Here is a 72,089-nt window from a genome sequence, read left to right as displayed (position 1 = left end):
ATAGTCAAGCATGACTGTCAAATTATCTGCTTTTCTTAAGTAATTTATGAGTGAGTCTTCATTTCTCAGGGACCTTCAGGACCCTAGATTTAAAGCTCATATGGTCAATCTTCATTATTCATGCATGTTGTATTTGCCAATCAACTTACTTACTAAAATTTCTTTGTACCCCCAAATCAATACCCATCGTGGTTTCACGATCATTCATGGACATGCTCACTACTGCAAAAAATTTGAGTCACCCAACACACATTTCATCAGCTGAGGTCAAACAAAGGCAATGCTCTGCCTTCTTGTTTCAGATCTCACACTGTAAACAAGTGTGTCCTTTTCACAATCTCTTTAGTGCCACATTTTCCATGTGTGCTGTTTGTTGGTGATTTTGCTCTTTAAAATGGCCCCTGTGCATATTGCTGAAGGGCTCTCTAGCATTTCCAAGCACAAGAAGATTGTAATACGCCTTAAGGGGAAAACACGTGTTAGAAAAGTTTTGTTCAGACATGAGTTATAGTGCTGTGGGTCATGCATTCAATGTTAATGAATCAACAATGTATACTAAATTAGGTGTGTTTAAAGACACCTAAGGTTAGATGTTGGTCATTTGTTAATTTGTTCTGATGGAGACTCACAGAAACCTCACCATGCATTTCCCCTGGGAGTAATAATTCAATATTCACTAATTTAGTGCTCAAGGTAACTTTATAATATATAACTACCATAAATAATGAGAATTGACTGTATTTTGTTGTCAACTCTAAATCTTTGAAATCAGAATCTACCTGAATATTATTAGTTTAGCTAAAATGTCTGTCAATGTATTAACTTGGACGATTTAATGAATTTTTAAAAGCACAATTGAACAGTCTCACTAAATTGAGAATCAAGCTAGTTCTTTAATCTACGGTTGTTGTTTTATGTCAATATATGTCAAAATATCCAGTCAATTGTGCTAATTCTGTATTTGTAGAAAAGTTCCCAATGCTTCAAATGAGTGATTTGCCAACCAATACACTGAACTTAATAGCTTAATATTTTAATGAGTTTTCTTAATGTTATCCAGATATAGTCTTAAAAATAATATTAGGGAGATGGGTAATAAAGATAACAACAGAGAAGGAGGCTACTTTAGAGAGCCTGAATGACAAGAAATCTGAATGACAGGAAGGCATGTGAAAGTTTAGGGACCAAAGCAATCCAGACAGAGAGAATAAGTGCAAAAGCCCTAAGTCTTGGAAGACTGTGACACATGCCAGACGCAGATAGCTAGCTAGCTAGTGTGGCTGGAGCTAAGGTCTTAGTGAAGCAAGTATAAAAATGACATCTGCATCTATGACCTTCTCATGTGATAGAGAAGTCCTCTCTAGTTGTCTGTCCAGGTGTCCACTCTTCTTGTCTCCTCCCCTTCCCTGCTCCTTCAAATGGAACCACAAAAACATCTGAGGTCCTTTTATGTAACTTCTTGGGCTGCAGAAAATTCTGGGAGTGGTGCTTCAGCCTTTCCTCTTCTTCCCAAGAATCAATATCCCTGTGTCTCTACTTCTATCAGGCCTTCTGCCCCCAGAAATCTCCATGCAAGAAGCAAGAAGCATTCTCTATGTTCATTTATGTGGTTAAATCCAGAGACACAAGTCAACTTCTCTCAAGAATTTCATCAAGCAACCCTTAGCCCCAATGGCAGTGCTAGAGTTAATGCAATATGAACAGGAGATAAACTCTGACCTAAACCTTGTAAGAGTTGGTTAAAAAAAGAAGAAGAAGAAACCAATGGGCAGTGCAAGGAAAAATAAGATAGGCAGAAGCATGATGAAGTCACAGCTTCAGGACCAGAAAGAATTCAGCTCTGCCGAACAGAACTTTTTACCCATGCCTGCCTCTTCCACTCCTCGCTAGTCATTATGGAGACTGTGGGATGGAGCCCTGTCTACCATCCCCAGCCTGCAATTATGTGAGCAGAGACAACTCTTCCTCCTCTCTGGGTGCTGAGAAGCACGTAAGATGCAGCCTTGTTGTTGACCACACTCACCCTGTGGTACCGTGAGCCGAGGCTTTGCCCTTCCTTCTGCCGGCTTGGCTCTGTGGGCGCCGTCTACCATTCTGGCCTGCACCAAGTGGAAAAAGGCAAATAGGTGACACCTCAGTCCCTTAGAACTAGACAGTGAAGACAGAACTACCCAGAAGGAGGAGCCAGAGAAAGGGATTCTTTAAATTTATGTATATAGATCCTGGGATGATTCCAAGCGACCTTGCATGGAACTGCCTGGAATCCACATGACAAATTATCTGAGAACTGAAGTACGGTGTGTAAAATCACTAAGGTTTCAAATTAGCCTCTGGAAAGCACACAAACAGAGCAGTCCACCATAGCACAGAAAGTCTCTGAAAGTCAAGTTAACATTTGAACCACAGCCCACAAAGTCAGCCAGGGGGTGCATTCAGAACCTAACCTTATTGACTGCCAATCTCAAAAGGCTATATGCTGTGTGATTCCATATATACGACGGTCTTGAAATGATGAAATTACAGTGTTGGAAGACAGATCAGTGGTTACCAGGGTTAAGACCTTACCTACAGATAATCCTAAAAAAATCTAACATTGCAAAAATCCCAAGAATCCACAAAAAAACTATTATATGTAATAAACAAATTCATGCAACTTGTATGGTGTAAGATCAACATGCAAACATCGGCTGTGTTTCTTTACTCCAGCACTGAATAATCTCAAAAGGAAATTAGGACTTCATCAAAATTAAGAAATTTTGTACAATTACAGGATACTATCAAGAAAGCAAAAAGACAACTTATTCGATGAAGGAAAATATTTGCAGATCACATATCTGGTAAGGATTAAAATTCAGAGTCTATAAAGAACTCCTACAACTCAACAAGAACAAAAAGTCAAACAAGCCAATTGATAGGGGCAATGGGCTTGAAAAGACATTTCTTCAAAGATGTACAAATGGTGAGGCCCTGGGTGGCTCAGTCAGTTAGGTGTCTGCCTTTGGCTCAGGTCATGATCCCAGGGTCCTGGGATCAAGCCCCACATTGGGCTTCCTGCTCAGGAGAAGCCTGCTTCTCCCTCTCCTTCTGCCCCTCCCCCCCCCATTCATTTTCTCTCTCTCTCTCTCTCAAATAAATAAATAAAATCTTAGAAAAAATGTACGAATGGCCAAAAGTACATGCATAGATGCTCAACATCAGTAGAAATGAGGTAAATTCAAATCAAACCACAGTGAGATATCACTTCATACCTACTAGGATGGCTATCATTTTAGAAATAGAAAAGAGAAATGTTGATGAGGATATGGAGAAATTGGGACCGTTGGGCATTGCTGATGGGAACGTAACATGGTGTGACCACTGTGAACAATAGTGTGGTGGTTCTTCGGAAAAGAGGGGAAAAAGTCAACAATGCCATTTCTAGAATACTTAGACCTGTCAAATTCATACGGACAGAAAATAAAATAGAGGTCTCATGGACTGGTGGGGAGGAGAGGGAGATTGCCTGATGGGTAGAGGTTTTGGTGGAGAGATGAAAAGGCTTTTGGTTTAGATGGTGGTGATCGTTTTACAATGTTGTGAACACATTCAATGTCATGAATAGTACACTTATGAATGGTAAAAAAGATAAATATTATGTAATGTATGTTTGACAACAAAAAATACTATTAAAAAAACTCCTTACACAGCGAATTTGAAATTTGCTTTTCAAACTCATCTTTCTCCCCTATATTCACAGTACATAGAAAAGGTATACATATAGGCTGATGCTACTAAATTCCCTTTGATAAACTACTTCTAATTCAGGTTTACTGCTTTGTAGATTTTTTGAAGTGAGGTTAATTTTAAAGGCTTAAAGGATAAAATTGAAAAACGTGGCTGTTTTGAATGTCTAAATTTTTAAAATATATACTTGCTAATAGTCATCTGCTATTATCCCACAGTCACTTTAGTTATGTTAACAATGTTGTCTGCGTGTCGTTTCTCTTAATTTCTACATACATTTTGCAAGCAGTGTTGGCAAAGATAATTACTTTAAAGAATGGAAGCTTCATTTTGCCAAAGGGAGTGGGATAAAATAGCAGAAAATTTGCATTTTCTTCAAAATGCCAAACTTAATGAATTCTGGGTGGACTCTGATTTTTGTTGCTAAAGCTTGCCAGTCCTTTCTGGATGAGATGTATGAATTGGAATTTTTTTGAGTCCTTTTTTAAATTGAAGATGTGGAGACCAAAAATTTTCCAATTTAAAATTCCAAGTTTTTTTCCTTTGAAAATAGTAACTATTATTAATTTTGTAGCATCAGTGGTCCTGACTTGTGCTAACAAAATTCTAGTAAGGCCTGGCTTCACAGCAAATGTGACATATCACAAGTACAAACAGTTTAGTGGGCCAAATACCTTTGAAATCATACACTATCACCGAACCTTAATTTCTTCTCAAACCTCAGTATCTCCCAGTGTTTAAGTGCATGGATCCCAGAACCTCTTTGCATGGGTTCAACTCTTAGCTCTACCATATATTAGCTATGGAAGCCTGAGCCAGATATGTACCTGTTTGTGCATCAGTTTCCCTGTCTGTAAAGTGGGATAATAATATTATCTACCTCATAGAATTGTGATGAGTATTAAATATAAAGCACTTAAAACAGTACTTGCACAGGGTAAATATATATAATGGATAGTTAACTTTTTCACAAGACACACATCTGTCCACTCAGCATTAATGTTTTAAATTAACACCTCAATTATTTAATAAAGCTTGTCCTCTTTACCACAAGATTACTTGTCTTTTAAAGCATTCTTTTGTTTTCTTGCCCAATTTGTTTATTTGGGGGGAAAATATTTTTTCACAGTGACCCTGCTTTCCACGGGTGACTATGCTGTCATTCTAATCATATCACGGCCTCCTATGTCTTGTGCCCAACAACCATCTTTGTTTATAATGGTGTTATTAACAGATGGTGGTGCCAGGGAAAATTTTTACCAGAAATGATAGGAATATTTTCTTTGGTTCTAGTTTATCTAAAAAGTTAAGTTTTTAAAAGTTTAGTAATTATCATCATATCCAGTCTTACATGTCTTTTGTTAACCTTAATATGCCAAAAATCATAGTTCCTGACGTCTACTAGCCAGCATTAATTTTAAAAAACCTCAAGGAAGGGCGCCTGGGTGGCTCAGTTGGTTAAGCGACTGCCTTTGGCTCAGGTCATGATCCTGGAGTCCTGGGATCGAGTCCCGCATCGGGCTCCCTGCTCGGCGGGGAGTCTGCTTCTCCCTCTGACCCTCCTCCCTCTCATGCTCTCTGTCTCTCATTCTCTCTGTCTCAAATAAATAAATAAAATCTTTAAAAAAAAAAAAAAAAACAAACCTCAAGGAAAACCTCGCAGGGAATGATTATTTTTACTTATTTTTCTTCCTGCATTATGTAACTTCTGAAAGTAAAATAATGGCTGGCCCTTTGATTCTTATTTACTAACAACAGAAGAAAAATGTACAGCACAGATTAAAATCATCAGCAATCAATATGTTCATTTAATTTCAACAAAATAATAACAGCATTACTTACATATTTTTCAATATCAAATAATTCTTTGAAATATTATTAACCACAACTTGGTTATTCTTTCTGAGGAAATCTCTTGAAAATATCCATCATCAAAATATAATTTTAATTCATGACTATATTAATAATGAAAATATTTCCAATTCTGAGCACAAGTCATCTTCAGTGTTTCCTATTTGAAATGATTATTTCTATGCAAAATCAGATATATATGATATATACATATGTATCACATTTTCTTTATCCACTCATCTATTGACTGACATTTAGGTTATTTCCATATCTTGACTGTTGTGAATAATGCTACAATAAACTTGGGAGTGCAGATATCTCTTTGAGATCCTGTTTTTATTTCCTTCGGATATATATCCAGGAGTGAGATTGCTGGATTGTATAGTAGTTTCATTTTTAATTTTTTGAAGAATTCCATACTATTTCCCATAGTGGCTTCACCAATTTACATTCCCACAAACAGTTCACAGGGTGGTTTTTTTTTTTTTTTTCATATTTATGCCAACACTTAACTACTGTTTTCTTGATCATAGTCATTCTAACAAGTGTGAGGTGATAGCTCATTGTGATTTTGATTTGCGTTTCCCTGATGATTAGTGATAATCGAGTATATTTTCATGTACCTTTTGGCCATTTGTATGTCCTCTGCGGACAACTGTATATTCAGTTTCCCTGCCCATTTTGTAATAGGAGTTTTTTGTTATTGAGTTGATGAGTTCTTTATATATTTTGAATATTAACCCCTTCTCTAATATACGGTTTGTAAATATGTTCTCCCATTCTGTAGATTGCCTTTTCATTTTTTTAATTGGTTCTTTTGCTGTGCAGGGGCTTATTTATGGATTCTCTATTCTGTCCCATTGGTCTATGAATCTATTATTATGGCAGTACCTTACTCTTTTGTCTATGACAGCTTTGTAGTATGTTTGAAATTAGGAAGTGTGATGCTTCTAGCTTTGTTTTTCTTGCTCAGAATTGCTTTGGCTATTCAGTGTCTTTGGCTTCCATACAAATTTTAGGATTGTTTGTCCTAGTTCTGAGAAAAAGGCCAAGTTTTAGGATTGTTTGTTCTATTTCTGAGAAAAAGATAGGGATTTAATTGCATCTATAGAGGGCTTCGAGTAGTATGGACATTTTAACAGTACTAAATCTTCCAGTTCATGAATACAGGATAGTTTTCCATTTGTTTGTGCCTTCTCCAATTTCCTTCATCAAAGTCTTGCAATTTTTACTATTTTGAGCTTTTACTTTTTTCGCTAAGTTTATTCCTAGTATCATTGTTTTTGATGCTTTTGTGAGTGAGGTTGTTTTCTTTATTTCTTTTTAGATATTTTGTTGTTGGTGTATAAAAATACAACGGATTTCTATATGTTGACTTTATACCCTGAAGCTTTGCTCAATTCATTGATTAGTTTCAACTGCTTTTTGGTTGAGTTTTCAGGATTTTCCATATATAAGGTCATATCATCTGTAAATAAAGACAATTTTACTTCTTTCTTTATGACTTGAATGTCTTTTATTTCTTTATCTTGTCTGATTGTTCTAGCCAGGACTTACATACTGAATAAGAGAGATGAGAGTGGACACTCTTACCTTCTTCCTGATCTTAGAAGAAAAGTTTTCAACATTTCACCATTGAGTATGATGTTAGCTGTGGGTTTGTCATATAGGACCTTTATTATGTTGAGGTATATTCCTTCTATACCTAATTTTTCAAGGGTTTTTATCATGAAAGGATGTCGTATTTTGTCAAATGCTTTCTCCCTGTGATTAAATGTAAAGTTAACAACTCCATTCCCAGGAATATTAGAAGTTCGAATTATTAGAAGATACAGATTTTTCCAGCTTGATGAAAGAAGCTTACTTAATAATATATATTGTTAATAGTTTTAAATTAAAACCAGTTTTTCCCTCAGTTTTTTTTTCCTAAACCAATGAATAGGTTGTTTAATCCAAGTGTTTCTGAATTCTTATAATGTTTAATAATGGGACATTTTCAGAAAATTTCCCATATTTCATTAGCTCAATTATCTGTGAATGTCTTGCCCTGCTTTCATTCAGGGAAACAATTTAAAGCAATTTGTTAAACTTTAAGAAAGAGTTTTAGTAATACAAATGTCAGTGCTTTTGGCTTGTCTAAGGAGACTAAACAAAACAAAGAGCACATTATTAAATAGTCATAAGACTTTCAAACTTTGAGAATGTTTACTTAAATCATTTTGAAAGATTAAAACATGGCAAACAAGTTCTTAGCTGAGTCATATTTCTTTTATTCTTTCTAAATCAAGTCAGAGTTAATAGTACCAAAGAAGTCATATAGTCATCCTCATCTTTTTTTTTCTATCCTCCAAACAGATGACCATAACAAAACCCTATTAATAATAAAGGCTCATGAAAGCAGAGTTGTATGGAAGAATCATCAATTGTATGGATGATGGGGATGGAGATTTACATCAAATTCTTGGCTTCATTGGAAAAAGTATGTCTGTAGTTTTAAAAAGTCTTGCAGGTGAATCTAAACCATTTTTCTCCCCACCTCTTTAACCATCCCTACCCAGATCAGAATTACAGTATTAAAAAGAGGTTAAACAGTAAATGATTCTCTCTACATTTGAGCATGTACCATCTGTTCTTTTTGACATGGGAATTCTACATTGGAGGTAAATCAAAAAATGAGTTAGATGGTGAGGTAGTCAGAATAATGGTCTTGAAAGATCCATGTCTTAATCCCCAGTAATATGAATATGTTACTTCCCATGGCACAGGGGACTTTACAGATATTATTAAAGTTAAGGACATCAAGACAGGAAGATTATTCTGGATTATCCAGTAGGCCCAATCTAATCATACAAGTCTTTAAAAGTAGAAGATCTTTCCTGGCTGTCAGAAAGAGATGTGAAAGCATAAGAAGGGTCAGGTGCATGGAGCTGCGATGTTGCTGGCTGTGAAGGTGGAAGGAATTCATAAGCCAAGGAACATGGGCAGTCTCCAGAAGCTCGAACAGATGAGGAATGGATTTTCCAAAACACAGGCCCACTGATATCTAGACTTTAGTCCAATCATGCCCATGTCACACTTCTAAGTCACAGAACAATAAAGGAAGAAATCTTTGTTGTTTTAAGGTATTACACTTATGGTAATTTGGTTTTGCAGCAAAGACTAATGGTAGTAAGATTTTGACCCTGACTACTCTTGCTTAAGAAGTATCAGACAGCTACAGAATTCCTTTAATTTACTCAAATTATAGACACTCGAGTATACTACAAACAAAGATTATTTGTAAGCAAGTAAACCCATTCTTTCACAATTATACAGTTAGAATTAGAATTAAATGTTTTCATAGTATTTAATTAGCAACTTCAAATTTACTCAAAATGTCCCTAATCAAACAGGTATGATCACAGAGCTATCTGCAAATAATGAAGTAGATTGTTGCAACTTTTCATAGTCTCCATAGCAGGATAAATACTTAGTATTTTTTGTCAAGGCGTTCCCAAATTATATGTACTATAACATACCAAAACAATGGATAAAGTGAAATGTTTTATCAAATCTCCTTACCAGTTTTTCATACTCTGGCCTCAGTCTTTATATAATAATCAAATAGTGTATGCCTAGATTAGGTAAATAATAATAATAATAATAATTCAAGATGTTATGCAACTTATGATTCCCAAAGATAATAGATTTATTTAGGAACCATGACTAAAAAAATAATATATATATTAAAATATATAATATGTTATTTGGGGAAAAAAATCCATATTTTTGGCCCAGAGGAAATGTGCCCTCCCAAAAAAATGTGCGATTTCTCTGCTGAACAGTCTCTATGGGTAGATCTGCTCAACACTCAGGGGCCCATGAGCACGTGATGCGGTTGGGAAAGATGAAGTAAGCTCACTGCTCTCCCCTATTTGCCTTGTTGCGGATTGAACACACAGACACCAACCCTCAAGTAGTACTTTAGTCAAAGGATATGGTAGTAAAATTGGAGAAGGGTAGAGGAAGCATGTGTGAAAACTTTTTAAGTGCTTTAAAATGATTAATACAGAGCATCCAGTGCTCATCTTTGGATAAATATATATATATATATATAATATAATGTTCATCTTTGGAAAATGAATACCTTTTGACCCCAGAAGCCTGGTAGAGGAAAAAATATGTAAGTACTATAGGCATTTTAATTAGCAACAAACTGTTAGAATACCCCATGTTTTTATTTTGTTGATATATGTTTTTAATACTTTTTTGTAAACATAGAAATAAATGAGAATTCTCTAGTGATCATTCCAATAGAATTTTGTGATGTGGGAATTTTTGCCAATATTGTAGTTTACATGTTAATTCATTCACTGTGTCAGTCGGGATCTGGTCAGGGGACAGAAACCGTATCAGTTACGTGAACAGAGTGAATTTAAATAAAGATCTGTTAGTTAGTGCAAAGTTTTTAACTAGGCAGCTGAGCGGATAAAAGAAAAGAAAAACACTAAAGGGTCATGGAGGCAGTAACTCTGAGAAGGAGGTAGTACCGCTTGGGCTGGAGGAACAAAGCGAGGAGGTTGGAGGAGTATCCGCAGGCACTGAAACTGCTCAGCTGAGGCTGAGGTGAACTCAGAGGAGGGCGCCCTAGACCTGCAACCCAGCAACCTGAGGAATGGACGTTGGCTAGCTGGTGCCTCTGAGGGGGAAGCCTGAAGCTGGTTATGCAGCTGTTGGACCAACTGAAAACTGGATTCTGTTAATGCTACTGGCAGAGGGAGGACACGATGGTAGGATGCTGCTCACATAAATGGCAAGTAGCCAAAAAACCAAATATGAAGCTCCATCATAAGAAAGTAAGGATAGAAGGATGGGTTTGAAGTTGAGGCAATAATTTCATAACTTGTACTTAAGCCAATAAAAAAGCACCTGTTAATGAAAATATTTAAAATATTTTCACTTTATTAATTTCATAGGCTCTAACCAAGTGGAAGACTTGATGTTTTTGTTCATTTACCTTTGGCCTAAAAATCTCTTCTTAATTTTTACATATCTGCATCTATCCCATAATTCTAAGTCAGCACCATGCCACTGATCTTCGTAATCACCCAACAAAAAGTTCTTTCTTCCTTCTGGGAACACTCATACAATTTTGTTTGTACCTCCTTTGTGATATTCATCCCTTTCCACTGTATTTTATGGCTGTTTATAAACTTCTTTAGAGATCCTTCTACCTAGGGGCCATGACTAATTCTTCTACTTAGCACAGTGTCTGGAGAGCGGTAGGTATTGACAGAAGGACTGAGTCTCCCATGACCAGAAGAAAAGGACTCAGATTCCTGCATACTTGCAGGAATCTGAAGTGAATCAGACCACTCTTTTTAACCCTCCACATCAAAACCCTGGCCTCGAGAGAAAGATATGGTACCCCTTCACTCTTTTCTCTCACACTGGATCTTAGAGGCTAAGAAGCACTGTTAGAACTGGTGGGCTGTCATATTTTTAGAGGAAAATGAATTTGCTCCTAATTTACCCCATGCAACCACTTATGTATCTGGTTTGGAGGGAGGGGAACTGGTAGAAGCCCCATTCTAATGGAAGTTCTTCTGGAGTCAGGCCTAAGTACCAACAACACTCAGAAACTATACTTGCTGATGAGATTGCTTTATTTTACAAAGTCCAAAGGGAAAGGTGAAGAGAAAATATTTGCCGAGCACGTGAGAAACAAAACAGGCTATCAAATACTAAACAACATCAACAGGTGAAATATGAAGAGAAGAAAATTTAGCAATGGAAGTATCATAATGTCACAGAATGACTCACTGGAAAGACCAAGACTTCTAAGTTATAAGTTACTGCCCCTTTTTGCACTCATTTCTGCTCTTTCTAATACTCCTTGTATGCTTATTTTAAAAATAGTAATAGAGAACAACTGGACCTTTTAATTCATTAATTCAATAAATATTTATTAAACACCTACTGATTGTCAGGACAACATTGGGGACTGGAAAGGAAGTTGTTAACAGAACCCATACCTTCACAAAGCTTTGATTCTGAGGTAATATTAGGGTAATATAATATTCATTATACAACTTTTGAAAATTAAAGCTAAAAAAACTCTGTCAAATAAAGATATGCTTCCCTGAAGGTGTAATGAATCTTTGGAGGTAGGGAACAGAAGAGCAAGCATCATATTTTATTTATGTTATTTATGAAGAAGGAAACAGGGTTACAAAAGGTTTGTGGAAAAGGTTTTCATGTTTCTCACTTTGTAGATTGAGATAGAAAGTGAGAATACTTTTTAACACATATCTATCATTTGGGATTTTCACTAACCTGAGAATTCATTCCAGATATGTGTTAAAAATGAGAGTCAGTCTCCAGAGGTTTTGCCAATTCAGTTGAACCCAGTCATTAAAAGTCCTCAGGCAAAAATATACCATATTCCCCACATTTTAAAAATGCATATTTTTCACATTGTAGCATATCTAAGATTAAGATTTGCTTTAAAAGTGCTTGGTATACTTAATCTATTATTATTTCAGTGGTACATCTTATAGCTGATTGTTTCCCACAATAGAAAAAATTATGGCACACAAATGAAAACCAAATAATCCTTTCTAAAAAGTGATTATTATAGAAAATGTATAGCTTTTATTTTAAAATGATGACATAAAAATAAATTATATATAAAGGGGCACCTGGATGGCTCAGTTGGTTAAGCATCTGCCTTCAGCTCAGGTCATGATCTCAGGATTCTGGAATCTAGCCCCAATGTCTGGCTCCCTGCTCAGCGAGGAGTCTGCTTCTTCCTCTCCCTCTGCCCTTCCTCCTGCTTGTCCTCTCTCTTCCTCAAATAAATGAATAAAATCCTTAATAAATAAATGATAAATGGCCTGAGAAATAATAAAGCAAGTGTTTTAAAATTTTAATCTAAAATCTTTAATGAGGGAAAATCAGATAAGATTCTCAATAAGAAGATTGTAATAAGATATATATTTTATAAACGAGATTGAAACTGATACATATCTGTATAATGAACATGAGTTTTGCAAAAGGATTTGTTATATTAACTCATACCGCCATGGAAAATATTAAGTAATTTGTATAAAACTCATTAGGCAATTTCTTACATCAGCCAAAGATTCCGTTACTAGTCATTGATCTGACAGTTAAATATTAGGCTAAAGAATTGGAGTCACGGGGGCGCCTGGGTGGCTCAGTCGTTAAGCGTCTGCCTTTGGCTCAGGTCATGCTCTCAGGGTCCTGGGATCGAGCCCCGCATGGAGCCCTGCCTCAGGCTCCCTGCTCAGCAGGAAGCCAGCTTCTCCCACTCCCTCTGCTTGTGTTCCCTCTCTCGCTGTGTCTCTCTCTGTCAAATAAATGAATAAAATCTTAAAAAAAAAAAAAAAAAGAATTGGTGTCATGGGACGCCTGGGTGGCTTAGTAAGTTAAGCGTCCACCTTCGGCTCAGGTCATGATCCCAGGGTCTTGGGATCAAGTCCCATGTTGGGTTCCCTGATCAGTGGGGAGTCGGCTTCTCCCTCTGCCTACAGCTCCCTCTGTTTGGGCTCTCTCTCTCTCTAATAAATAAATAAATAAATAAAATCTTTTTAAAAAAAAGAATTGGTGTCATTGTGAAATGGAATAGTCTACAAGTAAAATTCAATATTGTGTTCTTAAGGCCTTTAGTAGATCATGAATAGAGTTTAGAAAACCAGTAGATCACGAATAGAGTTTAGAAACCAAATTATCTTAATCTGTAGAAAATGGGAGTCAACATAATGGATTTGATTTGGGGTAAAGTTTCACCATTGAAACTCAAAATACTACTTTAATGGAAACTGAATCTTTCTTTACATCTGGGGTCAATTCTAGGAAAAATAGCAGTTGGCTGATTCATTTCTTTGTGTGGCCTCCATGCATATTGTCCATGCTTGCTTGTTTTTCTAGGGAGAATATGTATTACAAGGAATGTGATTTTTATAATCTAGAAAGGCCCTAAAAATCCTGATTTTGGGGGGATTAATAACTAACTAACTTGGGTAGAGTTACTCTGTGAAACTGCTCTATAAGGTTTAGGCAAAGAGAACCTTCTAGATTTGTTTTCATAAATGTTACAGAAATGTTATTGTGTGCATGTCAGATATACAATAAATGTTAGCATTTATCTACCTGAGTGTTATTAAATTACGGACTGAATTTTTCATATTTCACTTAGCTATTTTGCCTCCAAATAAACAGGATAGGGCTTGATTGAATCAGTACAGGAAAATAACACTTTTTCTGATATACAAACTTTTTTCTTTGCTATATTTGTCAAATAAATATAGTCACAGTGTGTAAAAAGATAAGTATATTTTATTGTGTTGCAGAAAAACAAATATTTAGAGTTTCTGTAGATAACTTTAGAAATATAAGAATTTGTGCAGGTATTTGTTTTTCCTTTTCTTTTTCCTAGCTATTTCCTATAGTCTTCAAACTAAAATTTCACCTGAGCTTAACCCAAGGTGTATCAAAATAATAACCAGTAAAAAGATTTATAATTAGCTTATCATGTACAATTAAATTTATTTCTATGTGGTCACTTCCAAAATAAATATTTCAGTCTTTTCCATCATGCCTTTTGAATTCTTCCTTTACAGTTGGTGAATTCTATAAGTAGGAGTCATGAAATGGATAATCAATGAATTTCCAAATGACAAGAGCCAGAGAAATATAAGGGAGAAAGACAAAGGAAGAAAGGAAAGGAAAGAAAGTGGGAGACAAGTGGGGGGACAGAGAGAGGATGAGGAAGACAGAGAGAGAGAGGTGGGGGATAAACAGAGGGAGTGAAGCCATCGTTTAGGAGTGAATGCCGGTTATGAAAGTTTTACACAGTATCTTCCAGAAAGCAACTATTTTTCTGTCTGATATTTGGTAAGGACTGTTTGAAATCTAAGGCAATTTCAGAAAGAATATAAAAATTTCTGTAGTTTGCCTCCAACACCCAGACCTTTTAGCAGGTCTCTAGTCAAGAAGCATCTCCTCAGAGATGCCTCCGGACATCTCACTGAAAAATGGCACCCTCATTGTTCTCTACCCAACTCCTTATGGTATCTGCTTCTCTATGTAGCACTGAGCACTACCTGAAGGAATTATGTGTGGATTTTGTTTTCTCTCTCCTGCTCTAGAAAATCTATGGATGCAAGAGTTTTGTTATTCACTTTTACACTGTATTCCAATACCTAGGATAATGCTTGTTAAATAACAGGAACTCAATACAAACTTGGTGAATGAGTATAAGAAAGCACACAGCACAGAATCATCCAGACTAAGAGTCAAGAAGCAACAAAGTTGTAGTCACTCCAGAAGTAAAACAAAACTCACCATTATATAGCAACAGAGGTTTTACTGATTTCTAGAGAGGAAGAATTATAAATTTATGTCAGGAACCCCTCTTGTAGTATTTTTAAATGCATTTTGCTATTTGTTTTTATGCTTAAAATGTAATTAATGTATAGTTATTCATCTACAAAGTGAATCAGCCATTTTTAATGGTATGTATTAAATCACTCTTTCAGACATTGCTTTAAATACATGTTTGAACTTGACCATAACTTACAACAGTAGCCATGACATTGGTGCCCAGGGAAGACAACCCTTTAAAACATGGTGCATTAGCAATATTTTGATAGTGCAAACCAACACAGAGATGGTTTTGCCAGGTGGTTGTGAACCTCGACTTGGTGGGACACAGAAGAGAAGTCATTACTATACCTTTTCCCTTCATAAACCTCAAGTTGTAACAGAAAATGATACCAGAACCTTCTTCCAGAGGCTTAGAAAACAAAACAGAGGAGAAAAGAAACATGACTTTATATGGCTGATCTTTCTTAAGTTCTTACTATGTGCTGGGCATGGATTTAAATCCTCAAAATAACCAGATATAATTTTCATTAAAGATGAGGAGATAGGCTTAGAAATTTAAATGCTCACCCAAGTTCACACAGATAGAGTGATGAATATGGGTTTTAAACACAAACACCATCAAAAAATCAGCAACAAACCCACTCCTGACAATGTTCCCATCCAGTGTACACACTTTTCATTTCAAAGATTCCACAATGAATTCCGTAATAGTGATCATCTCTATTGTGTAATTCTCTTTCTAATTTGAATTAAGTGGATGCCTTTGTTTTTTCCAAGAGTTAATCTACTCCAACAGAACACTGGATGTATTTTTAAAAATCAAGAAATAAATTCAAAATACGACTCGTTACAAATAAGTTTGTTGTAGAATCTGGCACTAAAATCAGTTCTAGGTCAATTTCTCTTACAGTTTGTACAGAGACCTACATAATATTGTTTCACTGAATAAGAAGTTACATCAAAAGGGAATTCAAAAAGCTGTTTGCCTTCATGCAGACTGTAAGGATATTTTATTTTACATTCTCTAGTGTGCGCACAATTTTAGGCAACACGAAGTAAGCTGCGGCTTTCCAACTGCAGGTTATTTCCCAACGGAAGCTTCTAGTTCCTCAAAAGCTAATAACATTGATTAATTATTGACTCATTTTTAAATCACTCATCTTAACAAGATCTATAAACATGCCCCCATAAAATGCCATCTATTTCTCTGTATTCTCAGAAATACATTTTTTTAAAAGGCTAAAAATGTTGGCAAGTAGAGAAAAGGTTCTTGATCCCCAAGAGGTTCCCAGCCCTTCGGTGACATAATACAGTGAAAAGACCATTAAATGAAAAAAGAAAAAAAAAAGATTTTCTTTTAAAAAAAGGAAGGAAGGAAAAAAATATTGGCTCTGACACCAAATAAGAGTCTGTGGTAAGCCATCCAATTAGTCTAAGGCTCAATTTCCCCCTCTGTAAAAAGGATACAACACTGGTGTTGCTTTTTTCATCTGGAATCCCACCCTCTCCCCAGTTCCTCCATTTCTATTGAGAAAATGATAACTAATAAGTCCAACTGAAGTGCCCCCTGTTGCTTCTGTAACAGTCATTCAACCTCACCTCGATCCTTTGAACTGGATTACAATGGCACTCTCTACATACTACTCTCTTAAAATGTAATATACTATCACATAATAGAATAGAATGTAGTGTAAAAGGTTTGTTTCACATTTATTCCTTGATAGATATAAGCACCTGGAAGAAAACAAAACAAAAAAAACCCCATAAAACTTATATAACTTTAATATCCCTTCACAGTCCCTACTTTAAGTACAAAAAAAGTACTAATATTAGTTATACTACTGGAATTACTAATAGTGGTAGTAATAGATGCTGGGTGTTACGGAGGGCACTCTTGATGAACACTGGGTGTTTACGTAATTGATGAATCACTAAACTCGACCCCTGAAACCAATATTACACTCTATGTTAACTAGCACTTATATAAAAACTTGAAAGATTTCAAAATTACATCATATGTTCACTAATTGAATTTAAATAAATAAAAATAAATAAAATTACATATCACCATCCTTTTTCCTTTCTATAGGAGGAATTTTATTCCTTCCTAAATGTTAGTGGCTCTCAATAGGTCAGTGACTACACATCCCAGCTTCATAGGAGCTTTTGTTGTTTACTTGTTAATACCAATGCCAGGTCCCAGAGCAGGCCTGTCCAATTAGAATCATTTTTTTCTTTTATCTTTTATTTGTGTTTTAAATGGCCGCGTGGGTAGGGGAGCAGGCTCTGATGTTTACAAAAAGTAAATCTTTTTACTTTTTATTTTACTAGAGAATGTAAAATAAAATATCCCAGGTCCTGGGAATGGTGCAGCCATGGCCAGGACCATAGACCATTTTTCTATAGAACCAATTCACTGACCTGGGTCTGAAGAAGGACTGAAGCAAAGAGGATGAAGCATAGAAAGGTGCCTACCTGTGGTTTAACTTTGGGGCTGGTTAATTGGGCATAATGTTTATGATAATAAAAAGGATATACTTTTACCTATGCATTTAAGAGGATGGAATCCGTCTATCAGCACTCCCACCTTCTGTTATGCAAGTTCATCCAGTTCATGCTCATTCGAGTTCTTCCTCACCAATACACGCTTCAATGAGACGTTTTTCTCTTTTCACTAGTAATTCCAATAAATGTGCTCTTATAATTGGCAGAGTTTTACAATAAAAATAAATAAAACAAAAAGTTCTTACAAAATAAACATTTTAAAATTATTTTATTTGTGGTTTCATATGGCAAACAGGAGTGCTTCCATCCTCTGCCCTCTGTGCCTTTTGAAATTTGGATGTGACTTCTTTCCAACAACAACAGAAGGAAAATATGCTTTCCCTTAATGGTGTCACCCAATCCTTCAACCACGGAATTGAATGAATTAGATCCCTAGAGGGCAAACCTAGTTTCGTTTTGAAGCATTGGGACTCATCGGGAACGTTTCTCTTTGGAGATGGGACTACTGTGTAAACCTCAGGCACAGTTGCAGGTTTCCCTAGTGCAGAACTGAGCATGCTCTTTCCTTTTGGGTCTAATAATATCCTCGATAAGCTTTCATTATCACACCGACAAATTTTCTTTTTTTACACCTGTTTACAGGTGTTCTCCCCTCTATTATGCTACCCACTTCTTGAGGAAACGAATATATACCCAGCATCTGACACACGGCCTAGCACCTGTCATTCAGTGCCTGTTGCACTCCAAAGCACGCAAGTATAGCAAGTCAGAAAATACAGATTTTTTTTTTCTTCATGCCTTTCTTGGACTCACTTAATACCTTTTCAGGCTTGTACTAAAGCCTATCTGTACACACAATTGTTTAATTACATACTCTCCTCCTTTCTGACTTGTCTTTACTTTCTTTAATATAAGATTCCACAACTTGGGTGAGAATAATTTGATTCCCTAGGATAGCATTAGAGTTTATAGTCTATTCAGTGCCCCATTCTCAATCTAATAATTTTTTATTACTATTTCAAGAAGAATAAGAAATATGGGTATTCACACCAGAAAAACACAAAATGTTAGTTTTTTTAAAAAAAGGATGCTTCATATTTATTCTTATTATATTAAAAAATTGGCAGATGAATGACTACAGTGTTGAGTGAAAATGTTTATAAACCACGACTTATTTTTTTACCCAGAAATCCTGTTTTTTTTTTAATTTCTGAAGAAAACGGTAAGCATTACTAGATATATAAGGACTAAGAAAATACTATACCTGTGAACCCAGGCTGAAAATATTTCTCAAAATATTTATATATATATATATATATACTAACCATTTAAACCACTTAATTATGGAATCAAAAGTAAGTAGTTTCTGTGAATGTAATTACAAAATTATTCAAATGTTTAAAAAGTATTGTAAGAGAAGACATAAATTCCAAAACCCAATAATTTAATTAAAACCTTTCTTTCAAATGTGAGATTAGACTAAGAATAGGAAAAAACAGATGAGAAATACCAGATGATAACATTTTCCAATAATAAAATAAGAACCAGATAATAAGTGAAAGATTATTACAATACAGTTTTCAAACAATATGGCTAAAAAAGAAACAAGACAGATTAATTTCTTCTACATTGCTATTGGAAAAAAGAGAAAGAATGAAAAACTTATCTCACAAAATAAAAGATACAAAACACAGAGAACAAAAAAAGAGTATAAAAATCATTAATAAGTTGATATAAGTAAAAACTGATGAATCTGTTACCATGTTATATGCAAATGTTCTAATTCCTCTACCAAAAGACAAGGACTCTTAGATTGGGTTAAAAAAAATATCTAACCATATGTTTTTTAAAACAGACATGTCTTAAATACATTACTTGAAACGTTTAAAAGTAAAAAACTGTGAAAATATATATGTAGAAAATACACAGTAAAATGAAGTAAGAATTTCAAGGGGAATAGCTGGTAAAGTGGGATTCAAAGGAAATAAGCAAGGATGAGATTTTTAAATATTATTTTATATAAAGTCTGTAAATATGTCTGTAACAGTGATCAACCTTTATGGATAATGTAACATTAAAACTGAACAAAAAGATTTATAAATATAAGCAATTATCAGTAGAAAGAAAGTAACAGGACACAAACAAGTAGGTAAAAATAAAGTAGACTATAAAGGACTAACCACATGGAAATTAAATTTTCAAAAATAAGGAAATCATCCACAGAGAGTTTTTGGAGGAAAAAGGAAATGATGCTGCAATTATACAATGTTTAGGAAACAATTATTTAAAAAAAAACCTTTATATAAAAAAATAGAATGTATAGTCAAAGATTTTCTCAAAATCAAATTCATAGCCTTAGTTTCTAAAGTTTTATTAAAAGCGTTAGGAACTAGATAATTAAAATATAAAACACGAAATGTAAGAAAGGGAAGAAGGAATGTATAAAGATAACTGAATAAGTAAATGAATTAAAAACAAAACAGTTAATACATAAAACATTTTAGAACACAGACTTGAACAAAAATAAGTTTATAATAACATACAAATTTAAGCTAGTGTAATTGAAAAAAAAAGTAAAATAAGATAACAGAACTAAAAAAAGGCATGAAATACAGATACAGGGAGTTTACAATTTTCACAAAATACCATGTATATTCTTCATCAGTCTGCATTATTTTATACACATTCACAGAAATTAAAATTTAAAATGGAGTTTCTTCTACAGTAATTTTAGTACCCATGCTGTTATTGTAAATCAGGCAGAGAGATAGAGATTCTATTTCTATTAAGTAGAAATATTGAATATGCCCTTGAGTTAGTATTTTACTGGAGAAGAATGAAACACAAAGACATAGAGGTACTTACCTGTACATTGTTTTCTTTTCCCTAAAGTAAGACCCGTAGTAATTTTGAATTCTCTTCTCAAGTAAATTCAAAGATGAATAAAATTTCAAATAACAAAACTTAAACTCTGGAAATGGAAATAGAATATGCTTTTTATTTAGAAAATTGAATATGGTGACTAACATAACATAGTAAAATAAAAAAAGAAAATAGTTTACCCACAAAAAAATTGAATATAGCTTTTGAAATAATTTATAATACGATTTCCATTTCCAATGATAGACATGATTGACTTTTTCAGGGCTTACTCCTCAGGTCCCCAAACCATGCAATGAAATATAATGAGTAGGATCTATCATACACGGAAGTGCATTTTCAACCATGAGTAGATCTGGACTCCGGGAGCTTCGTATCCAATATTTTATTACTAGACAGCCAAGATAGCAATAACAAATTGAGGGAAACTATCTGTTCATTAAGAAAACAGACTCTGCAATACACCGTATCACAGGTTTCAAGACTGGTTCCGATTCCATAATGAATTCACTAGCCACTGTGTTCTAAACCTCTTTCAAATGTCTGATTTCAAGTTTTGATTTCTAAATGTTAACTTCATGAATGGGGAGAGATTAAACATTTCAATGCAGATACCCAGGGATTCTCACCCATCCCATGTTTTCCATCAATGAGGCATTTTGGATCTTTCAAAATTCCATAAGTAATATATAATATGTGAGGGAGGTATACAGATGCCAAACCTCTGTCTGCAGAGACAACTTTTTCAGGGGATGGAAACAGAAACAAGAGCTTGCTAAAAGATTTCCAGGCCAGGAAGTCCAAAAAGTTGGGCTGAAATTTGACCTCGGGAGCACTGAAACCACTGGTGATACTTAAAAGCAAAATGTGGGCTTTAAATAACATTTCACATGCTGACTATAGAAAACGGAAACAACCTCTGGGTGTCCAGGCAGGACATCTGAAGTCTTTCACAAATGGTAAAATCACAAATCAAGTCCAACACGGGACCGAGAGTGAAAATAGAGTGACACTGCATTGTTATGAGGGAAAGTGAGTTTTTCTCGGGTCTTTGATCTCCTTGAAGGTTGCTTATTTGCTAGAGTTTTAGAAGCATACACACAGTAATAGGCATAGCGTATTATTCAGGCTTTTGTCCTCCAAAGTGAGGTCTTTTCATGTTTCAAATACATAAATCAGAATGTCCTTAAAAAGAAACAGTCTTTTGAGCCTCATGCTTTAAATAAGCGCAGTTTGCTGGGCACAGAAGTAAAAAACTATCAGGCATTAACGTAGTGTCTTCAAGGCTCCTCTCTTCTGCACAGTCTGATGTTCGCTCACCTCCCTCGTTACCCTGCCCCACTTGTGTAGACCGAGTTTCACAGCTGGAGTAACTTTAATGACGCCTCCAGAAGCCACCCTGTTCCCTTTTTGCTCCTCTTCTTTTCTATTGAATTCTCTCTGTATTTAAAAGATAGAGAAAACTAGAGATGGAAACAGCCTTAAAATCATCCCTATGATGTTTTATCACTGATTGTCCCTGTGTGCTACCAGAACAGATAAATAATTAAGTGGGAGAAAAATCAAATAAGTCGATTAAAAAGTTAATCCCCAATAAGTTTGGTTTTCCTTTTGCTTTACTCACTGGGACTACACACTTGTTGGGAGAGCTAAGCCTCTCTCTTGCTGAGTCATGGGCTCAAAGTGAAGAAAGGGAAGGGGAAGTCTCAGACTACAGTCGGCCTCCACATTCCTACCTGGCCTGGTGACTCACTGGTCACTGTCTCAGAGCAACCCCTCTTGACATTACAGGGCACTAGCCCCGCTGGAGAATCTCCCAGCTGCGGCCCGCCTTACTGCGTCTTTGCGAGAGATGCAGCCATTCCACGGTGCCTGCGTCCTCGAAGGAAACTTCCTCAGTGACCAGACGACGACGTCGCCTGTCTTAATGACAGGGCCCTGACTCTGGGACTCAGACTTATCCCAAGGGAGCGATCATAGAATGTTATGGACTGAATGTCTGTGTGCCCCCAAAATGCACACGTTGTAGCCCCAACCCCCAATGTGATGACATTTGGAAATGGAGCATTTGGGAGGTCAGGAAGTTGAGATGAGGTCAAACGGGTGGGGCCCCCTGATGGGGTTAGTCCCCTGTAAGAAGAGGAAGAGAGACCGGTGCTCTCTTTCTCCCCACTGTGTGAAGACACAACAAAAAGGGGCCGCCTACAAGCCAGAAAGAGACCTTGATCGTGGACTTCCCGACCTCCAGAACTGTGAGAAATAAATGTCTGTTGTTTAAGGCCCTCGGGCTATGGTGGCCTGAGCTGACCAGGGCAAAAACCAATGAGGCTTCCCTCGGTACCAGCCCGGAGCATTTTCCCTCACCTAGCTTGGGCACCCTGAACTTCTCCTTCAGTCAGTGCCTTAAAGCTGAGAGATGACCTTTATTCTCCTGAGGACTACTAGGAGGGGTCTGGTGGTCATTCTCCACATGGCCAGCCCATTACTCTTCCTCACCAAACCCTCTAATCAAGGATGCCTGGTAGACATGAGTGTGTATGTAGTATGCAAAAGAATGGGATGAATATATATATATATATACACACACACACATATATATCTTAAGTTGCTATATATATTAATATGGAATATAATAGAATCAAGGAGTTATAAGCTGAGCTGTAGCTTGGAGCTGTAATACCTGTATTCTACAGCTGATGAAACAATCTCAGAAAGGTGAATAGCTTACCCACCTTCACAGAGGCAGGGTAGAAATGAGCACAGGAATAACATCCTGTCAAGCTGTGCTGCTCAGCTCATTTATACTTTAAACACCAGTTTTATTTTATAAAATGTCAGGGTAAAGGCTAAATTTTTTAAAATCACACACACAGGCCTACGGCCCATTCTGTGCTCGAAGATTTGGGAGACACGAATATCCCCATGCATGCTTAACATTTTGCCACCTGTTGCCATTGTGGCATGACAACTCAAAGCCATACTAGTAACCAGAGCTTCCTGTTCTTCCAGTTTCAATTGTCCTCTCCTGAACCGAAAACCTTCCACGGCAACTGAAGCAAAAATTAGACAGACCTGCTTATTATACTTTTGGAGATGGAGAGATAAACAAGGCAAGTCAGGCCTTGAGCAAATACAGCCCATTTGGAGAGACTGACAGCTGCACGAAGCCTGCCAGTTGGAAACAGGCTGCGATCGTGTCTAAGGGGCTCGAATCAGAAGCCAGTCTTACAATCGAACCAAGGAGGTAAGGTCATTTCTTCGGGGAAGAATCAAGGAAGATATCGTGCAAGATGTCTCAAATGGCGATTAGGGTTTAAGCAGAAAGAGACAGAGGAAGATAGGGGAAACGAAGGAAATGCTCTGAGCATGGAGGTGCCTCGAAGGGGACCAGGACAGGGCTTCTCCAGTGAGGGCTGACTAGGTCAGTGTTGCAGGAGGTGATGGAGAATGGATGGGGTGGTAGTTAGGCAAAGCACTAGGAGGCCCAGTCAGAGCCAGCCAGATCTTGGAGGGCTTATCATTGCATGCTAAGAAGTTTGTTTTAATGCAGTAGACAGACGAGCTGAGAAGAATGATTCTCAGCAGAGAAATGATCAGGTATCTGTTAACTACACAATGACAACAACAAAAACAAATAATAACTAAACAAATTCCAGATATCCTCTTCCTTACTCTTCATTTAGACATTCAGAACATGATGATCCAGCTTATCATCAGTTATCAGTGAAACCTTATCTCCAGAGTTATCCTTGCCTTGTGATTTGTGATTTGTTTAATCTTTTCAAAATCTGCTATGTTTTCGCTTGTTGGCTGCCAAGATGCTGGCTCCGGCTTTGGTCCTCACTTAACAGCTCCTTGGCTGCCCTTCTCCATTCATCCATCACATGCTTAAAGTCCATCCAACATACTGCCGTACAGCTCACTTTTTCCATTTCTTGCAATGCTCGTGTTACAGTGGCGTCGTGTATACCCGAACATTAGATTCAAGTCATTCCTGGTTCTGATGCTTCAAGTGCTTCAGGCCTCCGTGCTTACAGAGTGCCCTCCCAGCCCTGGTTGCACCTTTGTTATCAAGGCTGGATTTAGGGAACTTTCATGGTCAAGGTTCAGCGTGATCAAGAGTGAGAAGAACAAGTATTGTCCCGGACTTGTCTGTGAAGTTGAGCTCAAGAATACTAGAGTATTGACTAATCTGATGTGTTATTCCTAAAACTGACCTCTACAGCTCCTGGCTCCTGTCCCCCTAAATATTTTTCGTGAATTTTAATCCACCTTATCCAATTATTTAGTATCCCGATGATAGCTGCTGAAAATAGCAAAATGCTGTAATTTCTTAGAAAGATAACATTTAAGTGAAATGTGCAAGTCGCTGTTTCAATAGACAAATCTCTATTTCCACAGATGAATTCCTCTTGAAAGTCACCTGTTTCCCCTCTTTCTCTCTTTTTCTGTCTATCTGTTCCTCTCTCTCTCTTACTCTCTCCTTCAGCAATTCTACATTCAGTTGTTTCAAAGATCAGAAAACATTCCTTAGAGAGATATGCTCTGAAAGGGATGAAAATAATGAGATACAGAGAAGATATACTTTAGTTTTGTTTGTAAAGGTGGTTATAAACCTAGTCTGGAAACTCAAAACTCCCAATCCTTAGTCCACTAAGAAAATTATAGCCCTGATTTATAATTAATTTGAAAGAGATCATGATTCTTTCTTCTGTTTTGGAAATAATCTTGGTTCCTGGCTAAGAATTCAATTACATCATACCAATTACTTCAAGGACAAAAAAGTCTAAGACAAAGACTTGACTGGCTGTGCACCTAGAAGAAATCCAGCTGTGGCTCAAGAACTTCTTATAGAAATGCACCAGCTACTGCAGAAAACTATCATTTGCTTAAATCATCTGGCACTAAATTCTTGATTTAGCAAATGTCACAGGCATGACGTATGTTAGTTTTCTGCACCAAGAGAGATATTTGCATTCAGTTTAGAAAGTAATTTGTTTCCAAAATGCTATTACAGAAAAATTGATAATTTTTTTCCTCTGTGATTTATTATCATTCTTTTTTTTTTTTAAGATTTTATTTATTTATTTGAGAGACAGAGTGCATGAGAGGGAGGAGGGTCAGAGGGAGAAGCAGACTCCCTACTGAGCAGGGAGCCCGATGCGGGACTCGATCCCAGGACTCCAGGATCATGACCTGAGCTGAAGGCAGTCGCTTAACCAACTGAGCCACCCAGGCGCCCCGATTTATTATCATTCTTAAACAGTTTTTTCAATACCATTATAAATTTTGCTTTAATTTCTGAACATTATAGAAATAACTCTCAAGAATATTATCATATCTGCATTAAAATCATCTTAGTCCTTCATCTTTTATGGAAATTGACTGAATTTTTGGCATTACCTTTACTGATAAATAATTGTTTAAATAATCATGCACAGGAATGATAAAAAGATTTATTGCTTATAAAGTAAATTGGAAACAACTGGTTTTATGGAAAGAGGTCTGGCTTTGGAATTACAAAAAATGAAGCTCAGGTCCTGAGTGGCTCAGTCAGTTAAGCGTCTGCCTTCGGCTCAGGTCATGATCCCAGGGTCCTGGGATCGAGCCCAACATCAGGCTCCCTGCTCAGCAGGGAGTCTGCTTCTCTCTATCCTGCTGCTCCTCCTGCTTGTGCTCTCTCGATCTCTCTGATAAATAAATAAATAATAAATAAATGTATTTTTTTAAAAATGAAGCTTTGCCATTTGCTACATCTAGGATTTAGGCAAATTACTTGATATCTCTTTAAATGAAATATGGGCTACTGATTACAATAGTGCTGTAAAAATTTAACATTATGGGTGTATTAAAAATTTCCTAGCTCAGGGATGGATCATATTATGTGCTCAAAAATATTAGTTCTCTTTCTCCTTTCCCAAGATATAAGAATATTGCATCATTGTAGTGATGCTTTTCACTTGGACTTTATGGTTTCACTACAAGTGACCGTTCTTAGTTTTGATAGTTAAAGAAATTGTTAGTAAATCAAAAATGGAAGAATGAGTCCATTTACTTCTTTTTTAATTGCAAAAGCATTTTGCCAACAGCTAGTGAAAATGAGAAATGCTTTAAAGCACACTATTTTCTCCTCAGTCAATAGTGAAGCATTTATAGGGATGTTCTTCTGTAAATTTTACTTTACTTAAAACCAAAACTCCAGGTAGTTTTTCTCATTAAGTTTTTCTCATTTCTCATTATCTGATTTTATGTCTAGCATGTACTTGAATGAATATTAACAAGTTCATCTTTTTTTGGAATGTTTAGTGTCATGTTTCAAGTCTATCTCACTGACTCACCGAAAAGGAGGATTTAATGTTAAATCTGAAGTTAAAGATCGATGTTAACTACTAAAGAAATAAGAATTATAAAGGAAAAGTGGACTGAGGAGCTTAAGAGAAAAGTAAAATGAGTACAAAAAAATTAAATTGCTGAATATTAGTTAAATATTGAGCTAGTTAACTATCTTACAAAATTAGAGCTAGCGGTTGATCCAAGTTCCAAATATATTAATGTGAATGTACCTATGATTCCAACCCAGGCTGACTCAGTATGCCACTGGAAGCATCTAACATAAACCTGAAAAAGAAAAACCACGGGAACCATGAAAAGTCTATGGGGTGTTTTGTTTTGTCTTACTCATCTTCAGGCACATTCTGAGATAAGTTCCAAACAACAAGGACCTTCTTTACCTGAAAATCACTCAAAGCATTAGAAGATTCAGTGGAGTGGGGCAGGACTAACCTACTAGAAACAGAGTTAGACATGTTCTTTAAACACACACACACACACACATGCACACAACAACCTGTAATTGGCAATCAGATCTAAATTTTTTATCTAAATTCTAAGACAATTACTTATTATCTCAACAAATTTTATTCTAAATAAATTTTATTTTAAATTTTATTTTAAATTTTATCCCAGTTCTATGAAATTCTATTTCCTCATGGCAATAATACATGTCTATCACAGGGCCAGGCCCAGATATCTGGGTCATTGCAGAAATGGGGGAGACACAGGATAATTGAGTAGAAGTTTCACAGAGGAGGTTGAGGGCTCAAAAACAAAAAAACAAAAAAACTTAGAAAAAAAAACATGTCTAAGGGTTCAAGTTCTTCATAATGAAATTAAGACTCATGCTGTGGGCTGAATTTTATCCTCCCAAATTAATATGTTGAAGTTCTTATCCCCAGGACTTCAGAAGGGGACTGTATTTGGAAATAACTTCTCTAAAGAAGTAAAATGAGGTCATCAGGGTGGGCCTTAATCCAATATGACTGGTGTCCTTATACAAAGAGGAGGTTAGGAAACAAACAGGCCAAATGGGGAGACCATGTGAGGACACTGGAGGAAGACAGCCATCCATAAATTATGGAGAGAAACCTGACAAAACAAAACAAAACTGCCAACACCTTGATTGCAGACTCCTGTGCTCCAGAATTGAAAGAAAAAAATTTCTGTTGTTTAAGGCTCCCAGTCTATGGTATCCTGTCTATGGCAGTCCTAGAAGACTCATACAACTAGTTGTCTATTTGCTGAGAATGTTTTATGAGATCAGAAAGAAGAAAGGTTGGGGCACCTGGGTGGCTCAGTCCAAGCATCTGCCTTCAGCTCACATCATGATCCCGGGGGGGGCCTTGGATCGAGCTCTGCGTTGGGCTCCCTGCTCAGCAGGGAGTCTATTTCTCCCTCTCCCTCTGCTCCTCCCCCTGCTCGTGCTCTCTCTCTCTCAAATAAATAAATAAAATCTAAAAAAAAAAAAAGAAGAAGAAAGGTTAAGATGACTTAGCTCCCCTCCAACTCTGAGATCCTATTAAAATTTGTTATATGCCTGTTAATATCTTTCAGCTCAAATTTTCTAGGATCCCATTGACTTTCTTTCATTCCCAGTTCCCTCTATTTCCTCAATATTATTGATTATCTGTATACTAAACAGATAAATCCATGGACTAATTTTCCAGTTACTCTGCAGCTACAACCTGCGTTATCATCATCTATGTACTAATCTTGACTTCTGCATTAGACTACCGATTCTTTGAGACAGAGGCCATTATACTTATTTTGCCTTTCCTAAAGGACTGAATAAAATACACAACATAGGGGCACCTGGGTGGCTCAGTCGTTAAGCGTCTGCCTTCGGCTCGGGTCATGATCCCAGAATCCTAGGATCAAGCCCCGCATCAGGCTCCCTGCTCAGCAGGAAGCCTGCTTCTCCCTCTCCCACTCCCCCTGCTTGTGTTCCCTCTCTCGCTGTCTCTCTCTCTATCAAATAAATAAATAAAATCTTTAAAAAAAAAAAATACACAACATAAGCTCACTAGTCCATTTCTCAATAATTAATCAAATCAAAATTAACATGATGTGTCCATAATGACTGCAGTGTCATTCTCTTTCTGGGGGCCTTAAAACTGCAGTATTTAGGACAAGCAGGCTCAAGAATCCTGACATGAGTGCACCAAAGAGATGGTTAAAGAATACTTACCTCAGTTTCCTTATTTGCAAAACAGGAAGCCATGAACATGAATATAAAAAAGAGTAAATCTTTAGAGGGAATTGAAAAATCTAACATACACATTTTACTACCGAGGCTGGTCACCCGCTTTTATTTTATTCCACTTAGCTTTAATTTTTCTCTTCCCTTCTTCTAGATTTGTCCCCATTCTTCCTGCTTTTGTACCTTTTTACTTCCTCATCTTTTCCTGATCTAAAGGAATAAAGATGGAAAAATGGGATAAGTAAAAAAATAGACATGTTTTCACATTAAATTTTCTAATATTTGTACAAGCATATAGATAAGTCCTGCTATAAACACATTAAAACCTTTGTAGGGACTTTTATAATTATTCAATTAAAATAATATGTACTATATCTCAACTATGTGCAAAATCAGAGTCCCATTTGCAAGGGAGTATAAGCACTCATAATGGAGTAAAGATTGAATAAAGAAAGGAAATATCCACTAGAAGAACCACAAAAAGGAAAAAGAAAAGAAAAACCTTGAATCTATTTCGTTAGAAAAACTTTCAAAAGGTTAATATTTTGCCATGATTCTGGCTATATCACAAAGCATAAAAATGATTTCTCTCTCTGTTTACCAATGTTTGGTCTTGAACTTAAAAAAAAAAAATTCCTATTTATAAATTGGCTCCCCAAATTATTACTTGGTTGTTTAGAAAATCTTGAAAATGTTGGATGTACTAAAGGAAAGGTGAAATCAGATGCACGTTAGGCTAAGCAACTTAAAATATTTTCCAAACATTTTCTGGTTCTATAAAATCTAAATTTATTTTCTCAGAAATCATCAAATGTTTGTTTATGTTGAAAAAACATGAAACCATTTTCCAATTTCTTTCATGCAATTTGTACTGCTTTTTAAGAATTACTTTTTATACCAAAAGACTCAATTTCCTTACTGAAACTAATAAGTTTTTCTTTAACAGAGCTAGAAGAAATTTAAAAACCTAATAAGTATGGGTGTTAATTTTAACTTGGTTTGAAATTTATGACATTATTTTTGGAAAGAGAGTAAAAATCTGCATAATTTCCCCAAAGATCCTTATTCCCCCATGCAAAAAGTAATTCTAGTGAGTGTCATTCAAATCAATGTATTCCAAAAATGTAATAGAGAAAAAATACCATTACATTAACTGTGAAAATATCATCTTCTCACCTGATAGGTCAGTTTCATCCATAACCCAAAGGGAATCCATTTAGAGGAAAAAATAAGTCTTTTACATACATACATAAACTCCTTATTCTCAGAAAGCTTAAGTGCAGATAATAATAACAAAACCACTTGTATAGTAATTATAAATTTTTCTTTATACACCTATAAATGACTTATGTAGTCATAATAAATTTACTCATTCATAAAATATATGTTGAGAAAATTCTATGTGTCAAGCACCATTCTAGGCTTTTAAACCATAGTGTTGACAAGAAAGACAAAGTTTCTGCTCTTACACAGTTGACATTCCAGTGGGAGGCAGAAGATCATAAATAAGGTAATTTCATAAGAAAATAAAACTGGTGATGGAGTACATAATGATGGTGGAAGGAAGCATATTAAGGCAGTCAGAAAGCTTTCTTGTAATGAGGAGGTGATGGCTGAGCTGAGATGTGAGAAGCCAGCCATGAAAAGATTCAGAGGCACAATTCCTGAAGGAAGGAACAAGTATGAAAGGCACTCAGAAATGATTTTGGAGTGTGCCTGTGGTGGATTAAATTCGTAGACAATTTTCCATTGCAATGTGGCAGCTGTTCTCCCTCCCCTTGCATCTGGACATTCTTGCAATTGCTTTGACCAAAGAGTGTGTTAAAAGTGAGGCTGTGCCAGCTCTGGGCTAGTTTCTTGGAGAGAAGGCAGCTTCCACCTGGTCTCTTAGAGCCTTTTGCAGACATGTAACCTCTAATAAACCTCCTGGAGAGAAACATAGGGAGAAGGACCGGTGACTACAAGGAGAGGTAGATGGAGAGAGGCCCTGCTGAGTGCAGCCTTCCTGCTGCCCATTCTGGGCTCCAGACATGTGAGAGAGGCTATTTGTGATCTTCCCAGGCCAGTGGCCAACTGAATATACCATGGACAGCAGAAGAATCATCCAGCCAAACTCTACTGGAATTCCTGACCCATACACTTGTGAGGAATGGTAAGATGGCTGTTGTTCGAAGCCACTAAATTTTGGAGAAGTTTGTTATGCAGTAAGGGGTAACTGGAACATTTCCTAGAGCAGAAAAAAGACCAATATGGTAGATGCATGATGAAGCAAGGAGACTGTGATCTGGAATGGGGCCAGACATTTTATTCTGGGTGCACATGAATGACAAGATGGGGGAGAGAGTATGATTCTGGCCTAATATATATCTTTGAAAACACAGCCCTGCTACCTTTCAGAAAAAAGATTTTAGAGAGGTAAGAAGGAAGTATAAGAAGGAAGAACAGTTTTCAGAAAAGTATTGTAATCACAGGATTATATCACTTAATTCTCAGAACACTTGAGCTAGCAACTTGTACTGTCTTTATTTTACAAATAAACATACTGAGAAATACAAAGAGTAAATCATTTGCCCAGGGTTGCACAGATAATAAAAGGTGGAAGTATGATTGAAAGCTAGGCCAATTCCAAAGCATTCAGCTTAATTGGTTCCCTAAGCCAGAGGTTGTCAAAGAGTGGCCCCTTGACCAGCAGTATCAGCCTTTATTACCTGGAAATTTGTTATAAATGCAAATTCCTGGGCCCCATCTGGATCTATCAAATCAGAAACTCTGAGAGTGGGCCCCATGACTCTGTGTTTTAACAAATGTTCCAGGTAAGTCTGATGCAAGGTCAGAAACTCCCACTGTGCTACAAAAAAAAAAAAAAAAAAAAAAAGGAAGAGGGCTCAGAATTGAGCTGCAAGTTAACTTCTGCATTTGATGTCTGGCCCAGAGCAAGGAACCAGCCCAGGAGAATGAAGAGGAGCAGTCAGTGGAGTAGAAAGGAACCCAGGAGACTGTGGTGTCAGCCAAGACAGAATATCTCAGAATATCTCATTACCCTAAAAGTGGGTATTTTTGTGGATTGGTGAAGAAAGCCTGGTTGGAATAAAATAAAGAATAGAAAGGCAAGAAAGGGGAACAAAAGCACAATCTTTTTGAGAAGTTTTTTTTCCTATGAAGTATAGAGATATGGGATGATAGAAGAATTTGAAATAAGTGGTTTTTTTTACATAATAGATATTAAGGCATTTTTATATGTCTTTAGAAACCATCCAATATAGGGAGCAATTGAAGTTGAAAAAGAGAACAAGAAACGATAATTGCATGAGCCAAATTCTTGAGTAGCCAAAAGTAGAGTGTTTGTCCTCAGGTAGGATCACAGGCTTTTCTTATCCTAACAGGAGGTGAATCAAGTATCTCAGAATTAATGCAGGTTAGTCTGAAGATATGGTGATGAGATGAGGTGGGTCTTATCAGTGTTTACAACTTAGCAGTGATCTAAGACATATGGTCTAAGGTCAAATGTTAGAGTTGGGAGCAGTGTGAAGAAGAGAAAGTGTAGAATAACTTTCTTAGAGTGTGGGAACAGAAATTTAGTAGAAGAATGAAGGACTGCTAGCCAGTGTTGGAGACTGTCTGGGATTTGAGGTTATTAATTTCATGTGAGACCACTGAGACGAGTTATTTTCTCCAGCGAGTTGGGTCCAGGGCTGGTGCTTTTCTGGGTGAATATAGTAAAGTAAGACAGGAGAAAGACCATTTATGAGAAAGTGATTACAGTGATGGACATGGAACCAAGGACTTCAATGTAAGGAAGAAATTGAACTATAAAAAGGATGCTATGCAGTGAAAAAGAGAGTCAAGGGGGCGAGTTCCTGGAGGGGTGAGAAATTGTGGGTGTAGGAGTTACTGGAATAAGTGAGCCGGATGCAGAGGAGGTAGTGGTTGGAGACTCAGATTCCTGAAACTGAGAGTTTGGAGTTTACATAGTCATTATTGATTCAGAGTTACAGGAAAGACTGTAGGAATGGGTGACTGGTGTGGTTGGTGGCTGGAGTGAAGGAAGTCAAGTGTGGAACAACCAAGATACCAGGTAGACCATAAAGGAGGTAGCCAACAGCAAGAATGATGACATGAGTAGTGATTAAAAAAATCAATGAGTCAAGTACGCAAGTATGTGTCTTCATGTGTAAGTATAAAACATGCGTTTTATCTCTCCTTCCAGAATGTAAAGTTCTTGAAGACAAGGTCTGTGTTTAGTTAATTTGGTCTTGCCTGTTGTGCTGAGTATAAGGTGTTATATTAGGATATGATACTCTAATATGACTTAGATAAGGGAATCAATTGCTAACAACGTAAGAAAACTAGTCAGCACGGTAGAAAGGTTTAAAAATAACATTTATTTAAACCCTGATAAGCGTAAGAAACTACTAATTTCCTACATATACAATTCTTACCACAGTCTTATAAGAACACAACTCTAGTTTGTTTTTGTTCTGCCTATGACTAAGCTCAAGAATAACACAAAAACGTAGCCTTCGGCTCAGGTCATGATCCTGGAGTCCTGGGATCGAGTCCTGCATGGAGCTCCCTGCTCAGCGGGGAGTCTGCTTCTCCCTCTCCCTCTGCTGCGTGCTCTCCCTCTCTCTCAAATAAAGAAATAAAATCTTAAAAAAAAAAAAAAAGAACTGCTATAGTTTCCAAACTTCCAGTAAGGTGAAATTCCAGTAAATTTAGTTATTTTTAGGGTACCCATGTATGTCAGTTTTCCTGATTAAGTATTTGTCCCAGGTTGGTTGGTTTGTTTTAACCAGGTAAGACTATTAACAATTTACATTAAAATTAGCTTGATTGGGTTAGATGGTATTCCACCTGGTAGTTCTAACTTCCGCCAAGGTATCCCTTAACTAGTTGTGTGTCAGACACACGTGAAGCCCACAGAGATCTTAAACACTGCCAGAATCTACCATCTTTCTTTTTTCAACTATTTCCTGATGTGAGGAATGAATAGGTCACTTTTCCAGGACATCTTACAGGGTGCTTACCGATGAAATTTTCGAATGGTGCGCAGGAAAGGCCATGGACTAGTCACGCCTCATCTTCATAAGCACGGGAGGAACTCTGAAGTCGCATGCCAGCCAGGTGTGCCATGCCATGGTTGGCACTTCCGCCTTCAAGATGCATCAGTTCCTTAGGCCACCAGTAGGTGAGGTCAGTGGAAAATATTTAGCGTCATCAGAGGGTGGAGATACAAACAACATATGCAAGAAATCAAGGCTAAGCCCGGCCATGGGACACAGACAGAATAATCTGAATGCAATTGCTGCTTCGTGGTCATTTATTGTATGATGCAATCTGAAACTATTTATTTGGCTGTAATGCTTTGTTTATGACTTTTTAATAAACTTCTTCTACAACAGTGAGGTCAGCAAAAGGAAGGTACATTTGAAATAAAAAAATATAGAGCTACTATTTCTCAAGAAAGTTTATAATAAATGTGTACCATACGTAAGATGTTCTTTGTCACTATCCACCATAAAGGCCATGACAATATTACTTCAGCAAACCAAAAGATACAAATACACTGAAGGAGCATTGTTATCTTTTTATTTTATTTTTAAGATTTTATTTATTTATTTGAGGGAGAGAGAGAACCCACAAGCAGGGGGAGAGAGGGAGAATCAGGCTTCCCGCTGAGCAGGGAGCCCGATGCAGGGCTCGATCCCAGGACCCTGGGATCATGACCTGAGCTGAAGGCAGACTGAACCACCCAGGTGCCCCATGGTTATCTTTTTAAATGTTAGTTGTTGTTGTTGTTTTAATAACTGTGCCAAAAGATAGTATGTGTGGTTGTAGAAGATATGTTTATCCATTTCTCTAGAAGCATGACCTGTTCCTTCAGATCAAATGGATTATTCTTCTAAATTAATTATGTTCATTTTTGCATTTTAGATTCCAAGTTTATTCATTTGTTTTTAACATACAGAAAATTGAAACAACTGCTGTTAATGTGTCAGTTCCATTAGCAGAGGGAAAACCTTTACAGATAGATAAATCATGAGAGGTTTAAAAAATGATTAGTGTCATCATGGAGTAAAAGCAATGTACTTGAAAATTCATTCTATTAAAGGTAAACTCTCTGATATTATTATTATAAAAGCTGTTGTAGGGGCACCTGGGTGGCTCAGTCGTTAAGCGTCTGCCTTCGGCTCCGGTCCTGATCCCAGGGTCCTGGGATCGAGTCCCACGTCGGGCTCCCTGCTCCGCGGGAAGCCTTCTTCTCCCTCTCCCACTCCCCCTGCTTGTGTTCCCTCTCTCGCTGTGTCTCTCTCTGTCAAATAAATAAAATCTTTAAAAAAAAAAAAAGCTGTTGTAAATTAATTTAAAAAGATTAACACAGAAGATAAATTATTTGGGTTTTGTGGTAATACAAATATTAATTTTGTTGGAGCAGAGCATAATGGCATAAAAAATATTCTCTTACTAAAAAACAAAAACACAGAAATACACCTAGGATTGATTGCAACACAGTCATAATTCACAATTGTCCTCAAACAAGATTCTGTCAGTCTAAACACAAACTGTAGTTGTTAAAATTTATATAAATATATATATATAATTTTATATTTTATATATATAAAATTTTATATAAAATATATATAAAAATTTATTCATTTTTATATATTTCACAGAGTAATTGTACCTCAAAATTTTGTTACAAAGCAGATATTGAATACAAAAAAATTTTTTTTCTTCAGCCTGGTAAAAAGCACTTTTACTTTCTGTTACCCACTGTTGTTACTAACTGATGTTAGATTTAAAAATGTTTGGAACTTTGAAGAATTATTCTATAAACCGATGTATTCTACAATTCAAATGAAACATTTTGCAAATGAGTCCTTTATATTTCTATTGCACTGTGTTCAAAATTACTTAGAAATCTTTCATCAAATCATTCAACAGATGGAATACCAAAACAAATAGAATTTAAAGATTTTAATCAATTGCACTTATTGAAAACCAATTGCACTTATTGAAAATTGTAATTGGGAAGATATCAAAATTTCTCCTTATAAAAGCACAGGAGGAACTGAATCAAGTAAATGATGACAACTCAAAAGTGCACAAAATTTACTTTGAAATTTTATAATTTCTCTTTGGAATATCTTTATATGGGAGAAATCTTTTGATATAGTTCCTATATTTTACTGGATATATGTATATTCTTATGATTTTGCAGCATCTAAATTTGGCAGAAAATCAAAAGGATTACAAACAGAAACATGCATTTTGATTATTTTTATTTAAAAATATTTATTTAGGAAATTAAAGTTTAAAATAAAAACCAGTATCTGTGAAAATATTTGGGTTGAAATATTTACACATTTCAATTAAAAAATAGAAATGAGGATATTCTGTATTTAACAAGAATTTGCTGTGAAACTTTCCAGGTAACTTAGCATCTATAGAGAAAATATTTTCTTAATTAAGAAGGTTATGCAGAGAAAAGTCTAATGTAAAAAACTTTTCAGGTTTATTAACTACAAAATGTTAACTTCAAGCAAGATTTCATGCAATGTCATGAAAAAAAGTATTGCAATAGCAAATACACTCACTGGAAAAATACCAGTGGCATGGTATTAGAGATAGATAGATATGGATTAAAATAAAACTGATTTTGAATATGGCATAGGAATAGCTTATTCTACGTATACTATTTTTAAAATTAAAATAAGCAATATGAAGAATTGTTTTACATTGCTTTTATGTACTGTTATTTTTTTAAAGAATATTGATTCTTAACATAGTTTTTGAAAAAGACAGATCAACTAATATAATAACAATTTGATAGTAGATGAATACATATATATGTAGTTAGTCAATCTCAAAAACTAATATATTTTTAATTATTTTAGCATCCCTCTCAAAAATGCTCTGGTTTTGGGGCCCCTGGGTGGCTCAGTCGTTAAGCGTCTGCCTTCGGCTCAGGTCATGATCCCAGGGTCCTGGGATCCAGCCCCGCGTTGGGCTCCCTGCTCAGTGGGAAACCTGCTTCTCCCTCTCCCACTCCCCATGCTTGTGTTCCCTCTCTCACTGTGTGTTTCTCTCTGTCAAATAAATAAATAAAATTTTTTTTAAAAAATGCTCTGGTTTTATGACAAATTATATAACTGCCATAGTCAGAGCTTTTTGGTTTTTGTTTTTAGAATTATTCTATTACTTTATTTTATTCATTATGAATTATTGAGCAATGTTCTGGAATTCAAATAAACAAATGTCTACTATAGGTGTTTTGTACTGGAGCCTCAAAAAATTTTAGAGCTGAGATATTAGAGATCGTGTAGTCCAGACTCCACATTTGATGGCTAGAAAGCCAAAACCTGAGGAGCTAAATGCTAGGCCCAAGTACATGCCACTAATCAGTAGCGGAATTGGGCCTGGAATCCCCCTCTCCTATCAGTCAATCAATGTTCCTTTCATTACACCATGCTTTAGATGCCAGCTTCCTATTCAAGTAATCCTACAAAGTGCTGGTCTTTTCCAAAAAATGAATTATGTTTTGCTATTATGTCCTTTGTTGGGTTTAATTTGTGTTCTTTGTTGGCTATAATTTGCAAATTTACAAGTCAAAATTACATGTTTCCACCAACTTATTTCTTCCTAAGAATGTTTCCATATACTGCCCAGATAAAAACAATTGAATATGTAGTTTTCTGGATTTATTTGTATATTTTTGGTTTGGATCATCTCAAATTTTTTTCATAACTTTACAATGACCTGAAAACAATAATTTAAGGTCTTGATATCCCATTTGTGGTTTAAATGCTGACAGTAGTTCTTATGTATCTGAAGACTGCTATTATGATGCAATTTCCTTTTTACAAAGCTTAAAAAAATAACCAACCCACACTTTTATTGATTTATAGAGGATGAAATCATATTTGTATTTTAAGAGAAAAAATAACCACCACGTTAAAAAGCAAGTTGTCTTCAGTTGCATTATATCCTCAATAGTTGTAGATGGAGACTCATAAATCAATATACTCTCATTTCTTGCTGGAAAAATCTATTTGAGATATTTCTGAATTTCTCTCCCACATTATGAGAAAAAAACACACTAGCATGCTTTGTGATTTACGGAAGGGAACTGACACTTTCTAGGTATTCTTTCACTGACTGACACTTCTCATTTTGACTAGAAAAAATAAAATGTCAATATGTATATGTTAACTTCTTGTTTTAGCTCTCATACTATAAACAGGTGTCCTTGTCACAGTCTATTTAGTGCCATGTTTTTCATCCTTTTGTGCTGTTACATAGGAATTTCGCTGTTTAAAATGGACACCAGGGGGCGCCTGGGTGGCTCAGTGGGTTAGGCATCTGACTCTTGATTTCAGCTCAGGTCATGATTTCAGGTCTGTGAGATCAAGCTCCCTGCTCAGCAGGCAGTCTGCTTGAGATTCCCTCCCTCTCCCTCTGCCCATCTCGCACTCTCTCAAATAAATAAATAAAATCTTTTTAAAAAATGGACTCCAAGAGTAGTGCAGAAGTGCTATCTAGTGTTCTCAAATGCAGAAAGCCTGGGATGTACCTTATGGAGAAAATGTATATGTGTTGGGAAAACCTCATGCTGTTGGCTCTGAATTCAATGTTAATGAACGAATAATATATATTAAATAAGATATCTAGATATAAAGACACATAAAACAAGGTTATCTATTGATCAGTTGACAAAAATGTAACCAGAAGCCCATGGGAACCTAACCCTGAATTTTGCCCAGGAGCAATGGTTTAGTATTCACTAAATCAGTGTCCACAGCAATTTTATAGAATGTAACTCCTGAGAATGAGGAAAACTGAATACACATATGTATGGAACAAAACTTCAAACTTAGCAGATGAATCTCAGGAGACATTATGTATGATACAATTCTTGTCTAACTGGTCTGACTAAACTCTTTACCTTTAGGGTTCCATTCAAGCTGTTCTGAGCTCATTACTGGAAATAGAGAATAAATAGTCATTTTCTTCTCTTTATCCTTTCACCTCTAGGTTCTTAAGAATCCAAGCAAAGAACTTGCCATAAATGCACCCCCAAGGATCTAAGCCCCATCTAGTCCCATCTTATTTCCCTGTCCAAGGTGAAGAAGGTCAGAGGATGGCCCACAAGAATACTCTTCCCACTCAGGGGAGACTACCAGGCAGATTCTTCAAGGTCCAGGAACCCCACATACCCACAACACAGTCAAGGACACATAAAATCCTCTCTAGACTTCAAAAAAGAGAATATAATCTCAGCACACTTTGTTTTCAAATAGAAAGCATACTTCCCCAAATTTAAATAGTAAGATGTCAGCTCCAACCCAACGCAAAGGTTTAAGAAAAAAATTGCTAAAGGCAAAGTAGTGTTTTTGTTGTTGCTTTTCCAAGGGGAAGATGTTGTCAATCATTTGTAGAAACCATATTAGAGTTCATCTGAATGAAGTGAAATTCAATAAAAATATAGAAATGATGTTTTCCCAACATTTCAAGAGCCAGCTTTAGAAAAACATTTTAATTCTCATTCAGGTTAAGATTGTAGTTTTAAAAACACCCACGGCTTTGGATTTTTCAGAGAGATTAGTCAACAATACACTATTTAATGAAAACATGTTTTTATCTTGACCTATCTCTGTCTTTATGGTACTAGATGAACTATCTAGCAGAGATTAACTTCTCCCACATAGTGTCATTGGGTTAACAAAATATGTAATTAAGTACAAGCTTATATTGTCTGTGAAGACACTGGATCAATTACATTCCAACTAGAATATGTATGTTTCTACCCTGATGTTGGAATATTCTAATATAAAAATTTGAGAACACAGAAACTTTTTAAACTTTTTATTAAAATAAAAAGGTAGATGCACACATACTGAAAAACAATATTATTACAAAAAGAATGATTAATTAGAATTGCTACATCTCACTCTTCTGCATAAATTCCCACTGCACTAGGAATAAAATCTATATCATCTGCCATGGCCCACAGGCATACCTAACTGTCTCTGACTACCTCTCCAACCATACTTCTGCCTCTCTTCTTCTCCAACCACCTCAGCCACATTGTCCTACTTTACGTTCCTTGAACAACCAACTTTGTCTCCACCTTGGAGTCTGCACTTACTCTTCACTCTCCCTGGAATGCCAACCCCATGTCCTCACACTACTAATATAGTCTTATCTTTCAGCTCCAAATGCAAAAATCACCTCCTTATTGACTACCCATTTTAAATTAAACCCAAGATCCTTAAACTCTCCATTACAATACCCCATTTTTTATTCTTCATAACCTTAAATCTAGCTAATGTCACCCTCCAGGGGCACCTGGGTGGTACAGTCAGCTGAGCATCCAATTCTTGGCTTTGGCTCAGGTCATGATCTCAGGGTTGTGAGATTGAACCCCGCATCCAGCTCCATGCTGTGCTGCTTGACTGTGTAAATCACAGTCTACTTGAGATTCTCTCTCCCTCCGTCTCTCTCTCCTGCTCTCTCTCCCTCTAAAATAAATAAATAAATCTTAAAAAAAAATAAATAAAATCACCTTCCATTTATTGGTTCACATGTATTTTGCTCTCTACTCCCCTGGTATGTAAATTAGTGTATTATTCATCTTATTCTACACTATTTCCCTAGCTCCTAGAAATCTGCCTAGAACATAGTAGAACTCATCAAATATCTGCTGGAAAGAATAAACTATTCATACCATTTAAATGCAAAATTTAGGCTCCCAGAGATCAGAGATAATTACATCTAGATGGTAGCATAAACTGTTAAAAAATCTTTAAAATTATTGTGTTTATCTGGTTCCTGTGTCTATACAATGTGTAAAAGAGATTTGTTTAGGTTTTTCTTGGATTTTATTCTCATCAGATTTCCAATACCAGCCAGGCCTACCATGAAGCTTTGCAAGAACTTCTAGGGGCAGAAAAAACAGCACAGCCTACCTAAAAAGGTTGGAAACATGCTTCCTGAATCATCTGTAGACATATGCATGGTCAGGTGTAGGAGGCCTCATGTCCAGAGAACATTGTTAAATACCGCAAGAGATTAAACTAAAAGTAATGGCAAAAATCCCAACTCCTACTATTGTCAAAGGAACAAAGAGAATTATAAGTATGTTAGTAAAAGAAAAGATAAGGATGAGCGAAATTATTTCTCATCTACACTTAAATCTATGTCTCCAATTATAATCTGACCAGCATTGCATTTCAACCCATGTCTAAAGAAATCTAAAGAACATTTTGTCTAAGATACCTTAGGACCACGCAGTCTTCCACGTGTCTAGAGTAGGATTCATCTCTCTTCTCCACAAAATGATCCCTTTCATAGACCCCAAAACGTGCAATCACCTTTGTGTTTTCCTCTCTCTGTGCCATGTGTTCTCCCATGTACCAAACCTACCCAGCCTTTCTCTTGGAAATGTCTTTTGGCTCTAGTCCTTATCTCTGTCTCAGAGCCCCCGCCTGGCCTAGATCCATGTCATCTCACATCAAAACTGTGCATTCATCCTCTCCTGAGATGGGCTGATGGCCCCAAAGCTCAATTTCAAACTCTGATTGAGGTTTGGAATATGGCCTTCCTATTGAACTCTATCATCGCCTTTACCCTCAGAATTATTTCTCTGTGGAAATGGCTTAGGGCAATATCTGATTGGAAAGGGGGGCTACAGGACTTGTTCTGAGGCTTCATGTATATAATATTTTGAACAAGGCAGGGCAAAATATCCTTTATCCAAATCAAAGAGTAGGTTGAAGGGCTGATGTAAATTATGGAGGTGACAGGGACTTAAACCTCACCAAACCCATCTCTTGTGTCACTGATACTTAGGACCCAATCTGCCCTATTTATATATGTACTGACTGTGGTTCTTATTTGTGCAGAGGAAAGTATGGCGTGTTGAGAGCATAAAGGTCTTTAGGTTACGGGACTGCCAGATCTCCTAACTCTGAATTCCTAGTTCTTGTCACTACACTGCATGGTCTCATTCAAGTGTAGACACAAGGAGGCATGATGACATGTCTCCCTGTATTGTTTCTAAAATAAAATTAACCTGGTTACTAATCCACTTAGAGTATGAATAAATTATATTTTTAAAAAGTCATTGTTTTTAATTAATAAACACTACCCAAGAAAATAAAACTTTTATTAAATTTCATAATAGATGGAAAAAGGTATCTGCAGACTTGCTCAAAAACTAGTTCTGGTACGCCTGGGTGGCTCAGTCGGTTAAGCATCTGCCTTCGGCTCAGTTATGATCCCAGGGTGCTGGGATCGAGCCCCACATTGGGCTCCCTACTCAGCGGGGAGCCTGCTTCTCCCTCTGCCTCTTCTCCTCCCCCTGCTCATGCTCTCTCTCTCTCAAATAAATAGATAAAATCTTTAAAAAAATGCTAGTTCTTATTTCATTTGTTGAGGAATCTTGATACTTTAAGAAAAATACTACTGCCAAATTCAAATATATTTTTAATTCCTCAGCAACAAAAGTTTGAACTTCAATGAATGCATACATTTTAAATAAAAGTACAAGACTTCGTTAACAGTGGTAACAAAGTATCTGTAACAATTGTCCCTGTGATACACTAGTTCAGCTGGCAAAAGTCTAGCTGATTAGGCTGACATTCAAGCTCACCGCATGTGAGGTAGTTGGTTCCAGTCTGCTTCATGGCCACAAATTACATACCTAACTCTGATCTACCAATTCAAGTATATGACTTTGGTTGTGAGGATGGCCAAATCACAGGATGCAGCCATCTGTAGCAACATCACTACTGGGGGGAAAAAATCACCTTAAATTCTATGTCTTACTGATGAGGGATCAATAGTGTCATTGATGTGTAAATGAAGAGGCCTTTTAATGCACTCTATGAATCTACCCTCAATGCACACTAATTTTATAAAGAGGAAAGATGAACATGTTTTTCAAGGCCCAAATATATATACACCTCCCCCCCCAAAAAATATATATATATAAACTTTTCATTTTACCACTATCCTATTACACCTCATTGTTCATCTCCAGGTGCACTTACTCAGTTACAGATTGGCTTCTGTCAGGGAGGCTAATCAGAGAATAGGACAACACGTGCATTTTCAAGGTGCTGCCTCTTGGTAGCCCTCCTTCAGAGCTATCTTCTGGGAACATGCTTTTTCTGAAAAGCAGAAATGGTGAAAGCAAAGATGAAGTTGGTTGAGCCTCACATGCATATTCCATCACACCACCTGATCTTCTCTTTATGCTTCTTAGTTTCATTTTTCCTTGGCTTGTCTGCCAGTCAAAGATCTCTCTCTGTCACTAATATTGCCATGAAGATGTCACACTCTAGCTGCTGGTAACTACAAGGCTTGGCTGTCTGGTGGCACTTGGGTTAGGGTATTCTTTCCAGGAATTCTAAGCTTACCCAACTCTCATGCTATGACTTTGTCCCTATGTTAACAAATTCTAACACCATAGTTTGTGCTCCTATAGGTTGTTTAAAGCAACTGGCCACAAGCTCAACATATGTCTTCATATGTGTGCAAATAAACTTCCACATAAATTGATATATGTGTTTTATTTAATACAAAGGGCAAGTGTGAGAAGGAATGTGGTATACGGGAAACAAGGCCAGTGTTCTAGAAGGCCCTTACTCAGCTAGGACCTGGATGAAATGATACAGTGTGAACAGTCCTGTGCCTGGAATTCTGAGGCATGGATTTTACAAGAGCATCATGGGCTTTGGCTGCTCTCTACTGGATAGAAAATAAATCTGGCTATTTTCAAATGCAGAAGTACTTCAGAAAAGAGTAAATACTTTGGTTTTTTTTATCTTATTTCTCTTGTAATATTAGGAAGACAAAGAATCCATTTCCTTATTCTACTTCTCTCTTTATAAGTTATTATCCACATCCTGAATCCCTGGGTTTTTCATGATGACAAGTATACAAAAATATATTTATTTCTAGCTTTACTTAAAATTTTACTTTCTCCTTATTTATCTTTCAGCAAAAAGTATCATAATTTCTTTCCACACATATAGAACTCAACGTTCAACCAACAATACAGTCATGTTGGTATTGTGAAAAGAAGTCCCCCTCTGTCCATCTACACACACACACACACGCACACACACACACACACATTCACGGCATACTAAACAATACCATGTGATGCTTTTTAGGTTTTAAGATTAAAAAAAGTCAAATTTCAATTTTGAAACTCAGAGTCTAGATGTTAAAGCTCTGAAAAGGAAACATGATGCCTCTGAGACATTACCGTCATAAAACAGGCAAGGTCATGCTGCCTTTCTGATTAAGGGGCCCGTCCCTTCCAAGTGCTGATATCATAGCTGTACTCCTGCTCGGAGATAGTTAGTTAGGAAATAGTATTTATTGCTTCATCTGTCAGCCTTCCGTGTACTATTATATGAGTAAAAAGTAAAGGCAACTCTGAAAGAAATAACTGTGGTAATATAAAGGAAATACCAACTGGCAAAAAGAAAAATAACAGCACAGAACAAAAACATAATGCAAGTGAAAATCAACACTGAGAGCTTTCCTGAAAATAATACCTAAAATAAGCTTTCTTTAGACATTTCCGAGATACACTTTGTAACTTCTGGCATTCGGGGTGAAAAGGTATAAATAAAATATTTGATTTAAAAGAAGCATCTTCAAACTAACCTAGATGTAGTCCTGAGTGTCTGAAGCCTTTCCAAGGAATGTCTGTGCAAGGATGGTTTTATGGGAGTCCATTTCTGATGCCTATCTGTTGCCTCCTCTTTCCAACTGACTTGTCTGAGATTCAAGGAGCCTCCTTTTATAAAAGGTTTTCCACACACACTTTTTCAAAAGAAAGATATCCACTTCTCACTCATCTGGGATTTTTAGTATGGTGCTTGCCCGAGCTATAAAAATATCCTAAAGTTGATAAAAGGACAATTTGTAACATTGATGTAAGTGTTGAGAAAATGGTAATTTTAATAACTTTGTGAATCAAGGGGTTTATACTCCACCTTTGATACAACTGAAAGAGGAACTAACTGAATCATACATAGTTCAGAATTCACTTGAAGAATTGAATGACATTCTTATAATAAAACTTCCATTCTCATATACATTTCCTTATTTTAGCAAGATCTATCATTGCTTTTATCTATGAACAAGAAATATTGGAATCAAACTGCTAATAAATGCTGAATCATTCCAACAATATGTAATATTCATCTATTATATACAGAAACTATTTGGGAAAAAAAGCTAGATCTCATGGAGAGATAGATTTCCAAAATTTTCCAGTTACTTTTTCAATAATATTTTCTCAAAATGTATTTCTAATATTTTTCCAATAATTAGAATCTTATGTTTATAGGAAATATTTTTAAATAGTTTCAATTTACATACATAATTTTATAGTGTAGAAATATAACAAGTAATCAATAAACAGTCAAGTTATATATACACAGATAAAAGTTTATAAAAGTAGAATGAAAATCTATGTTTATTTTTTATTTTTTTTAAAATGTTATTTATTTGACGCAGAAAGAGAGAGAGACAGAGAGATCACAAGCAGGAAGGGGCAGAGGGAGAGGGAGAAGCAGGCTCCCAGCCGAGCAGGGAGCCTGATGCAGGGCTCGATCCCAGGACCCTGGGACCATGACCTGAGCCAAAGGCAGACGCTTAACCCACTGAGCCACCCAGACGTCCCAAAAAACTATGTTTAAAGACAGAAAAAGAAATGATGCAAATTGTCTGAGATGAGATTTTTCATATATATCTTTAAGTGGATGATAGACATCAAATCATTGTTAGATTTACCATTCACTATTAGAATCACTGTTAGATTTCATTGGTTACACTATATATATATAAGTATATACATGCATACATACATGTTTCTATTTCTTTTTAACTTTACTCCAGGTAAATAGAAACTTTCGTTATATTTTGTTAACTAGTTGTTGTTTGTAAACAGAAAGGTTATTGGTAATTTTATATGATCAAAAGGCAATTTATTAAATTGTCTTATTTGTACTAATCATTCAATGCATTCTCTTGGGTTTCCCATGTATACAGTTATAATTTAAGATAAATTTTGACAAGACAGTTTTACTTGCTTGTAATTTCATACTATTTTTCTTATCTGATTATTTTAGGTAGTACCTCCTGAACAATGTTAAACAATAAAGGCTATATTAGCAAAGATAGAGGCTAAACTACTATAAAGGAAAGATGCAAAAATTCAGTGGTTTAAATAAGATAGAAGTTTATTTTCTATGATGTAGAAATCCAAAAGTGAGTGACCCAAAACTGGACTAGTCTCAAATGTTGTTTCTCTCTCTGTTTTCAAAGGCGACTGCTATATTTGCCAACATTTCCCCACTAACAGGAGGAGAAAAGCAAGTTCAGAATAAACAATTTTGTCTTCAAGGAGGTTACCTGGAAATTAGATACATCACTTCTGCTTACAACTCATTGGACAACTCTAAGTTACATGGTCACAGCCACATCTAGCAATTAAGCTACAAAACACAGACTCTAGCTGAGCAACCATGTGACCCCCGGTGGGCTTTCTATCACTAAATGGAAGGAGAAAAGGATGGATACAATACAATTAACGTAAAGAACATCAATGCCTTCTTCCTTGCTTTAATGAGAATGCTTCTAGTGTATCTCATTAAACATCATGCCTGCTATCGTGTTGAAATATATTTTTAAAAGTTAATAGGGTATCAATTTATTTCTATTTTATTAAAGTTCTTTTATTGGAAACATATATTGAATTTTATCAAATTTGTCCACATGTATAGAGCTGATGTATTTTTCTTTCTCATCCATCAGTGCAGTGAATTTCATTAATTTATATATTTGTAATATTGAAGCCATGCTTGTGTTTAGGATACGACTCTCACTGTGGATATCCTTTCTTAACGGATAAAAAACTCAAAATAATTTGAATACTATTTTCTTCAAAAACTAAATGTAGGTCAAGTAGTCTTGATTTTTTAGGGGACAGGGTTAAAAGATCCTCTGGGTTTGGGAGGCTTAAATTAAGCAGGAGACACAGCCTCAAATGTCTTCAGAGACTGGATGGATAATGCAAATGGATAAAAGGAGAGTAAAGTGGTCTTGAGGAGGCCAGGGTAAGAGTAAGGCCAGGGTAGAGGGATAGCTAATAGTCAGTTCCAGTGTTGAGGGCTGCTATGAGGACATCAATCCCTGTGATGCCAGATTGTCCTTTTTTCCCCTGCGAATCCAAAACTCATATTTTTATATAAAATTTCACAATCTTTAAATATTGATAACAAATTTAACATCACACATTTGCATACACACACACACACACACACACTACTGCACAGGCCAAAGAAAACAGTAACAGAATGGATCAGGCTGCCATTACTTCAGCTCAGGAGGAGGTTGACTAGGAAGAGGCAGTTGAATGGTTTAGGGTACATGAGGCAGCAGATGCAGGCACCAGCACTAATGGAGATCTTCTAGGCTGGCCTGTCCCCATAGTTGTCCATGTGTGCTGATGGCATGGTGCCTGGTCACAAAGATCTGCTCAGGCCTTAGCGCATGAGGGTCCCCTGACCAGGGTGATATTGAGGATTGCCTTTCCCCAAAGAACTGGGGCTCTCCAGTAGAGTAAAAGCCCAAGCAGAGGACCTGCCATACAGCCCTCCTGCTCCACTCTCACCTCAAAAACGTAACTGAACCAATCCATGGACAGTGAGTGGCAGTTTGTCAAACTTCCGTCAACTTCCCCCTCACACTGGGGCATTTGCATGGAGCACAGCCCAGGAAGGAGGGAAACTACTTTCAGAGGACACTACTCCCTCAGACTGTAGGGAAGCTTCAAGCACGGGGAACTTGTTATTTATTGCCCCCAAGGTAGGATACCTGAAATATCATTCTGCAAGGTCAGAGCCCTACAGGCTTCCCTATCACTACGGTGAATCATCCAGGCCCACCAGCATGTTGGACTAGGCCTGCCATAGTCCTTGCTACTACTCAAGCCCACTAGCCACCCTCCTTACTTTGCATTTTATACCTCAGTGACACAGAATTACTCATAGTTTCCCAAATACATGATTCCGTTTCATGCCTGTATGTGGCCCATACCCCCTACCTGTCCCCTATCCCACTTCTTTGCTTCCTGTTAATTTTTTAAGGTCCACTTTGGATGTCAGCTCTCCCAAGAGGTTTTTCTTCAGCACTCAGCTCCATCATCCCAAAGCTAGACCCAGGCTTCAATTCTCCAATCCCATAATAAACCTTGTCTGCCTTCATCATAATTCTATTTTGCTTTCAATTTATCTGTTAATGTGCCTGTCTTGCATCAAGGGTAAGAATAGAGTTTTGGGGGCGCCTGGGTGGCTCAGTTGGTTAAGCGACTGCCTTCGGCTCAGGTCATGATCCTGGAGTCCTGGGATCGAGTCCCGCATCGGGCTCCCTGCTCGGCAGGGAGTCTGCTTCTCCCTCTGACCCTCCCCCCTCTCATGTGCTCGCTCTCATTCTCTCTCAAATAAATAAATAAAATCTTTAAAAAAAAAAGAATAGAGTTTTGGTTTTGGTTTGTTTGTTTATTTGTTTTTTCATCTTTATATGCCCAATTTCTAGGATTGCATCTGTCACAGAACAAGCACCCAACTGAACTGGCCTGAACTATACTAAACCTCCTCTCTGGCCTCATCAGGAAATTGAAGCTGTTGGCCTAAGCTTTAGAAGATTTCTGGGGTCACTTCCAATACTAAAGTGATTTAAAACATTCACTCCACAGATTTACAAATGATTTATGCTATTGTTTTAGCTGATATACGACTATCCCAGACTTTTTCAACTCAATCAGACCACACCTTGCTCCATTTAGAGCACATTTTTTATCAGCAATTTTATGGCAATTTCTATCACTCAAAATGGCCAACCTATTTCTCCTGGCCTCTTTGCACAAATCTTTCCTGGACTTCAAGATGCTGCAATCAGCATTCAGTGTCTTTATCCTGCTCACTTTCTTTGAATATGCCATCTCATGTCTCTCCCTACTTTTAATTATGCTACTAGTGTCCATAAAAAAAAAATCCCTCAAATTTTCTCCTTAACAATTGTCTCTCAGGCTAACATAGTCTAGTTTACAATTCCTATACCTCTAGAGGAATAATTTTTTTCAGATATTCCACCTTCAAATTCTCCTTCACTCAGTTCTCTTGATACGTCACAAAATAGTTCTAACGCAAGATTATTCCTCTTTACTTCAGACCCACTAATCCTAAAGTGTTCTACAAGCTACAGGTAGGCAATGGAATTCAACAAGCTTTTATCAAGCACATTCTACTCAAATAGTTGTAGTAGACCAATAGATGATTTTTGAGATGGGACTGCAAAAAGCTTGAATTTATACTAAAGTATAAATGGAATATGAACAAATTATCCTAAAACAAGGTAATATGTGATAAATATCATAGGGAAGTTAAGGCTAAATTCTGTAAGAGTCTGAGAAGAGAGTTCTTTTCTATTAAGGTGGCCAGAGAATGCTTAGTAAATGACTCAGTAATGGGGATGGCCCTGGAAAGTCAATAGGTTTGTGGTAGGTTTTGATAGGAGAGAGAAGAAAGGCATGGATGAAAGGATGACATGAGTAAAAAAAAGCTTGGAGACCAAAGAGTGTACTAAATTACTGAGCAGCTTGGCTTATTGGAACATGGGGAAGCATCTGGGCTTTAGGTGAACAAATTTGGTTGCAGAGGGATCACCAGAGACTGATGGCCCAAACAAGAAATTTTAGTTTATTCAGGAAATGAGATGTAGAAGACTGATGAATTTTGTAGATTGCAAAAAAGGGACTAGAGCTATTATGCTAAGCAAAATAAATCAGTCAGAGAAAGACAAATAACACATGATTTCACTCACATGTGGAATTTAAGAAACAAATGAGCAAAGGGGAAAAAGATAGAGAGAGAAAGGCAAACCAAGAAACAGTCTCTCAACTATAGAGAACAAACTGATGGTTACCAGAGGGGATGGGGTGGGGGGGAATGGGTGATGGGGATTAAGGAGGGCACTTGTGATGAGTACTGGGTGTTGTATGGAAGTGTTGAATCACTATATTGTACCCATGAAACTAATATTTATTTCACTATACGTTAACTAACTGAAATTTACTAAAAACTTCTAAAAATACATAAATCATTTTTTTAAAAAAAGGAAATAGAGTCTGAGGCAAAGAAGTCTGGACTCTGAGTATGAGACTGAGGGGAGGCAGAGTCTACCCTGTAGCTACATGACTAGGGTATCCTTCTCTTTGAATGTGAAATACATAGTGCACAAATTACATTTTCCCAAAATAAAAGAAGTAATAATATCAGTACCTTTCTCATCTAGTGGTAGTAAGAGTGTAAAGAAATTAGTTACATAAAGTATTTAGCACAATAACTACACATAATAAAATAGTAAATGCTCAGTAAATGTTAACTATTATTAATAGTAAATTATTTTAAAAGATCGTATTTTAAAGATAGTTTTTGTTGTTATATGCAGTGAATTTTAACTACTACTCAGATTTTCTTGTTAACTAGAACAATTATCTGAAATCTCTCTCCATGACAAAGCATATAAATGATCAAGTAACCGCTGTATAATGATTTATAAGAAATAACATACTCGGTCATTCAGATGACCAAAATGTATTTCTCAGATATATTTGGTCTTCACCCACAGTTCCTGAAGCCAGGTGAAATGGGTGTCTTGTTATTAATAATGGTGACTTTGGGACCCCATCCAAGGGCAGGAATAGTTGCCAGGACAACCAACTATATGATTAGAGGGTTGAAATTTTCAGTCCCCTTCTTGCTAAGGGTTAAAGGAGCCAACGGCCAATGACTTAGTCAATCATGACTAAGTAAAGAAGCTTCCACAAAAACCCAAGAGTACAGTTTTTTGGGTCTTCTTTATCTAGAGAGCTTCCACGCTTGGGAAATCAGAACACTTCCACATGCTACCAAGCCAGGCCCCAAGGTCCAGAGGAACAGAGCTCCCCTGTTCAGAAGCTCGCCCTATGTAGTTCTCCATCTGGCTGTTGATTCTTATTCATTATATCTTTTCAAAACTGGAAAATGTGTTCCCCTGAGTTCTTTGAGCCACTCTAGCAAATTAATTGCATCCAAGGAGGAGGTTGTTAGAAACTCCAGTGTCCAAAAGATGGGTCAGAAGCACAGGTAATAGCCTGGGGCTTGTGACTAGCATCTAAAGTGGGGAGTGGGGGACAGTCTTATAGGACTGGACCCTTAACCTGTGGAATCTGATGTTATCTCCAGGTAGATAGTGTCAGAATTGAATTAAATTCTCACATACCCTGTCAGTGTTTGAGAATTGCTTGGTGTTGTAGGGGAACCCCCAAAACATTGGAATTGAATCTAAAAATATTAAAGGAGTAATACACTGTAAGTGTTAATATATGCATAGGAGCATTCCAGGAGGCATGTACACAAATCTAACATACTAAGAGGGACTTTCCCTAGGGGTTGAGATTACAGAGGACTCTCATTATCTATGATAAACATTTCTAAGATGTTTACTTTTTTTAACCATCACTAATTTCATTTAAAAAATAACAGTGAAAAAATTAAAATATATAATGCAAGCAAATGATGTTTGTTTTATTCTCTTTCTTAGTAATGACAAATATGTGTTCTATGTATATTCAGAACTATGTTATTTTACAGAATCATGGTCTCTCAAGTATGCAGTGCTTTATCTAGTCTTGTTAAATCGTTCTTCATGCCATTAGATTTAGAAATTACAGCAGAAAATGGAAGCATCAAAGAAAAAAGTTTGAAAAATGTTGATGATTTGGCAAATAATCCTATGGACCTTTTAATACCATTTGAATTCTTAAGCAACTATTCAACTGTTTATCTGAAAATAAATATTTTCAAATACATTGGCTTTTTCTCAGTTCCAATAAATGATTTAGCTTTTTCCATCTTTCCAAGAATAATTTCCATGCTTTCCTCCAAGTGGTTAGTACTAAAAGCTAATTTGACATACAACTATTCTTTCCATTGCACATATATTTATTTTAAAGGAATATTTTGGTGTTAGAACTTAAAAATCCATGGTTTAACTTTAAGAGTCTTCTATTAATAGTTTATAGGTCTTTTATGCAATATGTCATTCGGATATTTGCAAAAGCAGTCACTTTAGCAGTTTTCCAATAATTTGGTTCCCTCTCCTCCACACTGTAACTTGAAGAAATCATCTGATACAGGGAAGAAGCTAAATTTCTATTAATCTGATTTGTTTGCATATTGCAAGTATCCCGCTAGATATGAAATTCATTTTCTAAAAATTGAAGCAGAACCATTACTTCTGGACTGTGGATACTCAAACCAGTTGTGAAGACAAGCTAAAGAATGTAATAGTCTGCTTTAGTCATTCGGCTTTTGTTTCATGTTGAATCACTATGTTATATGACTTTTAATTTAAATTTTTGCACTGACTTAGAAATCTATAATAACAATCCTTTTTAATATATTGCTATGCCTTATAGTATACAATGGAAAAGGTCCTTTCCCCCCAAAATAAAAGCATTTATAATAGCTGGAGAGAAAACTCTCAGAAATGTTTCCAGAATCTACAGAGACAACAGACAATCTTTAGTTACTCTGAATATTCCTTATATAGAGAGTTACAGAAAAATAAATTAGGTATTATTTAATTCACTGAACACAAAATTATCTAGAAAAAAAATGCTCATAACATACTGCTAATTTTGTTTAGAATTTTTAAGAAGTTCTCTAATTAACAAACAATTGGCATTAAATGAAATAATGAATAGTATTATGAATGAATAGTAAAATAATTAAGCTAAATATTTAACTAGAAGCAGGAAGGGAATTCCTAAATATATATCTAATATTCTACTTTAGACATTACTATGGGATACATATTCTTTATTTATTATAACATTATATTAATATACAACCTTTCAAACTTCAGGAAATTATTAATTTAAGAAGCTAAATGTTTAAAGTATTCCCTTATAGAATTGTACTACTGATAAAACAAGTTATTCTTTAAAGAAATACAGATGGCCAACAAGTACATGAGAAGATCTGTAACATCACTCATCATCAGGAAAGTGAAAATCAAAACCACAATGAGATACCATCTTATACCTGTCAGAATGGCTAGAATGGCAAAATGGGTGAGGGTGGTCAAGAGGTACAAACTTTCAGTTATAAAATAAGTCATGGGGATGCAATGTATAGCATGGTGACTATAGTTAATAATATTGTATTGCGTATTTGAAAGTTGCTAAGAGTAAATCTTGAAAGTCCTCATCACGAGGAAAAAAATTCATAACTATGTATGGGGACAGATATTAACTAGACTTACAGTGGTGATCATTGCACGACATATACAAATATCAAATTATTATGTAGTACACCTGAAAATAATATAATGCTATATGTCAATTACACCTCAATTAAAAATTATTTGAAAAGCGGGCGCCTGGGTGGCTCAGATGGTTAAGCGTCTGCCTTCGACTCAGGTCATGATCCCAGGGTCCTGGGATCGAGTCCCACATCGGGCTCCCGGCTCAGCGGGGAGCCTGCTTCTCCCTCTGACCCTCTCCCCTCTCATGCTGTTTCTCTCTCGCTCGCTCTCTAAAATAATAAATAAAATCTTTTTAAAAAAATTATTTGAAAAGCATTTCAAAAAAGAAGCCAAGAAAAATTGTTTCTTCCTACATTTATTTAGCTATGACAATTTCTGCATTGGGACACCCTTGACACATCTTAATTAGATTTATTCTGAAGAATCCTCAGGTATGAAACTTGTCAATGGGTCCTGGCATACATTAAAGTCAGCATTCTTTGGGAGGCATTTTCAAAGAAAAGGAATGATTTCTCTGAGGAACGTCTCTTGGCAAAAAACTCTCAACTGTTTTATTAATCACATTCAGAAGTCATACTTCCTTGCCATTCAGAGCAACATATTATATGCTGTTCATGTCAGCTATCATTGTGGCAGATCTAAATAAAACTGGAGAATGTGTGATGGCCAAAAATCCAGTAGTTGTAATTTTCTTAAAAACAACTGAAAAAGAAATGGAAGGAAAGGAAGGAAATAAATCTCATAATATACTTAATCTCTGCATTTTCTAATGCTCAGGAAATAAAAATAATAAGTCTACCCAATACTTTGATGTATGAAAACAATAATACAATACATGCATCTGCAAATTGTACAATTTAAATTGTATATGGTATGCTAACTATAAATACCACATGTTTATACATTATTTTTCTTGGAAGTAAAACAGGAAGAGGATAAACGGCCTCTGGTTTTTATTCAGTTGATATTTAAATATAAAGTGACAAATCAGTGACCTTGACCTAGATGTTGGAGGAGGGACTGTGCTGGGCCTCTAAATCTTCCAGGCCAAGGGGAGCATAACCCTAGCAGTGTGCTTTGCCCCAGTGTGAGACTGAGAAAGAATGTCTACTATGGGCCTATGAGTACGCTGACTGCCTGCATCATGGACATCTCTTGTCAATGTTGTGGAGATGGAGTTTTCCTTAAAGTCTAGTTTGGCACATCCACATCATTAACAGGGTCCCAAATCTTTCTGTACTTTTATGAAGTACAGATTGGGACTGCCCAGGATATGCCTCGTCCTCTTGGTATCAGCAGGAAAATTATGAACAACCTGCTGGTTTCCTCTAAAGGACAGATAGATATTCTCCATCCTCTTCCATTTCTTTCCTGATATAGGTTCAGTCCATCATCAAAGTCATCTCTTCTCCTTGAAATTTTCCTAGGTTTTTCTTCTCATGCATAGAAAACCTTTGGGAGATCTGTGGGTATGACCCAGTAATTTGCATTTAAACAAGTACCCCACCCAGCTGATTCAGTGGCCCAAACATATATTTGAGGGATTGCTCTCTAGTAAAAATAAAAGCTTTTGCAGATTTTTATGCAGAAGATGGACAAATCTAAGTTATGTTTTAAAATAGTTACATTGGAGAGGGTATGGGCTATGGTGAGCGCTGTGAATTGTGTAAGACTGTTGAATCACAGACCTGTACCCCTGAAACAAATAATACATTATATGTTAATAAAAATTTTTTTTAAATAAACATTTTTTAAAAGATTGTAAAAAAAAAAATAGTTACTTCCAGCTGCTTTATTGAGAATAGAGGGATCCAGAGTAATCAGGTAGGTTAGAATCAGTAGAAGGTTTTTTGTTTGTTTGTTTGTTTTTGCACTAATCCAGGCAAGAGACAATGGTAGTTCTCACCTTGGTGGTTGCAGTGGAGGTGGTGAGATATAGTCAAATTCTGGTTATTTTTGGTGCTAAAGCCAACAGGAATTTCCTGACATAGTTAATGTGGGGTGAGAATTAGACAACACTTAAATATAATGGCACAGTATTTGCGTGAACAACTAGAAAGATGGAGTGCTATTAAATGAGGTGAGGGAGGCTTCCAGTGAAGTCAGTTTGGAGGGTAAAAGGAGCACTTTGGGTTGGGAAATTATGAGTTTGAGATGACTGTTGGGTATTCAAATAGAGATATCAAGTAGGCAGTCAGATACACAAGTCTGATATGTTATAGGAGAGTTTTAGCCTGGAGAGTTCAGATCTTGAGGGTTGTCAGTATCCAGATGGCTTTTAAAGCTAAGTAGATGAGCCAACCCCATCTCTTGACTTTTGCATCTTTCTAATCTGAATTCCTTCCCTCATGACCACAAGTGTTGATCCCAGTCTGCTCCTTAATAAGATTCCACATACTAACGTCCACCTCTGAGCCCACGTCCCAATTTAGCTTTCCCTGAGTTAGCTAAAACACATCTAAAATAAGATCCACCCGTATCTTTTGTTTGCTTCTTACCAGTAAAAGACTCCAAATTCCATAGTGTTTCATTTTAATTTATTTATTCTTTCTTTCTTTTATTCCTTTCATAAATATTCACTGAAAACCTACCATGTGCTAGTTACCTTTCTGGGCACTAAAAGACTAAGAACTTCTCACTAGTAACCTACTAAGTGAGTTATAAAGTCTGCATAAAAACTAAAACTAGAACATGGGTTTAACTGAGGCATCACATTGTGTAGTCTACTAAGGATTCTGACACCATGCATCACTTAACAATATAACTCATATTTGGCATTTACATTTTCAGAGAACAGGACTTTCCATAATGTGGGGGATAAACCTTTTATGATCAGTGACTTTTCAGTGTTTTCCTCCATTGTTGGTGGCTACCAATTGCTGCTAGATATTTGTAGAATTACTGCTATATTTCTCTTTTATTTATCATTTTGCCTTGTTTCATTTTTATTTCCTCCAATTCTTTGTTTATTCACTAGCCAATAAAGCCATGCAGAGTAGGGAGATGGTGAGTTATTTGCTTTATAGTCAAAAAGGCTTGAGAACCACTGGTAAGATACAATTACTGATGGTCTAAGAGGTCACCTATCTAGTATCGTTTCAGGGGAAATCTGTAACCCAACATGTCTGCTGCAAATGAGACACAACACTACATATTTAAAAATGCATTGCTTCAGGTAGAGCATGCCTAGTAGATCCCTGTTTACATAGAAAAAACTAAAAACACAAATACTTTGTGCTATTACTTAGAGAAAATTGCTTCATCGTTTTGCATTCCAAAGTAATATCTACCTGTGAGCAAGATGGCGGAAGAGGTAAAGTTAGAGTTTAAGGGAAGAGTTAAATGATGGTTGATCATGTTTCAGCTAAAGATGCTCTTTTGAACCGTAAGGGCAGGCTTGGGGATCCATGTTCAAAGGAGCTACTCTGTGGGCCTGTGGGATAAGAAAGTTCCATAGAGTCCTGCCTTCCTACTTCCCATACCCTGTCTCCATGGCTCTCAGCTCTTTAGCATCACCCTGTCTTGATCTCCTGACTCCAGACTGCCTACATCATGAAATCCCAGAGAAGTTGTTAGGAATTCCAGGTTCACACCCCTAAATTTAAGATTGGCACTCAGTCTCCCACTTGGTCTAGAGAAGGAAATCAGAGAGTCAATGTGAGTCAAGAGCAGGGACAACTGGGTGAGGAGCTAAACTGGAGTCAATCACACAGCCAAAATCTAAGATATTGGTGCAACAAGGTGGCAAGAAGCCAAGATAAAGGTGCAGCAAAAGGATGAAAAGAACAAGAGAAGACATGCAGACAAAAGTCTCTGAGACCACAGGGACAAGTTTGCCTACAGGAATATGTCAGGAATTTATAATTTCTCACCTTTGAAATAAGGATGTTCTTGGGTGCTACTTTGAACTCACCAAGAAGAAAGGTGAACTTCTTACTCACTTGTGGTTTTCTTTTCTTTTTTTTTTTCAAATGCTAAGAGATGCTAAGTTGAATTTAAAAATTAAAGTATTATCTTTGAAATCTTTAATTAAAAACAGAAATCCCAAAGATAGGGAATACTGGAAAGACTGCTGGTGAGCTATAGTTGAAGTCTGTGGGACTTAATTTATGAGTTCAATATTTGTCAACATCAATTCCAACTGAAGACCTGCTTGATGGTGCTCTTAAAAAGCAGTAGCTACTGAAAAGTGAGCGCCTCAGCAACACCCACAGCTGCTGCTCGTCCAATATGGAGCACTTTTTACATGCATCAAATGCCTGACATCTTTAGGAAACCTGTTTCTTCATAGATAGGGAAATTTGGCCCCTTGTGAAGGCAGCAGTAAGTAAAAAAAATAAAAACTGTCAGGTGGTTTGTCATCAGTGCTTTTCCTTCCCAGAATTTCTTTCAACTTGTGCCTGATCCAGGAATCCCATTATCCTCCACATAGCTTGCCTATTACTGCCCTGCTTATTGATATAGAACTAACAGTATCTTATATCCTCAGATACACAGTTACCAGTTCCAAAGATTTCAGCCAGCAATCTATTAGCATCTGCAGGCTGAGTTAAAGATCTGCTATAGTACCTCTCAACTTAAATTATAAAATAAACAAATTCCTTTATCCCATGTTCCCCTCCACATTTTATAGAGAGGCTCTCAAGATCTAATTTCTTTTCAATTTTCTCTTGAATCCACTCCAATAAAGCTTCTGTCCTTACTACTTCACCAATTCACTCCAAACTACCAAATCCAATGGGCAATTCCCCATTCTCATTTTATGTGGCATAACAACTTTTAACATAGTTGATCAACTAACCCCTCCTAGAAAATTTATTTCATTTTCCATGTGGGACAGCACTGTATTAATTTTTCCCTCTAGCCTCTCCTTCTCAATCTCTTTTGCTAGTCCCCCTTCATCTTCCTGACTCCTAAACAATGAAGTGCTTTGAGGGTTCAGGCCTTGGAACTCTTCTTGTGACAGTTACTTCTAGAGTGATCTCATCCAGTTATGGCAGTAAATACTGTCAACACTCTGATAACTTTCAATTTTATCACTCCTGCCTGAATGTGCCTCTGAACTTGAACCCTTAAATATTCAACTACATTTTTCATGTCTCCTCTTGGATTTCTAATAATCATCTTACCCTATCTAGAATAAATGTCTTGTTTTCTCCCAAATCTTCTCTTCTAACAGACTTCCGCACTTTAGTAATGGAAACTGTTTTTCCCATTGGTCAAGGGTCATACGTGCCTCTTCCCTTCTCTCACACTCTACAGATAGTCTAACCTCAAGTCAGCTATACTTCCTGAATGTGTCCAGAATTCAACCATTTCTCACCACTTCCACTACTCCAACTCTGATTCAAACCATCAACATCTCTTACCTGCATTATTACAACAGTCTCTTAACTGGCGTCCTTCCTCCTACTTCTGCCTCCTTATATTCTACATACAGAGATCCCCTCGACAATCAAAATCAGAGCAGATCAAAACTCTGGTCAAAATGACTTCCCATTGCATCCAGAATAAGAACCAAAATTCTTACCCTGACTTATCAGATCATGTTCCATAGCCCATGTGACCTTACCTCCTCCCCACTCTATTTGTTTACTTGTTATAGTCACATTGACACTGGTTTCCTTCCTCTTTCTCAAACACAGTTCTGTCTCAGGGCCTTTGAACTTGATGCTCCTTCTTCCTGGAGCAGTCTTCCCACAAATACCAGCATGGCTCAATCTCACTTTCTTCAGACTTTATTCAGTTCACACCCCTCATCTTATCAAGGAGGTCTTTCTTAGTATCACTCTATAATAGAGCAACCTCCTTTCTTATTTACTTTGTGTCCCTCAGCCCGCTTTACTTTTCTTCAGAAGCTTTATCACTATCTGACATATTATATAAGTAATTACTGATGATCTATCCTACCCTCACTGGAATGAAAGCCCCAAGGCAAATATTTTGTCTCTATGTTTCATTGCCGTATCCACAGTACTTAGAATAGTGTCTGGGGCTATATAAAAGATACTTAACAATTATGAGCTTAACTATTTAATTAAATAAATAATAAGTGTATTTATAGAGTTTTTTTTAATGCTAGTTGGAATCTCTTCTTTCCTTCCTAATGCTGCCTCCCGAATCCATCTGCTAGTATTTAGGGTCTGCTTGTGCTGGCCCAGGTGACCATTCTAGTTTCTCATGCCCCAGGAATATTTCTTCCTGGCATGGAATTGAGGAGAAAAAAATAAATTGGGATTTACCTGTTTAATCATCAAGCTGATCTAATCCTTACGCTAGGCACTCAGGATCCAGAGATGAAAGCTTTAGAAAACAAATTGTGAACAGTTTAGTTTGGTGAGAAAGACAAAACAACAATTTCCATATGTTATTCAAAGTCCCATAACAGAGCACATAAAGTGTTCTACAGGAGTACAGAACAGAGCCCTAAACCTTAGTGAGGTACAGGGACACAAGAAGTGAAAAAATTTCAAAAGTTATGAAGCTTGCCAGGTAGCAGGAGAGCAGGGATGGATACCCCAGGTATAATATGTAACTTATAGATAGTCATCAGTACATGAAGAAGACTGCAGAGCAGGAAATAAGCTAAAGAAGTATACAAGAATCAGGTCAGCAAGAATTTGCATGCCATGATGAAAGAGTATATATTTTATTTTGAAATTGACAGGGAGCCATTGAAGGGGTTTAAGCAAAGGAATGAAATGACTAGAATCTAGTCCTGGCCCCGCCCCTCACTGACTAGGATTTAGGCCAAATTATTTGATGCAATGCCTATCCAATTTTTTCAGCCAAAAAAAAGCCTTTGTTCAAACAAAGGGTATCCAGAACTAACACATAAATCAGATAAAACAGAACACTCTGGTTGAAGACTGGCCTATTTGACCCTTTACTCTTTGCATCAGTCTCTGAGGCCCCTCCATGAAATCCTCAGAGCTCCATGGATTACATGGCCCAAAACCCACTGACTACATATCTGTTTCTTCATCTGTGCCAAATTCCATAATCTCTAGAAGGCTTAAAATATGTCTTTTCCATATAGCCTTACACAGTTGATTTTCCCCAACAACATTCTAAAGCAATCTTTTTAGATCATTTGATTGTGGCAAAAGGTGTCAAAATTGTACTTTCATTTTTCCTCAAGAGAGCTTGCCTTAGTTAAAAAATATATCCTTCCAGAGAATGACTTTTATATGAAAAAGAAAGATGCCCAGATATGATTGTTAGACTAAGTGTAAGAACCTCATGGCATCTTAACCAGCAGCACATGCTAAAGCCTAACTAAAAGTTTAGGGCTGTTAACTAGAAGTACTATAAATCAACAGAAACACTAACTAGCAAAGTTATGCTTCAAATGTAAAGTTGCTTAAGCATGTTATCAGAAAAGACTAGACAATGAGATTTTATTGCCCTCATGTTTATTCTTCTCAGGTACTGCACCCTAGATGTCAGCCTTTAATGAAAGCATTCTTTCTCTTCATATTATTCCATAACTAATAGAAGTCTCTTGCTATATGATTCTATGAGTTTAGTTAACACTATACTGGATAAGTACTTAAACTTACCCAATATAAAAGGTGAAGAATAGACTTTTGGGGAGAAAATTTTGAGCCTACAGCATGAAAAAGAAATACAAATATAGTGAGATACATGGAGACATCAAAAGATGTGTCTGATCTCCATTCCCATTGTACTCCATGGCCCTTCCAGCATGTACAGCATTCTACCATTTCTGCTTGAAAGAAGGAGGGCCACAGCAGACATACTAAGGAAAAATAAGACAATCTTGGATTTGGCATTTCAGAACATAAGCAATAGCTTAAGTGGGCAAAAAAGAAGTGTTTTAAATTTAAAAATTCAAAATTCTGTAGGATTCAGGGCTTGAAATGTATACTCTCAAATTAAGTGCACGTGTTAGGCAGAATAAAAACCACCCAAAGATGTCCACATCCTAGTCCCCAAAATCTGTGAATATGATACCTCCCTCGTCAGTTAAGCACCCTGAGATGGATAGATTATCCTGGATTATCCTGATAATCACAATATAATCACAATAGCCCTGAGATTAATAAAAAGGCAGCAAGATTAGAGTCAGAAAAGGTGTTGTTATGGAACAGAGGGTCAAAGCCAGAAAATACTGTTTCTGGTTTTCAAGATGAGGAAGACACCATAGGTCAAGGAATGCAGGTAGCCTCAGAAAGCTTTTGGAAAAGACAAGGAAACAGATGGCACTGCTGACCCATTTATTTCTAAACCTTAGATAATTTGTGTTGTTAAGCCACTAAGTTTGTGGTAATTTGTTGACAGAACAATAGAAAAGCAAGACAGATTTTGGTACTGATAATGGGGTTGCCTAACTATGTAGAAGTAGCTTTGGAATTAGGTAATGGGTAGAGGTTGGGAGAATTTTGAGGGAGCATGCTAAAAAAAGACTCAAATTCACTAACACACTGTTGGCAGTGGTTAAAGGCACTTGCTGCTGAGGGCTCAGAATGAAGTAAAGAGCATGATAAAGAAAGTTTATATCATCTTAGAGAAATTCTTCAGGTAGAAATAAAATCATTCCAGATGGAAACACAGAAATGTAAGAAGGATTGAAGAGAAATGGAAGACATAAATGTGAGGAAACATAAACAGATTTGATTAACAAAATATAATATAATGCCCAATGTAGTTTAAAATGTATGTAGAAATAAAATCTATGCCAACAATGTAAAAACAGAATTGGAATAAAGGGAGTGAAAGTGTTCCAGAGTTTTAGCACTATTACAGAAATAGAAACGTGATCATTTGTTACAAGGCAAGGACAGATATTTGTATAATTTAGTAGCAATGAAGAAAAATAAAGACTAGTTTTTAAGAAGTGTCACTAATAAATTAATAGTAGGAAAAATATAAAAGGAAAATTTGACAGAATGAGAGGAACAGTAGACACATCCAAAATCATACAAGGGATTTTATACTTTTCTTAATAGATGATGAAGCAAGCAGACCAAATATCAATAGGGATATAAACCTAAAAGCACAATTCATATATTTAATCTATTTAACATATATATAACATTGCATCTAACAATGACCAAATTAACTTCTTTGCAAATACACATGGATCATTAACCAAAATTTATGCTGTTAATGCTGATACAACACAGTCTTGACAAATTTCAAAGACTGAAATCATGTATTATATGTACTTTGAGTGCAATGGAATTAAACTAGAAATAGACAAAAAGATAACTAGAAAATTGCCAAATGTTTGGAAATTTAAGAAATACTATTATCATGTTTGTATAGCCCATACATAAATGAATACATGAAATCAAAATTTTAAATTTAATAGGAGTTGAATTACAGTGAAGTTAGAACATATTGAAAATGATGACTGTATCTAAAGTAGTGCTTAAAAGAAAATTTTAGTGAAATGCTGAACAAAATGTTAACAAATTGAAAGCAGTGATATTTAATAAGAATACACTTCAACCATGAGAGAATTAGCCCAGGAACACAAGGTTGGATGAACACTCAAAAATAAGTCAATGTTAAAAAACAAAAAACAAACCCTCAGTGTTAATTCACCACATAACTGTTAAAAAGGAAAAGATATTTGATCATCTCAATATTTACAGAATAAAAATATTTGACCAAAGTTAATACCCAGTCATTGTAAAAACTCTTAGCAAACTAGGAGTAGAATAAAACTTCTTAATATGATAAAGACTTTCTTAAAACAATCTACAGCAAACATATTTGATGGTGAAATATTGAAAGCTTTCCCCCCCTGCGATTAGGAAAGAGGGACAAGGATTATGCTGACACCACTCTTTGTCACCAGTGTGCAATAAAGCAAAGCTGTAGGTGATATTTTATCATTTCCTTCTTCCACTATCCAATGTGCCCTTTGTTCTCAAGCAGGAAATCAACTAGACTGAATTCTTTACTCAGCAGAATAACACAAACCTTCACTCCTGGTGGGTCATTCTCCTCTGTTGTTGTTGATTGCTAGAGTTATTTGTTAATTTTTACTTTGGACATTATACTAAAAAGTATCTGAGAGAATCCTGTGGGTCTCAAATATAGAGAACATGGTTTTGACCACCACCCAAATAAGTGATCTTTGTGGGGGAAAGCTGTGGTAGAGAATAAGAATGAATAATAAGATATTTGCTTAACCCTAGTACAGATCCAATGCATGTAGCCCATGGTCTAGGTCTGTGCATCTCTGAAGAGAAAGAGTTATTTAAATGTCAGATGCAACACTGATTACACTCTGATGTTTTGACTTGAGGTCCCGCTTTCCGTGAAGTCTTTATTCAGAGTCTCCACCTCTGTCACCACTCTGGGTTTTCTTTGTCCAACCCTGTCATGTTTCTCTGGTACAGTTGTAATATAGGCATCTGGAACTAATTGATGCTTGCTTACTTTTTAATAATCATCAGATGGGAGTAATAAGAACCGATCAGAAATAAAAGCTTATAAGTAAAGGGAGTAAAGAAGAAAACAGACTGAAAATGCTTTAGATATTGTTTGTCCCTAAAGTAGAAATGAACCACCTTTGACATTCCAAGCCCAGAGAAGGAACCTCAGAGAGATTTGAAGGATCTAAGAGGAAGGGCTCTTATCTCCAATACAGCATAAAAACTGGCAAGTATGGTAAAACAAACATGCAAACAAGCAAACACCTTGAACTCAGTAGACTAAAAGTCAATAGAGAAGAAATTACCAAAGGTGATATCCAAGCTGACATATCTGATATCTCATGCCAGATATCTTCCATTTGCCCCTCCAGATTCACTCCCTTCTCTATTTTGCTCTCTTCCTACTGGTTCCAGTGGGATTTAGCCATTGGGGACTGCAGAAGAAAATGAAGACAAAGTGTGATACCAGTATATTTATTCCCTTGAAGCCTTTCCTGAATAGTCACCTTAGGTTGGCTGCGTCCCTTGAATGATCACTGCTCCTTCCAAGTCAGCCTTTAGTTCTTAATGTCTCCCTTTCTAGGTTCTGGTAGCCTTTCTCCTCTCCCTTTTAGGGTCTGCTGCTAGCTCTGTGTACCTGTACTAACTTTTGTTGGCTCCTTACATTCCCCACATCTTTGTAATTAGTTCCTATGTGAATAAACTCTCTGAAATACATTAATTTGAGTGTGCCATTTGTTTCTTGTAGCAACCCTTGTGAATATGAGTCTTATGTGCATCCTACTGTGCTTCATGGAGGCAGATAAGTTCAGTTTTCTTATGTTACCAAGAATAGTATGGACATAGCAGTGAGCCCTAGGCATCTTGATGGTCTTTCACACAGAAAGAAAAAGGAATGTTGACAGGGCAAAAATCATATGGAAACATAGCCGTCTTTTCAGTTGCTAGCACCAATAGATGATGACCAAGAACTAGACCCCTCTTCACCTAATACCCCACCCCAAACCCTTGGCATTGCAAAGCCCACCAGAGCACAATAGGGTCAGGAAGTATAAATTAAGCTGTTACAGTTGCAAAGTTATTTTTCTTGGAAATAAATTATTTCACTAAAGCAGGCATTCTTGTTATACAATTGGCCATGAAATCTTGAAAATTTGAAGTCATTTTAAATTATTCCTTCTTCTTCATTTACTTATCAGTTAGAAACTGAAAATTGTAATTTTCCCTGCAAAGTATCTCTTGATTATATTTCTTCCTTTCTTTTTTCATTAATTACACCTTTGCTTAGGTACTTATCTCTCTGAATTATTGCAGCAACCTCTTAACATGTCTTTTGTATTAACCTCCCAAAAACTGGAATTGCCCTCATTCTTCTCATTTATAACATAAACACATCACAAATGTATTAATATTGACAAGTGTATGTGGGAATAAGTTTCAACCCCTAATATGAAAGAAAAAAGGATGTCAACTCTCAGAAGTAGGGCTAATTCCCTGCACCTGGCATGAATCTTGTTCCATGGGTATCTCCCTCACCTATAACACGTAAAAGCTTATAATAGATATTTACCATATTCTCTGATTACAAAAAAATTATAAATTAGGTAACAATTTGGGGCACCTGGGTGGCTCAGCCTGTTGAGTGTCTGACTCTTGGATCTCAGCTCAAGTCTTGATCTCAGGGTGGTGAGTTCAAGCCCCAGGTTGGGCTCCACGCTGGGCATGGAGCCTACTTAAAAAAAAAAAAAAAGTTATGTAACAATTTAATTAATTGAATTGTAGCCTAACACTTTATTGGATGAGTTGGATATAGTAGGTGCAAAAAAAGAAAGTAATTTTATTGTTTCCTACCACTGTCTTTGTAAATCTACTCCAAGATTTGCTCTCATCTTTAGGTAAAATTTGGAGAAGTATTTATTGATTTCCTGATTACTGCAAGTCTCTTTTTGTAAGGTAATAAAAAGTCCATTCTCACCTTATATGAGAATTCTTAAGTTTACTTAAATTGTCTTTCCACTCCCTGCTCTGACTGACTTCCCCTTTGGAAGGCTATGTTAGAGAAGAGAGAGTCATGGTGTAGACTTTTCTCTTTCACCAGTATTCCAAATTTCCAATTCTCATTTGAGATCTTTCAGGGCTAGAAACGGAGAAAGGAGAGGTAAGAGGCAGAAATGCTGTGCATGACTGACTTAGTTGTCATCTGGAGCTCTGTTAATTGAGCATGCTAATCCTTTTGAATTCTTTCTCTTGGCAATGCCACTTTTGGCTTTCCCATTGGCCCACTAATACTTTTACTAAGTTTTCAGATTAGGTTGTTCTCTTTCTTGCACTAATCAACGCTGACTGACAACCCATTATGCAAACCAGCAAGCTCTCTTAGATCTTGTATAAATGAAAGATTTAGAACTGTTAAAAATACATTCAATCTCCATTTACATATCTAATGGTTTCTAGGAAAATCAATAATACAAAGAAAAATTATTACTATGTACCAGGACCTTTATAAATGATATTTTATTTAATCTTCACAAAACACTTTGAGAAGACTATTCTATTACAGATGAGAATACTGACACTCAAAGGAGTTAATTTGCCTAAAGTTATATAGGTAGTGAATATCAGAACCCAGATTACAACCTCATAGAAGACTGATTATCGAAATCAAGTAAGTTAACATGTATAAAGTGCTTGGCTTTATATAGTAAACATTATCCAACAGTTTGTTTGGTAAATAAAAATCAGTTGTTCCATAAAAGACATCCTCTTATTTCTCATTTGTCATTCAAAAAACTCTGAGTTCATTCATTCTACAAAATCAGCCAGCATAAACTACTATCAGAACTCAAATTTTCTGCCTTTTTATAGCTTAATAATACATTTGGATGTGAGGCATACATACCTGAAACAATCGAGAAACATGCAAGACATATTCCAAGAAATGTTAATCATTATTACATTTGAAAAAGGGAGAGATTAGGGCTCCTAGATGGCTCAATCAGTTAAGCGCTGGGCTCTTGGTTTCGGCTCGGTGGGGCTCTGCCTTCAGTGTGGAGTCAGCTTGAGTCTCTCTCTCCCTCTCTCTCTCTCTCTCAAATAAATAAATAAATCTTTTAAAAAAGAAAAGAAAAGAAAAGAAAAAGGGAGAGATTGATGAGGATATAACACCTAAAAATGAAGAGTTAACATAGAACTCTAGAGATCTCGTCACAAAAGACAAAGCATTAAAAAAAATGCATGTACAAAAGTCAAAACTGGACAAAACACCCACAAATCACTTTTATAACTACTGATAAAGGCAGAACGCCAAAGCAAATTTATGTAAATGTTAACTCTTTTACCAAATATTCTAAAAAGTAGGGTGGATTGTTACTTATGTATTGGGAAGATAAGTGTTTAGAAAATAAAAAATTATTAAAAAAAGGAGAAAGACATTAGTTCATTGATATGGAATAAAAAATACAGAATAGTCAAAATAAATAATTCAACAAACTGATTATTCAAGGCAATGTGGAAATAATAAGTACTTAGTCAAGCTTCAAAAATAAAAATAGAAACTTAAAGGGAGTATGCTTATGTGTTCTTTGGTTTTATAGCTGTGTGGCCCAGATTTAATCATTAGTTGAATAAAAGTGTTTGGCATTGAATATAAAGTTAGAGCATATATATGTAAATTTTTATATTCAAACTTAGGACCTAATAAAAGACCAAAATTAAATTAAAAGTATGTATGAACTCTGTTTAATGTTTAGTTTATTACCTCAGCTTAATCTTGAAACTATTTTTTCAGTCCTTCTCTTAAAAGATATTTCAACAGATAATTGGCTAAAACTGGAAGGACAAAAAATTTTTAAATGAATTCCACATGGATGGATTAATTTTATGAATCCAAGTGCATTTTAGAATTTAGCTTCTAACAAAGATTGTGTTTTGTCTCAAATTATTATTAAATAAACATACCTATTATTAATTAAATTACAACTCAGTATCTTCCTGCCTCATATTTTTCAACCCTATTTCTTAAATGTCAGCAGTCTTCTCTGATCAGTAAATGTGGAAACAACACACATAAATTAGAGAAATCTAACCTACCTAAAGAATAACGTTAAAAAATATATAGCAGATTATATAATAAAATACAGAAGAGAAATTTATTTTATTAAGTTCAGAATCAATTGATTGAAAACTACATCAACCATGTCATGATCATTTTGAGATCAAGAAAACTAATTTTTTTTAATTTTTTTTTAAGGAAAACTAATTTTTAAGTAGTGTGCAGTTATAGAAATTTTTAAGTAGTACACAGTTATGGAAATTTGTGGAATGAATGAATGAATGAAGAACCCAGATTACAACATACAATTTTATTATTTCCTCAACCATTTCAATACAAAACACATAAAAATATAATAAAATATCAAACTTTCATCTTCATTATAATAATCAAAGAAAACCCTCACATAATCATAGATAGAAGACTAGAATCAATATTATTCATATTTGTTTTTTACTAATGTAACACATACTCAACTTATTCATTTAATTGCTAAAAAATTTTAACTCAGAGCAAGATGGCAGAATAGAAGAAGTTTTCTACCATTATCCCTCCAGAGAACATTGATCTTGACAACCATCCATGGATGAGAAGATATTTATAGGAGTCCAGGAGTCCATCAGAGAAGTTCCAATACACTGTTGGAGAAAAAGAGAGACAGAGAGAGAGAGAGAAAGAGAGAGAGAATAGATGCATTGAAGAGGGTAAAAAGAAAAGAACAGTTTCACTTTACCTGAATCATCCATCCCCGAAGAGAGCACTGCTCAGTGCCAAGAGAAACCCCAACAGCCTGCAATTTCTCCCACAGGGAAAGTGAAAATATACTGTATGAGCACATGGTTTCTCCAGCCAAGCAGGATATTGCCCAAGAAGTCCACTTCTTTCTTGCCCCACCTAGACTACTGAAGTGATACGCAAGGCTGCGGGTTTGGAAGAGCTGGAAGCACAGCAATAATGGCTCCAAATCATCAGAGGGCTGTGGATCTAACTAAATGCTGCACAGAATTCATAAAGGAGCCTACCCATGAGCCTCTGGCAATACCTTGCCTGCATATTCCCTCAAATGGCCCAAGAGCAACTTCTATGTTGTGTGCACCTCACCCACCCCACTTTGGCCAGTTCCTCATGCATGCCCCCACAGATATATAGTGTGAGCCTTTACAGACAGCTTGCAAAACAAGCACAGAAGCCTGCCCTATTCTGGAGAACTAGGAGAAAGCACACAAATTTGAGCATTTCGGGGCAGCACCTGAGGCAAAACAGGGAACTCTTCCTGCAGCCTGCCTTTGCAAGATTAAACGAAGGCATACAACTTTAAGAATTACCCCCAAGGGGGAACAAGAGATGTGGAATGGGTGCATCCATACAAAATGTCAGAAACAGCCTAGGCGTGCCTAGTCAGGCTAACTGGTGAAGGTATTTCTCTCCTGAAGCCAGTCAGGAAAGACTGCAGGATGTGACTGTTTCTTGAAATGAAAAGACAACAATGCAAGAGTTTAAGGAACTCAAAACAAAAAAAAATCAAGGAAACATGACATAAGCAAAGGAACACAATAATTTTCCAGTAACAAACCTCAAAGAAATGGAGATCTATGAATTGCCTGAAAAGAATTCAAAGTAATTATATAAGGAAACTCAGCAAGCTACAAGAGAACACATACAGATGACTCAAAGAAATCAGGAAAACAGTACATGAACAAAATTAGAAGTTCAACAGAGAGACAGAAATCATAACAAAAGAACAAAGAGAAATTTTGGAACTGGGGAATACCATGAGTGAAATGAAAAATACAATAAAGATTGTCAACTTTGACTTGATCAGAGAAGAAAGAATCTGTAAACATGAAGACAAATCACTTGAAATTATTCAGTCGGTGGAGACAAAAGGACAAAGAAGGAAAAGGATTGAAGAAAGCCCATGTGACTTATGGGACATCATCAACAAAACTAAAATACACATTATGGGAGTTGCAGAAGGATGCAGAGAGAGAGAAAGGAACAGCTTATTTAAAGAAATAATGTCTGAAAACTTCCCGAATCTGGGGAGATACAGATATTCAGGTCCCTAAAGCTTAATGGTCCCCCAAACAGGTTTAATTCAAAGATTTCACTGAAATACATTATAATTGAATCATCAAAAATCAAGACAGAGAAAATTTTGAAAGTAGCAAGTGAAAAGGTTTGTCACATTCAAGGGAAACCTCAGCAGATTTCTGAGCAGAAACCTTGCAATCCAGGAGAGAACAGGATAATATATTCAAAGTGCTAAAAGATAAAAACTAACAGCTAAAAATACTTGAACCAGCAAAACTATTTTTTCACAAATGAAGGAAAAAGGAAGTATTTCCCATACAAATAAAAGGTTAGGGAGTGCATCACCATGAGACCTGTCTTATAAGAAAGGCTAAAAGGAGTTCTCCAAGCTAAAACGCAAGGAAGCTAGCATGAAATGTGAAAGTAATGTGAAAACATAAAACTCACTGATAAAGGTATGCAAATAGACAAACTCGGAATATTCTAATGGTAGTATAACTTTTAACTCTAGTATAAAGGTTAAAAGACAAAGGTATTAGAATAACTATAGCTATAATTTGTGACATATATATGTGTGTAGGAATACTATTCAGCCTTAAAAAGAAGGAAATCCTGCCATTTGCAACAACATTGATGAACCTGGAGGACATTATACTAAGAGAAATAAGCCAGACACAGAAAGGCAAATACTGCATGATCTCACTTACATGTGGAATCTAAAAAAAAAAGTCAAATTCATAGTAATGGAGAGTAGAATTGTGGTTACCAAGAACTGAAGGCTGAGGGAAATTGGGAGATTCTGGTCAATGGGTACAAACTTTTAGTTATAAACTGAGTAAGTTCTGGAAACCTAATGTACATCATGATAACTATAGTTAATAATAATGTATTGTATATGTGAAATTTGCTACCAGTTGATCTCGTGTTCTCATCACACACACACTCACACACACACAAGTAATTGTGAATATGTGAGGTGATGGATGTCAATTAGTTTAATTGTGGTAATCATTTCACAGTATGTATATATATCATAACATCACATTGGATACCTTAAACACATACCATTTTTATTTATAAATCATACCTCAATAAACTGAAAAAAAGAATTCATCAAAACATACATTAACACATTTATTTCATCTTTATAGCATCCTACAAGATATACTATTAGCAACCCCATTTTACAGGTAAGAAAACTGAAGCTTAGAGTATTAAAGAACTTGCCCAAGAAAAAGCAGGGTTTCAAACCCAAGCAATCTGGACCCAGAGTGATATGTGATGCTTAACCACCCAGACTCTTTACATTGCCAATCTATTTTTACCTTCTTTATCTTTATTGAGTAAATTTTTGCCTCAAAATAAAAGCTGTTTCTCATAGTCCACAACAAAGTATTTATTTCTTTTCTATAATGTCATCTTTCTTTCAAGTCCTACCTAAAGAAATAAGACCCCCCTCGTTCATTCCACATTAAACAAATCAGATGTTTAGAGAATCAAAGAACTGTTTTGGTTCATCTCAGATTTCTTAGTCAATATATCCTACTGATCCCATTCTGAGTACCAAGAACTCATATATAGCTCCTTTGAAAGTCCAGATGAACTAATGGCTTTCAGTCTATTAGAAGACATCAGTCCTTTGAAGGAGAACAACCATAGTAAAGATATTAAGCAATCAACAACATTGGTCTCTAAGTTCAAGATGTGAGTTTCTCCTAGATTAATGGTGTTCAGATTTTAGCATGCATCAGAAACACCTGAAAGGCTTATTAAAACACAGATTGCTGGGCTCCGATCCAACAGTTTCTGATTCAGGAGGTTTAAGGTGATACACAAGCATTTACATTTCTTTTTTTTTTTTAAGATTTTTATTTTTATTTATTTGACAGAGAGAGAGACAGTGAGAGAGGGAACACAAGCAGGGGGAGTGGGAGAGGGAGAAGCAGGCTTCCCGCCAAGCAGAGAGCCCGATGCGGGGCTAGATCCCAGGACCCTGGGATCATGACCTGAGCCGAAGGCAGACGCTTAACGACTGAGCCACCCAGGCGCCCCCAAGCATTTACATTTCTAATAATTTCCTGACTGGTGCTGATGCTGCTGATCACAAGACCGGCCTCTGAGAAACATCAACCTAGGCTAAGTGCTCCTAATTGGAGTTCCACAGAAACTGCTTTCTTAGAATAATAATGTTTTCTTTGAAAATGGGTTTTGTGGTCAAAAAAGCTTGGGAAATTATACAAACTTGAGGAATCACAAAATACCTTAGTATATTATGAGAAGACTTGGAAAAATCTCCCATTTATCTTAA

The 72,089-nt window shown here is 36.3% G+C and overlaps 2 long non-coding RNA genes across 3 annotated transcripts; both read right to left on the bottom strand.

Moving 5' to 3' along the window:
- Positions 1-17,384: 17,384 nt before the first annotated feature.
- On the bottom strand, positions 17,385-44,797 carry LOC123837015 (uncharacterized). The gene is made up of 6 exons (XR_006789136.2): positions 44,570-44,797; positions 42,940-43,059; positions 33,913-34,057; positions 27,971-29,095; positions 20,335-20,440; positions 17,385-17,638 (listed from the first exon to the last, which is right to left on the bottom strand). It is a non-coding gene; the product is annotated as an uncharacterized LOC123837015 (long non-coding RNA).
- A 6,729-nt stretch (positions 44,798-51,526) lies between these two features.
- On the bottom strand, positions 51,527-69,116 carry LOC129045550 (uncharacterized). 2 transcript variants are annotated; one of them, XR_008505450.2, is made up of 6 exons: positions 68,481-69,116; positions 66,596-66,803; positions 65,318-65,428; positions 64,002-64,130; positions 59,527-59,587; positions 51,527-53,986 (listed from the first exon to the last, which is right to left on the bottom strand). It is a non-coding gene; the product is annotated as an uncharacterized LOC129045550 (long non-coding RNA). The 2 variants fall into 2 exon arrangements; XR_010413672.1 differs by having other exon boundaries at positions 65,318-65,425.
- Between the last annotated feature and the right edge of the window lie 2,973 nt (positions 69,117-72,089).

The sequence above is a fragment of the Mirounga angustirostris genome, unplaced genomic scaffold, assembly GCF_029215605.1.
Source record: "Mirounga angustirostris isolate CCGP_5_RB_7025 unplaced genomic scaffold, mMirAng1.0.hap1 SCAF_8, whole genome shotgun sequence".
NCBI lineage: Eukaryota > Metazoa > Chordata > Mammalia > Carnivora > Phocidae > Mirounga > Mirounga angustirostris.
This window is presented reverse-complemented; position numbering and strand designations above follow the sequence as displayed.